At 48.0% G+C, this 71,654-nt stretch overlaps 1 protein-coding gene and 1 pseudogene across 2 annotated transcripts; one reads left to right on the forward strand and one right to left on the reverse strand.

Annotated features, from left to right (window-relative positions):
• Positions 1-5,278: 5,278 nt before the first annotated feature.
• On the reverse strand, positions 5,279-54,119 carry MAPKAPK2 (MAPK activated protein kinase 2). 2 transcript variants are annotated; one of them, XM_050782151.1, is made up of 10 exons: positions 53,508-54,119; positions 10,773-10,912; positions 10,523-10,587; positions 10,148-10,227; positions 9,475-9,601; positions 8,811-8,886; positions 8,312-8,436; positions 7,843-7,928; positions 7,649-7,729; positions 5,279-6,972 (listed from the first exon to the last, which is right to left on the reverse strand). In XM_050782151.1, exons 1-10 carry the CDS (start codon positions 53,784-53,786, stop codon positions 6,829-6,831), a joined length of 1,203 nt encoding a protein of 400 aa, XP_050638108.1. In that variant the 5' UTR covers positions 53,787-54,119; the 3' UTR covers positions 5,279-6,828. The 2 variants fall into 2 exon arrangements, with proteins under 2 accessions (XP_050638108.1, XP_050638107.1); XM_050782150.1 differs by having other exon boundaries at positions 10,514-10,587; positions 53,508-53,876.
• LOC126949471 (40S ribosomal protein S14-like) lies at positions 43,096-44,004 on the forward strand (annotated as a pseudogene).
• Positions 54,120-71,654: the final 17,535 nt, after the last annotated feature.

Consider the following 71,654-nt stretch of genomic DNA (forward strand, 5'->3'; position numbering starts at 1 on the left):
GGACCAGAGCCACCCAGACAGGATGCTCATTTGCATAAACTTGTACAGATATCCGGGTCCTGGGAACACTACTATCCTAGGATCAGAGAGGTTGAGACTAGTATTTGGTCACACATGACCTCAGAGACAACACCAAAACCAAGGGGTGGGGGAGGACTTAGGAAGGAAGGAGGACTCGTGAGCAGGGAAAGGGGAAAATCAGTCCTGGTATTTCACTTGCAAATCCTGGCAGGGGTGTGGGATGGTGGTAGGAAACTTTACTGTCCCTGAGAGCAAGAAAGTTATGCAAACAAATGTATTTGCATGGCAGCCGTGGTCCCTAAAAATGACTTATCATACACAGGTTCCACCACCTCGGCAGCCCCACCTGAAATCCTGCAGGCTTGACAGCCAAAAGACTTCCTGGCCAGAGGCTCTGGGCAGCAACTTACCTTCCAGGCAACTATGACTCCCTCTAGAGGAGACAAGTAAATTCCTAGGTAATCCTGGGTTCCAGATGGTGGTGTGTTAAAAATGGAAAGGGTGGATGCCAAGTATATTGACATTTTTGTGTGAAGTGCCAGGGAGGCTCCCAAGGGCTCCACTTTCAAACTGAGTGGAGTAAGAACCATGAAGACAAAGAGATGAGAAAGGCTTTTTAGAGGCAGAGGGAAGACGGACAAGGAAGCCCCTAACAATCCTGCTCTTCCAGGAGGGCTCCCAATTTCATGTAATGTCATCATTTTCCATGATGATTCATAAAGTGCCCGACTACAAAAGATCTAAGTTTAAGGTGTACCACTGTAACACTTTTTAAAAAATTAATGAATTGGGTGAAATGTGGCAAAATCCCCATCAGACCACATCCCCAAATTTTGGTTTTCAGGGAGCAAACATCATTTATGAAGGGAATCCAAGTTGGAGGGGCTGGAAAGGGAAAATGGACAGAAAACACCCCAAGGGCACCCCACAGAGGGACATAAATCAGATTTCTGTGAGCAGAACCCATGAGGGGTCAAAGGTCAAGCTAATAAGATGAGCAGACAGCAGTTCAGACCAAAAGACAGGAGGGGCGAACCTGTTGGAGAAGGAAGGATCTAGCTCTTGCAGAGAGAAGCAAGAGTAGAAATGCAATGGGGAAATCTCCATCATGCTGTTCCATTTTCTACCATCAAAACTGTCAGTCAGGTGCCAGCTCCAAGGGCTGCTAGGAAGCTCTCCTGGGTCTCTAACAGAACAGCTCCATCTTATGCACCCCAACCACCTCTGCTCTTGTTTTGGAGAGCATCAGTTCTCCTTCTGTTACAACAACGCCCGCCACTCCTCTACACTGAGCTCCACAAAGGCTAGCCCCACTTCTGGAGTCATCTGTGTGTCTGCAAAGTCCTGAGCACTGGGCGTGACACAGAGGAGGTGCTCAACATGAGGTGAATGTTGAAAATGGCATTTTTACTCTTGGATAGTGGCTGAAGGTCTTCTTTTTAAAAAGCAGCCTAGGCTGAAAAGGCCAAGGCACTGACCTGTCTGAATGGTGGCCTGGAGCTCGAGGGCAGTCCTATCTTTCCACATATGAGTTGCGCTTCCCCCACCTTTCAAAGTCTTGGCACAGCCTCATTTAATCCTCATGAAATCCTCCCCAACAAGGCATGGATGTGAGGTCTTCGTCCAGAGGACGAGGATCCAGGGTGTGGTTTGCTTTTTTGTTTTGGTTTTTTCACCTCACTCATGGTCATCTCAAAACCTCTGGGCAGCTGCCCTATGCCACCGGGGCTTGGATGACACATTGTTCACAGTCTGGAACAGCCCCTAATGTGTCCAGGCCTGTGGGTACAGGGAAAGGAAAGACAAAGTCACCTGCTTCTGCACACAGGCATTTTGTATCTCCCCAACTAGGTTCTCAAGGGCAGGGACTGGGCCCTACACTTCATTTGTTTCTCCCAAAGCACAGGGCATACACCAAGTGCCTGGATTATCTAGCGGTCGAGTATGCTGGGGAGCCACACTGTTCCGACTGCGTGCAGGGAGGCGACAGGCAGATGAAGTCAGCAAAAGGACCCAGGGGTGGCTGGAGCCCCTAAATGTAGGGATCCGGAGACAGAGGCCGAAAGGAGCTGCATTCTCAGGGCTGAGGATGCAGTGGCTGCCCCTCAAAGCCTCCCCTGGCCCCACTCTGCCCCACCTGGGCAGTGCCCAGAGGGTTTGTTTATATTCACCAGTAAGTGGGCCAGCCACTTTCCCCAGCCTCACCACCCTCACCCTCCTCCCTTGAATAACTGAATTTCCTTCACACCCTGAGCAGGCCCGACCTACCCAACCTACCTGCTACCCACTGTACCCACTCGTCACTCACAGCCTCCTGCATTTCCTGTCTCCAACCCAGTCAAAGGAAACTCCCAAATTTACTGTTACTGTTTACCAACCCAACTACCTGCTCACCCCAAGGCACAGAGACCCTCCCTGAAGCTCAGGGCAGGAACATGGACAAGGCCTAGGCCACTGACTTGACTCCAAGCCTGGGGCTCCCTGTGCCCCCACTGCTGAGCAGCTCACTGAGGGGTGGGACCCTCCTGGTGATAAATGCCACCTGGCAGCTGGCATTTTAGGAGGCATTTAAATCCACCATCTAGGCTGGGCACAGTGGCTCATGCCTGTAAGCCCAGCACTTTGGGAGGCCGAGGCAGGTAGATCAGCTGAGGTCAGGAGTTCGAGACCAGCCTGGCCAACATGGTGAAACCCCATCTCTACTAAAAATACAAAAATTAGCTGGGCATGGTGGCACGCACCTGTAATCCCAGCTACTCAGGAGGCTGAGGCAGGGGAATTGCTTGAACCTGGGAGGCGGAGGTTGCAGTGAGCCAAGATCACACAACTGCACTCCAGCATGGGTGATAGAGTAAGACTCTATCTCAAATAAATCAATCAGTCCACCATCTCACTGAATTCCTTAAAACAGCCACGGGCCTAGGACTATCACCCTCCTTCCATAGCAAAGAAAACTAGACCTTCCTCAGTGGAGCGGAATCCAGCCTCATATCTCCTCTCCTCCCCGCCCCCCCTGCACTTGCTTACCAAGACGACGTCCATGTGCTTTGTTAAAGAAGCTCTCAACTTGGAAACAGGAGATCCAGGTCAGAATCCCTGACTAGCTGTGTGATGCTGAGCGAGTCCCTTTACTCCTCTGAGCTAGAGTTTCTTATAGGTAAGCTGGAGACGAGACTGACTACCTCAGAGGGTTCTGATGATGAAGAGATGGAGGCGAAGAGCCCAGCATAGGTGCTTGGCAGGGGCCCAGGAGTGTCTGTAGGCTCCTCTTTACATCTCACACCACTTAAGGGTGTTCAAGAAGCACACCTGCTCCTGAACTCATGCAAGTCAGCATCTGCCCTTAGGGACAAAAGTTTCCATTGCCATCCCACCCAGGCATTTAGCAGAGGTGTTAAGTTCTCCCTAGAAACAGGGACTGGCAGGGCCACGCCAGCATGGAAGGTCAAGGGCATGGGCATGGGGGGTGGAAAGGTGTGGCAAGACCCCACTAACCACGCCAGACCCCTCCTGGCGCTTCGCCCCAGCCATTTGCCCTGAACGCCAACCCCAGGCTGAATCCTTGCTGACCACAGAAGCATCCTCCTGAACTGGGCTGAGTCAGGGAAGGAAGCAAAACACAAGGGCCAACATTGGGCACAAGCACAAGAAGGCTGTGAGATGGGCCTCTGTGGCAGAATCCTGGCCCCCAGGGATGCCCACGTCTTGGTCCCAGACTGTGGCTATGTTCCCTTACATGGCAAAGGGGACTCTGCAGGTGGGATTACAGTTAAGAGCCCTGCAATGGGGAGATCATCCTGGATTATCTGGCTGGGCTCAATCTTATCACACCAGCTGGGTCAGAGATGTGACCAGAGAAGGATCAGAAAAACGCAAGGTTGTAGTTGAAGATTGAGAAAGGGGTCCATGACCCAAGGAATGCAGGAAGCCTCCAGAATTGGAAAAGGCAAGGAAACAGCCTCCAAAGAGGAATGCAGCCCTGCTGAGACCCGGACTCCAGCCAGCCTAGGAAGACCCTATCACGCTCCTGACCTACCGATCAGGAGCACCATACATTTGTGTTGTTCTAAGCCATAAAATTAATATGGTAGAAGTTTTGTTAACAGGAAACTAATACAACTTCTAAAGATAGCAGAACTCTGACAACTTCCTCTCCTTCTCTCCCTCACTCCCTCCTACCACCCCTCATTCCTCCTTCTCGGGTTATTGCTTCTAACACCTTCATATTTGCACACAAAATAAATGGATTTCTCTGAAAGCAAACCCCCATGCTGCTTTGTTTTGAGCTGTGATTTTAGAGTGATGAGTAGTGTCTCAAGGCAAGAACCAACTTCAGCAACCATTGTCATGAAGGGGAGGTCCAGGGCCTGATGTTCCCGTGAGCTGACGGTGGAGACATGGTCCCTCTGGCAGCAGAGGGGACAAGCAGGTCTCTCCTCCAGCGGGAAGCGGGATCTGATTGCCAATCCCACCACGCAGCTGCAGCACATTATCCCGCCTTCTCAGTCACTTTCCTCACACTAAAACAGCAATCAGCAGCCACCCTATACTGTCTCTCGCTGGCAGCTCTGAGGGCCACATAAGAAAATGCGGGTGACACAGTGAAGGATATGCCGTTTTCCCGTCTGACCCGGAGGGACTGCAATGGGGCAGGTAGCCCAGTTTCCACTTTAGGCTCTGCTGCAGGTCAAGTCATCACGTGGCCCCAGCTCTGGGCTTCAGTCTTCTCATCTGTGCACTGAGAATGGGCCACAGGAATCCTGAGCTCTCTTCTAGCTCCGAGGTAGAGCATTTGGTTTCTGCCTGACCCCTATCACCGCCTCCTGGAGAGTGCCGGTACTACACTAACCTGCTCCCCTGGTATCTTTTCCAGGATTTCAACAAAATTCACCAGCACCCCGTCTTCCCTGGAGCCTATACCAGTCGGCTTTCACAGGCTAAAGGTGCCAGCACCTGGTGGTGGTTATGTAGGTCAAAGAATCATATGCCAAAAAGAGCTTGGCTCCTGATTCTGCATTTGGCAAAAGAACACGGGCTTGAGCCTTGCAGCCTCCCTGTCCTGCTTTGAGGATGCCCTACACACATCCTGCCCAGGTCCTCACCAATGAGGTGCTGGCTCCTGCTCGCCCAGGAGGCCCTCTGCTCCTCTCCCAGGACCCCCAACCCACACCCCCACCACCCAACAAAACCCCTCTGCACACAGAGGCATTGGGGGCTAGTGCCTGAGCCCCAGGAAGAAAGAGAAAGAAAAACTCTCAACTATTAAATCTGTTTAGTAAAGACAATTTCGCTCATACAAAACAACAGTTTACAACAATCGAGTGCTGGACACACCATCTGAGACAAGGGAGGCGCTGCAGGCAGCCAGCACCTTCCCCGGTGCACAAAGACAACCCTGGGTGCCCCTCCACCACCTGCCCCTGAGGGAGAGGAAAGGTGAAGTATTCCTGCCACCTCTCCCTCCAAGGGAAGGGGGAGTGGGGGGCCACGGCACAGAGAGCCTACCCCAGCTGCTCCTCAACTGTGCTGGGGGAGGCCCCTCCCTTCACCGGCCCCGAAGCTGAGTTGTTTGGGGTGATGGCAAATGGCTGATGGGCAAGGGGGCAAAGTCGGGACATCTTTGGTGCAAAGACTCCCCCTGACCCACCAGGCCACACAATGGAAATCTGAGGGAAGACCTCAAAAATGGCCCTGCCTTTGCCCACAAGGGGTAGCTGGCTGATGCCCCAGAACCCAGGAGAAACACAGGAAATGCAAAAGCTTTGTCAACAGAAGCTGCCCAGGCTCACCCACATGAGCTGGGCGGCAGCCCATGGAGAAATGGCTAAAAATTTAAGGAAAATAAACAAAAATGGGTTAATAAATGGCAAGAAGGGGAAGTAGAGAGGTCATTCAGTAGATGAGTGCCTCAGAGGACCTAGGACCAGCACTAAGTGGGGGGAAGGGGGCCCTGGGGCTGGGGGTCCAGTCTTCCTGATCGCTGTGCCAGTGCCCGGTCACTCCTCTCTGCCTCCCGGAACCCAGCGAACAGAGACAGGCCACAGAGGGCCTGGTTCAGAATTTGGATGGGCTTCCCAGGCACTTTGGCAGGCTCAGTATGGGCAGGGCAGACCCAAGAAGGGAGAAGGTTCCTAAGCCCCAGCAGGGCCGTCTCCCTCTGCAGCCCTGCCTGCCCCTGGCCCCTCAAATGCACGATCCCAGGCACAGATCTGCGCACTCGTACACACGTGTGCACACACACACACACTCACTCCTTTTTGTCTGGCACACTGGAGATGTCTGAGGGCTCCGAGAGAGGAGGTGCATGGCATCCTCCTCCAAGGTGGCCTTGAGCTCCCAGAACGCCTGAGCCAGCGGGGACGACCCCAGGCTGTTGTGGAGAAAACAGGGAGGGCAGATGGGACAACACAGGGACAATCCCTATGACAGTTTCCACAAATACCCTCTAACAAACCACAAGCCTTTGCAGTATCCAGAGAGGAAGGCGTCTGGTGGAGAGGAGGAGTGGGGCAAGGACAACAAAAGAGGTTTCATAAAAACTCTAAGTCAAATTACTGATAAAATTGCAAAATGAGCACAGGTTCAAGAGCACCTTGCTCACTTCTCTCCATAGCCTCCCAACCTCCCAACCTCTCCCACTCTGGGGTGGCCAGAGCCAAGGCAGAATTCAGCCACTGACGCAGTTCCAGGCTCCATGCAGCTGAGGAGAGGCGGCGGATGTGGACAGTTCCGTGTCTCTTCGTTTAAAAAATATATTCCTGTAGAGAGTTATTGCTTGTCCTCCCGCGGGCAGGAGGGCGCGGTGGCTCAGTGGGCCAGGGCCGCAGCCTCCAGGGCCCGAGCTTTCTTCCGCCTCTTCAGCAGCAGAGGGTTGGACGCATCCTCAATCTTTTTTATCTTGATCTGCTCGTAGTCGACGCGCATTGTGGCCAAGGCACTGGTCATCTCCTCCTGGGGGCACAGCAGCACCAGGAAAGGTACAGAGAGAGCCAGAAGACAGGAAGGAGAGACAGCAGAAGAGAGATGTAAGAGCAGAAGAGAGACGTGAGAGACAGAGACAAGAGCAGGGTGAGGGCGGCAGGGGTGGGAGCACAGAGAGAAGACGGGCTGCTTAGTGGTCCACGCTGACAATGGCAGCCTCACCCCAGCACTGAGCAGCAGAGAGCTTGGCTACAGCACTGCTGCTGTTCCCTGAGAGCCCCCCAGTGACCCCGCAGGAAAGGAGGAAGAGCCCCGGGCCAGGAGTCAGGAAACCTGGGTCCGGTCTGCCCCAACCAGTCACCAGCTGCGTGACCTTGAGCAGACTGCCTGTCCCCCTGCTCTGGGGCCTCAGTTTCTCTTCTGCAAAATGAGAACATTATACCAGATGGTCTTTAAGGTCCCGTTAGAGACCCAGGGAGTAAAGGGATTCTAAGAAACAGTCCTGAGTTTGGACAGGAACACAGAATTCTCTGTTCACAACCTAGTCAGCCAAGTGGCCTGGCTGCTGTTCTTGTAATGAAGACACCCCTGGGATGAAAGAGGCAGAATCAAGCTCTCCCCTACCAGCACCATGCCTCACACCTGGGCAATCCCTGCAAGCCGCCCACCCCACCCGGAGCCCCTCTCGCCCAGTGGTGCCCCTCACCTTGACATCCTCCCACCGCTCCTTGTCCTCCTTCAGGACCCGGCTGGTGTGCAGTGGGGTTTGAGGGACCTTCGTCGATTGCTGAGAAGACAGAAAAGGGGTCCGAGTGAAAGCCTGGGGTGGGCAGGGTCCTAAGACTCTGTCCCGTGGAATAGTCCCGTGGGACCCAAGGTTCCCCAGTCTGCCGAGCTTACCATGATCCAGGGGTGGTTCATAAACTCGGTGATGGTCATTCTCTGGGTGGGCTCTGTTTTCAGCAGGTTCCGAATGAGCATCTTCACTGTGGGATGGGGCAGGGGGCAGCGACAGCTCAGGGTCCACTCTCGCTGGCCTGCTCCTTTCCCCAGTTTTCATGGGGAAACCAGATTCAAAGAGGGGTTGCATGGAGGCAGGCTGCCTGAACAACTAGCCCCAAGGACCACGACGGCTCTACCACTTGATAGGCCCTGCACAGCCCCACAGCCTCGGCCCTGCCACTGGCCCTCCACACAGGCAAAATGAGGCAGGACGCAGCCCGCAGGCATGGGCACAGGTGTTAACCCACAGTTACACCAGGCACATGAGATGGAGGCCCATACGTGTGTCTGTGTGTACACACACACACACACACACACACACACACACAGAGGCTCTTCCCCTTGTCCTGAAAGCCTGGGTTCTTACCTTCCTCTGATACTTCTGACCATTCTGGGTTGGGAAATTCATACTGGCCCATTCGGATGCGAGTCTTCATGCCCGGAGAGATGGCAAGGCCGTGGTTGGAGTAGAAGGGGGGATACCCACACAGCCTGCATCAACAGGAGGAAGGAAGTGGGAGACACAACAGCTGTCACTTAGGGGCCCTGCACCAGGAACAGGATGAGAAACAGGCTCTTCTCCTTGTAAAGGTCACAGAGAAATCAGGGCTCATTGACACAGGCACAACATACAAAGCCAAGGACGGGGCCCGGGAATCCAGCATAGCAAGTATCTAAGGCGCACACTTTCCAGTCCATGAGCTGGTTTACACCCGCCACTTAGCTATCGGAACTGAGAGAAGGGGCATGCAGGGGACCTCCCCTGTAGAAAGAGGAATCTAACATCTGCCTCTTCCTCTTGTCCTGGAGAAGTACTGGCCGCCCTGACTCCCTGCCCCACCCAGCGCCCTCCCCAGCACACTCACAGGATGTACATGATGACACCCAGGGACCACATGTCACAGGACTTGTCATACTTCTCTGGACCCAGCACTTCTGGAGCTGCAAACCAAAGGTCAACATGGGTGGGCCAGCCCTCAGAATCCTGTGATCCACTCAGTTTCTCTGTGAAAGATGCTCCCCATCCCAACTTTCAGCCTATCATGAGGTGGCAGCAGCTGGGTTGCAGAAGGAAGAGCTGAAGCCCAGCCCAGGGACTGGAACAGAATACCCTCCTCCACGAGAAACCCTGGAACTAGGATCTTAAGATTTTAAAGATCCTGAACTGCATGAGACTTTCAGACCTATGCCATCCATTTAATTTCACAGATGCTCTGAACATGCTTTGAAAGCTTTTTCCATGCCAATCAGCTGAGGCTCCAGAACAAGACCTGGGTCCAGATTCCACTGAGAATCTGATGGAAACCATGGCTCTTCTCAGAAAGATCCCAGCAGATCCTTTCTTACAATTCCTCCACTGTAGCTTCGCTCTGACAAGCCCAACTTCTCAGCAGGTCCCAGCAGAACCAGCACCAGAAGGGGCCATAGACACAACTCTCCTAGGATTTGCGGCACCCCCCGACAGTCAAGAGGAGGGGCTGAGAAAAGTTCTGGGAAAAGACTAGGTCCCTGGGCCCCCTGGGGACTTACCCACATAGTATGGCGTATAACAAGGAGTGGTCAAAGAGTTGTGGCTGGTGGTTTCCTTGGCAAAGCCAAAGTCAGTGAGTTTCAGGATGGCGTTGGGCCTTTTGGAGGTGTATAAGAGATTCTCAGGCTACAGAAAGAGAGACAGAAAAATAGCAACCCTGCTGGACCTGGGAGGGGCTATCAGAAACAAAAGGGTGCTGGTTCCTTCCTTCCTCTGCTCATCCAGCAACCATTTGCCTATCCCGGGCACTGCCCACCACAAGAAGTGGCAGCTCTCTGCGGGTGTCTGCCCAGCCCATGCACTGCCCACTACAAGGAGTGGCAGCTCTCTATGGGCAAGTGCCTGCCTCTGCAGGGTTTCCAGAGTGCCTGGAGATAAGAGAGTGACACACAGAACCCACAGTAAACACCACAGGGACAGAGAAACCAACAGTGTGACTGGGGGGTTCTGCCTGAGGAGAACCACAGGGCTGAGTGGGGTCAGAGAATGCTTCACTACTGGGTTTATGAGTTTGCCCATGGGCAGAGAGGGCAAGGCCCTACAGGGCAGAGAATGGCATGCTCAGGAACCAGGCAGCAAGGACGTCGGGTGGCCTGGCAACCATCCCTGGGGTGGCCAGGCCCCCCTGTTGCCCCCACAGCACTCGGGCTTAGGGCTGTGAACAGTTGGCACCTTGACATCCCGATGGGCAATGTTGATTGAGTGCAGATACTGGATGGCCTCACCGATGCTCTTCATGATTTCGGATGCCTCTGTAGAAGGGAGGGAAGAGAGAGTGGGAAAGAAAGTCACAAGGACATGTCATTAGGCTTGAAAACCCAGTGCACCAGTCCCACCTCTGTGTAGCCTGAGGCTCCCCACAGCCACCACCCACCCCAGAAACAAAGCCACCAGGAGCTGCACTGGTCAGCTGAGGCAGCCCTTGCAGTGTGCTGGAGGGGACAGCAGCCTCAACACCCTTCCCCAAGAGCAGGCACTGCAGAGGCCCCCTTCACACCCCCACTGCCCTGCCTGCCTGCACCTGTTCCCACAACAGACCCTTTCTACCTCTTTCTGTGAATGCCTGGTCTCCTCGGTCCTGGATTCGGCTAAAGAGTTCTCCACCGTCCAAACTGAAATGAAGCCACAGTGAGATCCAGAGAACACAACAGCCCACCGCCACTCTCTACTGACCCCCAAAAAATCAAGTGTTTACATTTCAGGCTTCAGGCCCATCCCTGGGCTGTTCTCAGAGGGCAACGTGCCTGAGTGAGGAGAGGGGACAGGCTGGGCCGGGACCCGAACAGTGGCTGCTTACCATTCCATGACAATCAGCAGGCACTTCCTCCCTGCGTACAGATTCTCGTACACATCCACGATCCGTACGATGTGCGGGCACTGGGAGGCCCGCCAGTGCAGCTCCACCTCCCTGCGGGCCTTGGGGCAGTCCTGAAGCATCTGCAGGCCAAACAGCTTCCTGAGTGACTGCGCTATCACATGGCCCTGCTCTAAGCCCCCGGCCCGCATGCCCTGACATTGCCACCGACACACCACAAACCCCCCACTCCTGCTGGCCCTTCCTACCAGCCCCCCGGCACATTTCCTGAGGCCTCTGCATTTCCTTATCTGCTCCATATGAAATCTCACGATGACTCTTTTGGGGCCTTGACAGCTACACTGAGATCAGCCCTCGGGCCATTCAGTCCAGCTTAGGCCTGTCTCCAGCTTAGGCCATGAAGTCTACTCTAGAAGGCAAACAGCACTCAGGTACTGGGAAGCAGGGGGTGAAAGGGCTTCAGGAAGAAAGGCCAACTGAGAAAAACCAATACAGTATGGGAAAGGGGGCTAGAGAGAACAGAGACTCCAGAGTCCAGAGGAAAAGGCACCTCCTCAATTACTCAGACCCAGCACAACAAATCCAGAGTAATGTTCTCTCTACCTCTGTGGCTGACTTCAACCAGGCAACAGATGGCCTTGGAAGTCAGCTAGATGCCGATTTGAATCCAGTTATTACTAGATTTCCAAGCCTGAGCAAGTTACTTAACTCACTGAACCTCATTGATACCCCTTCTCCCTGGACAAGTTGGCTGGGGGTATTAAAGAAGGCTGGCTTCTCACCAGCCTCAGGGGTTCAATCTTGACTTGTCTAAGCCAGTCTCATTAATTCCAGTCCCTTTGCTAGTGACTGGCTTGGGAACGAGCCTACAACCCAACTGGCCAAGAACCTTGTAAGAAATCTGCTAAGAGGCTTCTTAAAGGGAGCACAAGAAACCTACATCTCTCTCCTGTATATGGCACCTGGGACCATGACAGTCACATCATTACCAGTAAGGCGGGCCTAAGAGGATAAACCAATGCACCGAGGAAGGCAACCAGGAGAGATGGCAACTACCTGGATCCTTGCTGACATCACCAGGGATCCCTCAGGACTTATTTTTGACAAGATAATAAACTCTTCTTACTGTTTAAGCTGCTTTTCGTGAAATTTTTTATTGCCTGGAGCCAAAATCATCCTGATCTACCCTTCCTTTGTAAAGTGGGGATGGATAATGGCTTCTGTTTCACATATTTGTTGTGAGGATTAAGTGAAATATTTCCACAAAGCACCTCACAGAGTGTCTGACATATATGCTCACTAATAGCTGTCATTTTTATCACCAATTGTCTGCTAAGTGCAAGCACAGGTGACAAAATAATTAAGACAACGACACTCATAGATTTAGCATCTTCATGGGAAGTCAAGAAGAGCCCTATATGGTCTACACTCCAACTGCTTTGGACATTCAGAGGGCTGGGGTGTCCAAGAGACAGGCTGGGAAGGAAATGGACAGGCAGAGGGAAGGCATGCAGGCAGAGGGGAATGTGGCAAGCAGGTGCTGACTGACTGAGATGGAGTGGAGCTGGGGTGATACAGCAGGGAGGCCTAAGAACCTGCTAGAAAGTGTCTGAAGCTTGCAAATAAGATCAGATGGCCACGATGGAGCCAGCTTGCAGGGGGCAGGGAAGGGCAAATGAGCATTTCCAACAAGAAAGCTGGCATACATTCATGCTATGGCCCATGGTATGTTGGGTTTTTCCTAACTTTACATTTGCCATTTTACAGGATGAGGAAGCTGAGGCTCAGGGAAGTAGCATGCCCAAGGCTAAGTTTCTGAGAAAAGGCAGAGCCAAGGTTGGAATCCAGGCCTGGTAGATTCCAAAGACCAAGGCTTTCCACCACACCACCCAGTTTTTAGAGGAGGCTGGAAGCCAAGATTTCTCTGACTGACTTTGCAGAGGCAATTCCCCAAACAGGTGTCTAGAAGGAATCAATGGCTAGATACCATGGAGTAACAGGTGGCTGGAGCCAATAGGTGCAGGAGGCAAGGTTCCCATGAGGTCACACTGCCACCTTGTGGCCATATGAGGACACGGCATGGGTCTTGAGTTCTGCCACCTTTAACTTCCTTCGAGATTTTTTGTTGTTGTTTTGGGGACCGGGTCTTGCTCTGTTGCCCAGACTGGAGTGCAATGACACAATCTTGGCTCACTGCAACCTCCACCTCCCAGGTTCAAATGATACTCCCACCTCAGCCTCCTGAGTAGCTGGGATTACAGGTGTGAGCCACCAGGTCTGGCTAATTTTTTGATGTTTTTAGTAGAGATGGGGTTTCGCCATGTTGGCCAGGCTGATCTCGAACTCCTGGTCTCAAGTGATAACCTACCTTGGCCTCCCAAAGTGCTGGGATTACAGGTGTGAGCCACCATGCCCAGCCTTCGACTTCATTCATTTGGATGTACCAGGAAAAAAGTTTATTTTCCCATGCTCTAAGGGGAGCAAGAGAAGGCAATGGCCAGTTTCCTTTGTATATAATTCAATCCAACAAGCATTTACTGAGCTCCTACTATGGGCCATGCATTGCACTGAATGTCAAAACCAAATAGAACAGTCCTGATCTGGAAAAGCCTAGGCTAGTGGAGGCAGAAGAAGATATGAGGGGAGACACAGAAAATCCTTAAAATCCAGTGAGATTATATGCTGTAAGAGTGCTAAATTCAAAGGGTTCAGGAGGAACAAGGTTTCCAGAGCAGCCACGCATGAAAGAACCTCGATCGCCCCCTACAGACACATAAGAACTGGAGCCCAGAGGAGAATTAAAGTTGTCAGATTTACTCAGAAGCAATGCATGGTTGTAGAGCTACAATCAGGGAAGACTTGGCCCAGTCTGAAAATTGTCAGTTTCTTCTTGCACAGCTTCACAGAGAGGTCTGCCTTTCAGAGCCTGTGCCACATGCATTTAGGAGCGATGATACCTGCCTAGCCTCCCCTTCACAGAAACATTATGAGCATCTAATGAAATAATACCTCTAAAAGTGCTTTATTGTCAGAAAGGCATTCATCACTGTTAACCAGTACCATTAATGCCACAGAACGGGGGGTCCCTCCGTCACCAGTGAGTAGAGCCTGGAGCATGTAGATGTAACCAGTACAAGTTACTAGCAAGACTGTAGGCTGGGTTTCTGTCTTCAGTGCAGTGACCACCACCAGGACATCCGCCAACCAGAGCTGTGCTAAGTGAGGATGCACCAAGGTCCAAATCCAAATGCATGCTCCTTGGCACCCCCTGAATTGCAAGCGCCCACTGCAACCTCCACACTTTCTGCCCTAGACACGTTAAGAGTGCATGGTACAAGGCAAAGGAGAGTTTGCGCAAGAAGGGCTGGGTTCACATCGCACTTCCAGACTTGCACAAACTCTCTACCCATTAGAGGAGGCGGGTGTAGCACAGTGAACCTGGGTTTTGCAATTACGGGCATTTTGAATCCCAGTTCTGCACTTCCTAGCTTGTGTCAGGCAAGCCCACCTATCTTTCTGAAAAGGGTTTCCTCATCGGTAAAATTAGATTCAACTTCGTGAAATAATATCCTTGAAGGTGCTTCAGAAACTCTATACAGGGTAGTTTTTACTTTTAAAAAATTTACCCTTTTGCATATTTATGCCTTATCTGCCCAACCTAACTGAGTTTCTAATGGGCAAGATCTAATCTGATTTCTGTTTACTCCCTCCCCTCTTCCTTCCCTCACCTAGTGGTTAGGAATTTCTGAGCCAATACCGCCTCATTCTGTTGCTTCTTCTCCCTACTAAACTCTCCCCCAGTGACTGAGTGAGGGTGAGCTGTCCTTTCTGTCCTGAATTGGAAAAGGTAGTATTTTTAATTTCTTAGAGAAACACAGCAAGAATTTCCCATGAAGACTGGTCATTGCACATCCTGCATTTGTATTCCAGAACTTACATTAAATTAAAAAAAAAAAAAAAAAAAAAAAAAAAAAGGACTGGTCATTGACATTCATCCAGGCACATGTTTATCAGAAATCCCTGACTGGATAGGAAAATCAGCCCAAGCAATGAAAGACCTTCAAATGGGTGAGGCAGGCTGGCTGACGTCATGGGCGCACAGCCCTGAAGTGCCAAAGTGGCTTTGTGGACAAGTGTGGAGCGCAGAAAGCCTGGAGAGAGGAAACCAAGAATGTGCTAATCTGGAGTACAGGGCTAAGTAAAGAACAGCAGGGGAGGTGGCCTGCGCTCCAAGCCAGAGAAGAGACAGGGAAGGAAAGCAGGACTCCTAGGGCACTGCCAGAGGCCATCAGCAGAGTGAGGCTGGGGGCCCACCCAGAAGCCAAGGCCCCCGCTCCTTGGGCATGGGCATGGCCATGGGCAGTGGAGGCCAACAGGCCCTGGACCACAGCTCTGAGGACTGGAGACTAGAAGAAGGAAGGGTCTTCCCACTGAAAGACCACAGATCGTTAGTCAAGGAATGCCTGGAGGAATTGTGAAATATTTTAAGCCCAAACTAAGTCCCGGTCCAACATTGTGAGTCCCGGGGACTCACCTCAGCCCCACACAGTTTGTGCCTGAAATGCTCTTACACGTAGAAAAGGTTAATGATTGCGTGTGCTCAGCTGCAATGCAACAGGCAAGGCCCCCTGCCAACTGTGGCAGGGGCAGGGGGTCAAGCCACAGAGCCCATTGCCTGGGGAGGAAGCTCTAGGACAGTGGCAGTGAGGGAGCTGCGGGAGCTGCCTAAATACAGTCCTATGCCTCTCTGTCTCTGCCAGAACCTGAGGGGAAGAAGGACAGGACCCCTCCCCCTATTCAGGGTGTGCATGGTTCCCCTCATCTCCTCCTGCAAGTCTGCCATTGTGGAGCCACGTGGAAAGACTCAGGAGTGGTCGGCATTAGAAGCCTGGCTGAGCCAGAGGACAGGAAAGCAGCCGGCACCCAGGGCCTGACGTGCCACTTGCCAGCAACGTGGATATGAGGACAAGACTGGGAAGGAGGAGGCCCCAGGCCCTCAGTAGGACCCCCTTCACAAGCGCCACTGCTCACTAGCTATGTGAACTTGGGAAAGTTTCCAACCCCTTTGTGCCTTGGTTCCCTTATCCATTAATAGGACAGTAACAGCCCCTACTTCATGGGGTTGCTATATGAGATGAGTTAATAGATGTGCATGATGTAAATAACTAAGAATAATGATTGGCATAATAAGTACTGCATCCGTGTTTGCTATTATTATTCTGCTCCCCACTCCCCATGTGTTGGAGTTCCACTGGGGTGGGCAACTGGGATTCCATTACACCCATTTCAATGAAAGTGTTATTAATAGCTCTGGGCACTGAACAGAGAGGGGACCCTGGGATACAGGGAGGAAAGCAGGCTGTGGTATCCCAGCCCTAGGCGCTCCCTCACTACACCACCAAAGCTGGGCAGCTGGGGGCGGGGACGCACATGTAAGGAGAGAAGGAAGACATCCCTCCCGAAGACAGACTGATTCAGCACCAAGAGCGATGCAAAAGGCTCATTCTGGCACCAAGTGTGTTGTGGGTGTGTGGTGCGGTATGTGGTGCGTGTTGTCAAACAAGACCTCCTCTTCACTCCCAGGAGGCAGCTGGGGGTCGGGGGAAAGCCACGTGTGTCACATACTAACCCACCGTGCCTCCAGGCCAGGGCCACCCTCTCCGCCTCCTGGACCACCGGTGCCTCTGCTGCACCACGTGGAGGATGGCTGGCCCGGGTGCTCTGCAGGGTGTAAAGGAAAGAGGACTCGGAAGGGCAGCTGCTGGAGCAACCTCTTAGCAAGGTGCTGGAGCAGGCTGCAGGCCGAGGGGCGCTGGCAGTGCTCTGTGCTAAGTGGCTACTAAGTACTGTCGGCCCTTGAACAACCTGGGTTTGAACTGTGTGGATCCATTTATACAGGGATTTTCTTCTGCCAGCCCTGCAACAGCAAGGCCAACCCTTCTGCTTCCTCCTTCTCTTCCTCAGCCTACTCAATGTGATTTTCTTAATGACGTGTATTTTCTTTAGCTTATTTTATTCTAAGAATAAAGATAAAATACCCATAACAGACAAAATATGTGTTAATCAACTATGTAATCAGCAAGGCTTCGGGTCAACAGTAGGCTACTTTTTAATAGTAGTTCTGGGGGAATCAAAAGTTTTCTTTGTTTGTTTTGTTTTGATTTTTTGAGACGGAGTCTTGCTCTGTCACCCAGGCTGGAGGGCAGTGGTGCAATCTCAGCTCACTGCAAGCTCCGCCTCCCGGGTTCACGCCATTCTCCTGCCTCAGCCTCCCAAGTAGCTGAGACCACAGGTGCCTGCCACCAAGCCCGGTTAATTTTTTGTATTTTTAGTAGAGACGGGGTTTCACCGTGTTAGCCAGGATGATCTCGATCTCCTGACCTCATGATCCACCCGCCTCGGCCTCCCAAAGTGCTGGGATTACAGGCATGAGCCACTGCGCCCAGCCTTTTCTTTTTTTCTTTTTTCTTTTTTTTTTTTTTTTTTTTTGAGACGGAGTTTCACTCTCGTTACCCAGGCTAGAGTGCAATGGTGCGCAACTTCCGCCTCCCGGGTTCAAGTGATTCTCCTGCCTCAGCCTCCCGAGTAGCTGGGATTACAGGCATGTGCCACCATGCTCGGCTAATTTTGCATTTTTAGTAGAGATGGGGTTTCTCCATGTTGGTCAGGCTGGTCTCGAACTTCAGTCTCAGGTGATCCACCCACCTCGGCCTCCCAAAGTAGGAATCAAAAGTTTTCTGTGAATTGTTGACTGCTGAGGGGTCAGTGGCCCTAACCCTTGCATTGCTCACGGGTCAACTGTCCTTCTGACACACGTGGTGCCAGAACCAGCCTTTTGTATGCTGAAGTACACTGAACTGCACTTCAAATGGGCCATCTCTCCCACTTCACCCCTCCCTGGGAGGAAACATCCTATTTTATAAATGGGAAAACTCACTGAGTCATTAATTCATGACCTTTTGGACAGTTGTCCCTGGCAGGGTTGGAATCTGAATCCTGCTCTAGCTGCTCCTACAGCCTCCTTTCCACCACCCCACAGTAAGGCAAAGAGTTCAAAATCTGCCCAAGACTGCCTGCAACAGCAACAGCCAGAAATGGAAGTTGAAAATGCCTTAAAGTACAAACACTTCGATGTTAAAATTCTACTTTTAGAATTTCATCCTCAGGTATTAATCATAGATGTATCTTTAAGAAAATATACATCTCAAGAGTTATTTACCTTTACCAGAAATAGCTAACAAACTTATTAGTCTACTTTGTATTGCTATTAAGAAATACCTGAGACTGGGTAATTTATAAAGAAAAGATGTAACTGGCTTATAGTTCTGCAGCTGGTACAAGCATGGCACTAGCATCTGCTTTTGGTGAGGCCTCAGGAAGCTTACAATCATGGTGGAAGATGAAGGGGGAGCAGGGGTGTCACATGGCAAGAGCAGGAGCAACAGGGGCGGGGTGCCACATACTTTTAAACAACCAGATCTCCTAAGAACTCACTATCTTGAGAATAGCACCAAGCCATTCATGCGGGATCTACCCACTGGGCCCAAACACCTCCCACCAGGCCCCACCTCCCACACTGGGGATTACACTTCAACATGAGATTTGGAAGAAACAAACATCCCAACTAGATCACAAACTTAAGGCCCAGAGATAAGTAATAGAGGTTGTTTTATTTAAAAGCGAGTTTAGCTACACAATCTACAGTCACTAAAATGGTGTTTCAGATGAATATTAAATGGGGAAATGTGGATTCCTGAGTGTCTACTAGATTCTCAGGTATCATCACTGTCATTGTCTAGAATACTATCCTATTTTTTCTTTTGCAACCCAAATCCCAATGTGTACTTTCTTTAAATTTCGTTATCAGAACATGTCTGATGGTAAATGAAAATTACGAACCCTTATGTACAGCATAAACTCGGTGCTATATGGATATTTATTTGGATCTGTATATAAAAACAATAAAAGCATAGGTGCCAGGCACGGTGGCTCACGTCTATAATCCCAGCACTTTGGAAGGCCAAGGCAGGCAGATTACTTGAAGTCAAAAGTTCATGTCCAGCCTGGCCAACACGCTGAAACCCTGTCTATCAAAAAATACAAAAAAATTACCCAGGCATGGTGGCACGCACCTGTATGTAATCCCAGCTACTTGGGAGGCTGAGGTGGGAAAATCACTTGAACCCAGGAAGTGGAGGTTGTAGTGAGCCTGCACTCCATCCTGGGCAACAGAGTGAGACTCTGTCTCAAAACAAAACAACAACAACAACAACAAAAACAGTAAAGGCATTAAGACTCAATGACTTGTTAAAAGTAATGATCTCTGAAAGAATCACAGATTTAATTTCCTTTATCATATCTTTATTTTCTAGGTTATTTACAATTAGTATATGTTACTTTTTAAAGAGACGAAGCTTAGCTCTCCAAATTTTAGTCAGAGGGCAGCCATCCACGCCTCAGGCCCTATGGCCATGGAGCATATCTCTGGGGCTTCCAGAAACCCTGCCAGGTAGAAGATCTGGAGTCAGAGAGGGACACAGGAGGAGACACACGAGCACTTGATCCCATCCTCACAGAACGGATCACTCAGTGAAATCCCAGAGTGCCCAGCATGCGCCACACACTGGTTTAGAGGATGCCAAGGGTATAATAGAGAATATGACAAATAAGGCCCGTGACCACCATGGAACTTAATATTTTAGTGCAGGAGGTACACAAAAAACAAGCTCAAAGAAAACAGTTTTAATTATACACTGTGATTTGTGCTACAAAGGAAAGAAATAAGATGCAGCCACAAAAGTGGCAATGGTTTTAAGGGAGAATCCCTCTCCTCTCTCAAAATTACAGACAGCTGCTTATAGGCTGGAGCGAGACGTCACACTTCTCAATTAGCCCAGCTTGGAAGCATAAGAGGTGGCAGACAGAGCAATCTTGGCTGAACTACTGACTTTCCTCTACATTGATGGGGGAAGAGACTATATCCTCCTTTCAGAGCCTCTGCAAAGCTCAATGAGGAGTGACAATGGTTCTCCCCTAGAACCATGGTCTAAACATAAATCTAACAACAGATTTTAAAAGGCTTAGAAGGTTGATGAGATAAAGATACCACACAGAACCTTCACATGGATGCACACATTCCCAAACATTTGGTTGGGAGGCAAAAGCAAGTCTCTATTTGTTATTAATGTTCATTAATATGATGGGGAAAAGTCCCTAACCAAAACAAAGCTAAAACTTACAACGGGGAATCCCAGTACCAAAAGCCTTAAAACAACCACGCGGCACTGCCCAGAAGATGGGGCCTGGCTCGACTGCGGGCCACCGTCCCTGTCGGCCCCCTCTCCAGAGCTGTCACAAAAGCCTAGGGCTCAACCAAAAAGTCAAGAGGCCTAAAAATCGCACTGTAGATGACAAATATTTAAAATATTTACATCACATGATGGATAAAAGGCTAACTTAACTCAGACAAATCAATTGTTGAAGATCGCCAACCCAGTATAAAAATGGACAAAGGATAAGAACAGGCAGTTCAAAGCAAAAGAAACACAGACGGTGAATGGAAGATGCTCAGTGTAGCTCAAAGAGAAATGTTTATAAAAACAATGATAATCTCACCAGACTGGCAAAAAAAAAAAAAAAAAAAAAAAAAAAAATTTAACGTTTGACCAAAACAAAACCCCCGGGTTTATGCAAAGATCTAGGGAGAAAAGGCACTCTCTTACACATTCAGTTGGTAGAGAAATAAACTAGTATTTTTGGGGAGGTATTTAGCCATGTCTATCAAAATTGTAAACATTCAAACCTTGGACCCAGTAATTACCCAGCAAGAAACCATCCTACAAATTATATTCATAAAGCATTTTAATGGCAAAAAAACTGGTAACAACCTAAATGCCTACCAATAAGAGGCTGGTCAGATAAACGACAGCAAATCCATACAACGGAATAACGTGCAGCGTCGTAGAAGAAAGAGGCAGCTCCCCATCCGCAGCGACGGGGACAGCAGGATGATATTAAGTGGGAAAGCAGATAAGGACCAAGATGATATAATACTTTGGCTTTATCTTTAACATCCTAATTTTTTAAATGGAACTGCTTCCACCTTACTTAAGTAGCTTTTAAAGTATATTCAGAAAGACAAGCAGCAAACACACCAAAAAGTTAATTAGTGGTTAATTTAAGTGGTAGTAATAGGGATGACATTTTCTTCTTTTGCATATTTTTTAAATTTTCAGAAACAAGTAAAGTACTGAACAGAATACATAGCATAATCCCATTTGCGTAGTTTTGTTGTTATTGTTTTGTTTTTTATGGGAGAGGGGAGAGGATATATGAAATTGTAGATGTTTAAATTTTTTTCTGGAGGAATTTACTTCCCCTGCAAAAAAAAAAAAAAAAAGGTAGCAGTGTTGACTACTGGGGAATAGGTACTAGAGAAAGGTGTGTATTTTTTTTTCTGTTTTATATCTCTCTGTATTGTTTGAACCTTTACCATCTGAATGAAATTTTTTTAAAAAAATTAAGTGAAAGGGTTTGGAGTCTGAGGTGTAGTATGATTCAGGTCTTATATTTGAACCCCTGGTTTGAGACAGTGACACGAATATGCCCCAAATGTAGGCCAACCTTCCTGCTGGAGGCAGGAGAGCAAAGATGAGAAATTTCTGCACTGGCCACAGGAGGAAGAGAGGCCTTGCATAACTCTAGGTCAGAGGCCACACTTGACCAGGCCTGGCATCTTCCCAGAGGATGTAACCCTAAGAATTGATAAGGAGCGAGCAGAGGCCCCAAAGCCCCAAACCACTGCTGCAAACCACTTCTGACTTATATGGACATGAACACTGCACACAGCAGTGATGTCAACCACACAGGAGTCTTGGGTAGGAAACTGAAAGATGGGGACAGAGATATTTCTGTTTCTTCCAGCAAATGACTTTGAAAGAGAAAGAGGAATTTTCATATAAACCGCATCAATCGTGTACCAGGTGCACTTTATATATAGAAAATATTGCTATATTTAAGCTTCCTAGCAGCCCTACAAAACAGGATCCATCGCTGACTCCATCGTACAGGTGTGGCAACCAAGGCCCAAGGAAGTATTAATAATTTGCCCAAGGCCAGATGGCTAGTAGGTGATAAAGCCAGGACTCAGATCCAATTCAGATCTAACCTTTTATTCACAACGAAGGAGGCTTTGACAAATAAACCCTGAGTTGGTAATATTAGTTTACCATTGGCCTCTCTCGTCCCCTCCTAAGTGACTCGTCTTTGCTCTGTTCACAGGCCTGCCCTATTCGCATCAGGCCTGGGGCCAGAGCCCAGTAGAGAAGAGCCACAATAAACACTTACTGATTAAATGGGCAGACTGTACACCAGAACAACAAGATACAAGGCATCTTTCCCTAGGAGACCAGGCAGACAGTGGTAGGAAGGAAAAACCCTAAATGCTCCAAGTTGGCTAAATGCTCCAAGTAAGCTAAAATCCAAGGGGCAAGAAGAAAAAGATCATGATCTTAGTAGTATCGAGGTATCTAGTATCTACTTAAAAAAAATCCACAGAGATGGGCAAACTAGCAAGAGAAAGTAAGATGGAAGGAGGTCAGCAACACGGTGCCTCTGGCCTAAGCAGCCCCCATGCATATGACCCTGCGTGGCTGCCAAAGCAAATCTAAAATTTCACTTTGAAGTGACAAAAGCAATCTCACCTTCATCACCCCAGCTGAGCAGAATGAGACTCACGGCAATATATACCTGAGTCAACAGATCTCATAGCGGGCAGAGGGGAGTTGAGACAGAATGTGGAGGAAGAGAAGGATCCTACAAATCAAGAGGACAGCTCACACACACATCCTCCACCCGGTACACAATTCCATACGCCTAAGACTGGAGACTACTGGGTGAGAAGAGAAGGAAAAAGAACCAGAAGATAGATCATTGTTGTGGTGACACACAGCAGACTACATGGCCAGGGAGAAGACAGGAACCATTCTTTCCTACACAGTGAGAGAAACGGCCCAGACACAAGCGTGAGTTCAAGCCACCAACACAAACACAAGGTCACCTGTGAGAGAGAAGTCGCGTCTTCTGCTACGAGCAGGGCACCTGATAAATTCTCATTCTACATCACCTTTCACACAGCTGAAGACACAAGGAAGGGAACTATTACCCTGTACTTACTTCTGACCAGGAAGAAAAATCTAGTAAATTATGTTAAAAAAAAAAAAAAAAAAAAAAACTTCAGCTAGCAAAAACAATAATAAGAACACCACATTGGGAGGAAGTAACCTTGTCAATTCCGAGTTCAAAGGAGGGAAATTAAAAAAAAAAAAAAAAAAAAAACTGAGACAAAAAACAGTTGTTTTGCCTAGACTTCAAAAAAACCAATATTTAGGTCAGGTGCAGTGGGTCACACTGAAATCCCAGCACTTTGGAAGGCTGAGGCAGGAGGATGGCTTGATGACTAAGAGAATATAAAAAGGAGAAGGAGGAATTCAAGACCAGCCTGAGCAACACAGGGAGATCCTGTCTCTACGAATAATTTAAAAAGTTAGTGGGGCATGGTGGTACTAGACTGTGGCCCTATCTACTCAGGAGGCTGAGGGAGGATCACTGAGCCCAGGAGGTCAAGGCTGCAGTGAGCCAATGATTGTACCACTGCATTTCAGCCTGGGCAACAGAGTGAGACCCTGTCTCAAGAAAAAAAAAAAGAAGAAGAAGAAAGAAAAAGAAAAAAAAAACAATATTTAGATATTGAGACCAAGGAGTATGATGGGCAGAGATCCCAAAAGGGAATGCATTTTGAAAGACATGGTCCAAGTCTCTAAAATGTGAATTCTGATCATCTAAAATACAATAATCCCCTAAAGAAGAAACCAGGAGAAGGCAGCCACAAATGTCAACGAGGAGTGATGAGCTGAGATAGTAAAGGATGTGTGCAAAGACACGAGCAACTGCCCCTGAGACAGGACAGACCCAAAGGGAGTAGTCTGGGCTCACTAAACAGAATGAGCAGAGCTTGTGAAAATGCAAGAGCTGCTAGGAGCACGTCTTCAAGCTATATCCAAAGCCACAAGAAGAACCAGGGAGGAAGTGGCCCCGGGATGGGGACAGAGACTCTAATACACAAAATGACACAGAATGGGGGAATGTTCATCTCCAGCATTTCCCATCTTTTCTATGAAGGAGAATGCTCCAGACTAGAACAAGCTAAACAGTTACACACATTCTCTCTCTCTCAAGAGAGGCCTCAAATCTAAGCTAGACCATAAACCAACTTACAATCACCCAGAATTACACCCCAGGATGCAGAAGGAAAGTGCAGGTTGATTCCGGAACTACTGCTGGCAGTGGTTCAGGAGCTGAGGGGAGAGGAGGTGGCGGTGTTCTGCTTTCTGGCAGCACACATTCTCTCGGTACCCGGTACCCACAATGCTCCAGGCACTAGACCAAGCTCACAGGGCTTCAAGGTTCTCAGTCTAGCCAAGAGGGAAAAAGAAGCAATATGTAAACAAAACTGTTAATAAACTATGATGACTAAGAGGATATAAAGAACTGGGGTGTTGGCACTTCTTTTTTTTTTTTTTTTTCTTTTGAGACGGAGTTTCACTCTGTCACCCAGGCTGGAGTGCAACTGTGCGATCTCGGCTCACTGTAACCTCCACCTCCCAGATTCAAGCGATTCTCCCACCTCAGCCTCCTGAGTGGCTGGGATTACAGGCGCCTACCACCACGCCCGACTAATTTTTGTTTTGTTTTGTTTTGTTTTAAGTAGAGACGGGGTTTTACCATGTTGGCCAGGCTAGTTTCAAACTCCTGACCTCAGGTGATCTGCCTGCCTCAGCCTCTCAAAGTGCTGGGATTACCGGCGTGAGCCACTGCACCCAGCCAGCACTTTTGTTTGTTTAAAGGCAAGGGGATAAATAGGATAAACTCCTTAACATCTGTCTCTGGAAAAGCTCTAGAAAAAAACATAATCTGAACCATCACAAGCTAGCCTGGGTCGCTTAAGAGGCCACAGCAAGCTAGTCTCGTTTCCTTTTTAGCAGAGTTTACTGAATTATAGACCAAAGGAATGCCAGACGCAAGAGGTCTGGACCTCTATAATGTGTATGAACACGGTCTCCTGCCAGACCTTAGGGATGACAAAGAAGGAGGCAGTGCGATGACAAAGCATTTAGATAATATTTGCAGTTGTTACAGATGACCAGTAATAAAGTGCTGTTTGGTGGATCTAGGACAGGCTGCTGAACACGCACCCAACTCAACTCACTGCCCCCTTGAATTCACTCCAGGATCTCAGTAAATTCAATATAATAAATCTTGAATACTCATCCTCAGCCTCTCTCCCTCCCTCACCCACAGAACCAATCCAATTTTGTCTCTGGGAAGATCTCCCAAATCCATCTTTCCTTTTCCAGTCCTGCTGTTGCTTACTGGGTTGCAGCCCCCTTTTCTCTTGTGTGCTTTCTCTTTTTGAGACAGGGTCTCATTCTGTCCCCCAGGTTGGAGTGCAGTGGCATGACTTCAGCTCACTGCAAACTCCGCCTCCTGGGTTCAAGCGATTCTCCCGCCTCAAGCTCCTGAGTAGCTGGGACTACAGACATGCAACCACCACGCCTGGCTAACTTTTTATTTTTTGGTAGACACGGGGTTTCATCATGTTGGCCAGGCTGGTCTCAATCTCCTGACCTCAAGTGATCCCTCCACCTCGGCCTCCCAAAGTACAAGGATTACAGGCGTGAGCCACCATGCATGGCCTACTCCTGTGTGTTTTCTAACTGGTTTCTAGAAGGGAGACTTACTTCATCCCAATATATCCTGGGTCACATGCTGAAAAGCAAAGCTGAGCAGGACATTTTCTTCCTTAAACATCTCCACTGGCTGACATGATAAAATCCAAATTCCCTAACTTACTCTTCCGTAGCTCCTACCCACATTGTTGCTACCCTCACCTCCCGATACATCCCCTATATTGAAGCTACAATGTACTTCCTGACCTCAGGCAAGCCAGGCCTTGTCATGACATCACGTCTGTAAGAACCGTGGCAATGTCACCTCCTCTGTGAAGCCTCTCTGACCACTTCCAGGCAGAGTCAGCCCCTCTGCCTCTCTGTGCCCACAGAGTCTTGCTAAACTCCTACTTCAGTACTCACCAGTGGGATTTATAAAATGGTTTCTCTTCTCACTGTAGACCATGTACCTCTTGGAGGCTGGGACAATGTCTTGTTCATCTTTTTATTGCAAATTCTAGACCCAGTATATGGCATTTAGGAGGTGTTCAATGAGTATTTGTTGACTAAACCCAAAGAACAACCTCAGTGGCAAACCTATTTGTGTGTGTGTGTGTGCGCGCGCGCGTGCACGCGTGTGTGCGTGTGTTTGTGTGACGGAGTCTCACTCTGTCGTCCAGGCTAGAGTGCAGTGGCGCGATCTTGGCTCACTGTAACCTCTACCTCCCGGGTCCAAAAGATTCTTGTGCCTCAGCCTCCTGAGTAGCTGGGACTACAGGTTCTCACCACCACAGTCAGCTAATTTTTATATTTTAAGTACAGATGGGGTTTTGCCACGTTGGCCAGGCTGGTCTCAAATTCCTGATCCCAAGTCATTCACCCACCTCGGCCTCCCAAAGTGTTGGGATTACAGCAGGCGTAAGTCACCGACAAGCTGACTAAAGACATTGTAGGCAATAAGCTTATCATACTTCCAAGTGACACCCCCTAAGAAAACAATGGGAGAGGCAGGCTGTGCTAGGTAGTAGAATTTTTTTTTTTTTTTTTTTTTTTTTTTTTTGAGACGGAGTCTCACTCTATCACCCAGGCTGAAGTGCAGTGACACAATCTCAGCCCACTGCAAGCTGCGCCTCCCGGGTTCACGCCATTCTCCTGCCTCAGCCTCCCGAGTAGCTGGGACTACAGGCGCCCGCCACCAGGCCTGGCTGATTTTTTTGTATTTTTAGTAGAGATGGGTTTTCACCGTGTTAGCCAGGATGGTCTCATCTCCTGACTTCGTGATCCGCCCGCCTCAGCCTCCCAAAGTGCTGGGATTACAGGCATGAGCCACCACGCCCGGCCGCTGGGTAGTAGATTTTTAAAAGATTACAGTAGGAGAAAATATATGCCAAAACTAACCCCCAAAAAAAAATCTATAACAGCACAGGATGAAAGAGACTTTTCTCAAGTCGTATCTTTATAACATGAATGAGAGCCAAGGTTCTAAGCCAGGCTGCATGGGGGCAGTCCCAGCTCCTCCATTAAACAGCTGTGGACCCTGAGCACCTTTCCTAACCTTCTTATACCTCAGTTTTCCTTCACTGCAATTCAGGGATAACAACAGTATCTAACTGGCAGGTTGTTATTTAGTGAATAATAACAATGTAATTGCACTTAGAATTGTGCCTGACTCAGTAAGATCTTTTGTTATTATTTGTTGTCATTGTTAAAAGCTGCTTCTAAGAACAGGGAAGAGAAGGTGTAAAGCATTGTGATTAAAAGTAAGGGCTCCGAAATTATGCTACCCCAAGTTCAAACACCAGCAGCGCTAAAGCTTAATAGCTGCCTGACCTTAGCCAGTTACTTCACATTCTAAATCCCCACTGAACTCATCGATTAAATGGAGTTTATGATAGTATCAGTCAAAAATACTCACTTCAGCATTATTTCAAATTGGGGGACAGAAGGAAATAAACTAAACACCTGTTCATAGAAAACTGGGCCAGGCACAGTGACTCACACCTGTAAACCCAGCACTTTGAGAGGCCGAGGTAGGTGGATCACTTGAGCCCAGGAGTTTGAGACCAACCTAGGCAACATGTCGAAACCCTGTCTCTACAAATAAAATACAGAAAAAACTAGCTGGCTGTGGTGACAGAGGCCAGTAGTCCAAGCTACTTGGGACGCTGAGACATGAGGATCACTTGAGCCTAGGAGGCAGGGGTTGCAGTGAGCAGAGATCATACCACTGCACACCAGCATGGGGGACAGAGTGAGACCTGTCTCAAAAAAAAAAAAAAAAAAAAAAAAAAAAAAAAGAATGAGGTAGATTAAGACATACTGAAATCAAAAGTTCTTCAAAAATACATTCTTCTGGCTGGGCGCAGTGGCTCTCACCTGTAATCCCAGCACTCTGGGAGGCCGAGGTGGGTGGGTCACTTGAGGTCAGGAGTTCAAGACCAGCCTGGCCAACATGATGAAACCCCATCTCTATTAAAAACACAAAAATTAGCTGGGTGTGGTGGTATGCACCTGTGGTACCAGCAGCTACTTGGGAGGCTGAGGCATGAGAATCACTTGAACTCCGAGAGATGGAGGTTGCAGTGGACTGAGATAGCGCCATTGCACTCTAGCCTGAGCAACAAGAGAGAGATGGTGTCTCAAAAAACAAACAAACAAAAAAACTTCCATGAAAAAGCAAGTTGTAATTTGATACATATAGGCTGATCCCATTTTGTAAAATGTTTTAAAAAGAGAAAAAGCACGTGTGTGTGCATGCGTGTGTATTCACCCACACTTCTTGTAAATACAGGCAGCTCTTGCTTTGCACAGTGATAGGAACTATAAAAATGACCATGCAAACCAACCTTAGTCATCAATGAGGAAAATTATGATTTTTCCATGACATTTAAAAATTTCTGTCAAAACATTAAAAATTCTCTTGCTATCAAATTATAAATAAGGAAATGAGAAAACAGTAAAAACTATTTATTTTGTATCCTCTAATTTAAAACATTAGATTCACTGAGAATGAGTGTTTTATTGCTTTGTAAAAACCTTATCCAGAGTAATCTGAACAGCACTTGCCTTCTTGTTGTTTAACATCCAATATGAAATGAGTATCTTACGTATGCCTTTGCAAACTGTCATACTCCTTTCTAAGTTTGGATCTGTTTCTAACATTTTATCCTTTGCACTTTCAATGTTGTGAAATATGTTCAAGGATGCCTTTAATATGAAGTTTCCTTCTGCAGTGTCACCTCCTCTGGGACCTCTTCGTCCTTTTCATCAAACCACTTTCCCCATTTATGCTGACATGCCGCCTTCACTGAGTTTCCCAGGCTGTACATGTAGTCTTGAACAGTGGCAGTGTTGACAGTCCCACAGTCAGCTATTTAGTCTATAATTCCATTACGTTTGGCTTGAATTTCACTACCAGCATTACCACATTTCATTTGAAATTTCATCATTCCTGGCCAATTCCCTCATCAATTGTCCATTTTTGTAAAATGCCACATGAGTTTCTCACTAGGAGACAGGGAGGCAACACAACTACACACTTTCCTGTCTGCGTGTGAACAGACAGGCAGTGACCAATCACCAAAAGACTCTTCAAGAAGAAACATGATTGGTCAGTGACCATGAAGAGCATCTGTTACGTACATAGTGATCTGTGGACTGCAGAGCTAACAGCAAAGTTTGTACTCCATGCACCTACTTATAATACAGATATCTTGGCAACTCAAATTTGAGTCAAATTCTTGGAGGACTGATGTTATTTAACCAAACCATAGTAACTGCAATTCATGCAGATTAGAACCATGGAAACTGAGGACTGCCCGTAGAAAGAGCATAATCTGTAGGTATATATGCTAAAGAGCTGACAGGGATTACCTTTCAGGAAGAGCTATATTGTTTAAATTTTTTATCAGTGACTAAGCTCTATACCTTGGGAACAGTTCTCAAGCTCGTGTTAATTTGCCCCCCCGCGGACATTTGGCAATGTCTGAAGGCATCTTCTATTGTCATAACTTGGGGGGATGGGTAGATAGTTGCAACTGGCATTGAGTGGGTAGAGGCCAGGGTTGCTGCTAACTCCTACAAAGCGCAGGACAATCCCCCACAACAAAGGCTTATCTGGTCCAAAAGGTCAACAGTGCCAAAGCTAAGTACTCTTGTTTTAAATCAAAGAGTTTTTATTAAGCTATTTTGAACAGTACCTTTCTCACCAAGTGGTAGGCAAAAACTAAATGACACAATGGCAAGTAGAAAGTTCACAATAAATGCCGTTAGTATCAGAGGTTCGGACTGACTTCAAGCTGAATGGATATCTTAATATGAGATTTGTGGTATTTTTACAAACATTAACTCATCTGATCTGATGCCATGACGTGGCTGCCAAAAAGTTAATCTTTCCTTCAGCTCATAGACAGATCAAGTACCTAGCTCAAGACAGGGATCCAAATGCACCCACACTCTGTATTTCTCCCATACCTAGAATCCACATGTAGATCACATCGAGCAGCGAGCACTCAGTTCTGGGCAACACATCTGTAAAACAGTATTATATTTCCAGAGGAGGACAACCAGGATATAAAAGATCTAAGGAGCATAACATATGAGCAACAGTTCAATAAACTGGGGTGATATGCCGGAAGAACAGAAACCCTGAAGGAGCAACTGAGGGACTGGATGTGATAACAGTCGTAAAACACTTGGGTGCACAGTACAATGAGAGGGCAGGGCAGAGAGTCAGATAGGAACAATAAGTAACAGCCTCCTGTAACCCGGCAATCACACTCCTCGTTGTTTACCCAGGAGAAATGAAAACATTACGTCCACAACAAGACTTGTGCAAGAATGCTAACAGGAGCTTTATTCATCATAGCCCAAAACTGGACACAGCCCAAATGTCCATCAACAGGGGAATAAAGAAGCAAATTTTATATCTATACAATGGAATACTACTCAGCATAACAAACTACTGATACATGTCACCATGCAGATGAAATTCACACAAAAGGGAGAGTTCACACTGATTATCCCATTTATATGAGGTTCCAGAGCAGGCAAAACTAATCTACAGTGAGAAAACATCAGAACTGTGATTACCTGCGAAGGGGTATGTGTTGGGATGACTGGGAAACAACACGAGAGAACTAACTAGGTAGTAAAACTTTTTGTTCTGTAGTTGACAGAGGTTTGGGTTGCACAGATAGAGGGATTTATCAAAGCTTATCAGGTGATACCTTAAAAGTTGTGCATTTTTCACTGTTATATAAATATTATCATCAAAAAAATGCATGAACAAATATTGAACTCAAATTAATGCCTGTGTATGCTGAGATATTTAGGGGTAAAGTACATTGATGTCTGCAATTTACTACGAAATGCATCCCCAAAATAAGATGGACTGGTCAATGGATAGAGAGATTCAAACATGCAGAGACGTGATAAAGTAAACATAGTAAGAGGCTAATGGTAGAATCTAGGTGGTTTGGTGTAATCCTGTTCACTGTACAATTCTTTCGAGTTTGCTGCACATCTGAAATGTTTCATAATAAAAAGTTGTGAGGAGGAGTAGGAAGTAACAACAGGTGGGAAGCACCACAAGGGAAACAAGAGGTGGCTGGGAGGTCACAGGAGGAAAGCGCAAGGGGAGGAAGAGGGCTAGTTTCAGCCAACACAGGGGCCTGCAAAGGGCAGAATTGCAAAAGGCCAGGGTGACCTGGGCACAGATAATCTTAGCCAACAGGGAATCTTAGCACATGTTAGGCTGCTACCCAGAGCTTTACTGTTGTAAGTTCTTGTTCTGACTGTGTGGTCAGAGCAAGTAAGTCCCTGCCCCTCTCTGGCTTTGGTTGAAGGGATCAATGTACAATGTAGAGATAGGTTTAAAGGATCCCTACTAAACGCTTTCCAGCTCTGACAGTCTATTCCTCACAACATTTGTGGAAACCATTTTTTTTAGACAGGAATAAAAGAATGCAGAGACACAATTACAGCTTCAGCAAAATCCAGGTGGTTTCACACAAGCAAAATGCAAGGAGCCTCCTGCTACATCACTGTATTCTCAAAGAAAGGACCTGGGTGCAAGTAGCTCTTAAGTGTCTGCATGTGGACTGTCCACTTTGTAGTTTAGCCACAGCAAACACTAAATCAGTGAGCAGGAGTCCCCTGCCCTACCCCCAAGCCCCCACACACACAACCCAGCAGGTCTCTGGGGCACAGAATCTGAGTGAAGCCAACATGTTCCCCACCTTAGGCATCTTGGTGGAAACTAAGGTGCAGAGAGTTGCAGGTGTTTACCAAGGTTACACAGCCCGTTAACACAGTGAGGGCTACAACCCCGGGCCCTGGGAAGACCATGTGGATTCCCCAGAAAAGCGCTGGGACCCAGAGAACTCTCCTCAATTTCAATGCCTACAACCAGCCCCTTTTTTCTCTGCCTTTGCCACTCTGGTTTCCAAGGAAACTAGAGTCTAGTGCTTCTGGCTTCACATCTTAAAGAAGAGGGAGAGATGTATGTTTCTCAAAGCAAAGTCTATTGCCTCACAAACCAAAAACAACTTCTGGCAGAACTTCCTTCCCACCATTCTCCATGGGGGGAGGTGGAGTTGGGGACAGACTACTTAGAGGTCACCACTGGAAAGTGGGGGTCTAGAGGAAGTCTCTGGAGTGCCTGGGGGTGGGAGAAGTCCTGCTCCTACCCTGGAATGACTATGGCCATCACCTAGGGGAAATCTGGGATCCTCATCATGCAGGATAACAGGACACTCCGTCTCGGTCCAGATGTGCCACAGCTGCAAGCAGGGCCCTGACAGGAAGTGGAGGCCCAACAAGAATAAGACCTGTGGGAGAGAGAAGGGTGCGGCTGCAATGCCATCCCTTCCTCCAACTACATGCCTATTAAGCTCCAGCTGGAGCCACAAGGCTGCCAAGCTGATCAGGGCTGATGGGTGGAATGACAGGTGAGGGGAGAGAATGAACGAGGGGTAGGAAAGGGGCTCAGACACTGCCCTGCCTTCTAGCCCCGAGGGGCTGCAGGTAAATGCTCAGCACTCAAGCCAGGACCTAGAAAGAGCACATCTGAAGCCTCTTCTGAACAAGTAAAGCCCCACCCAGGGGCAAGAAAAAATTTCCATCATGACCGATTTGTCTAGAAGTGGCCTGAACGTCTTCCCAGCAGCGGTGATGCATCCCCAGCTGAGAGGAAGGAGGGAGTCATCTGCACACTTCTCCTGCTCCCGAGGCCTTCTCCATCCTTACCCCACACCCACCTCGGTGAGCTCAGAGGTTCTTGGCAAGGGCTTGCTCCCTGGGGACCACAGCAAGCCCACGGGGGTCAGAGCTGCTGGTCCCTTCAGAGAGCCTGGAGCCTGTGAGTCTGCAAGTACAAGCCCAGTTGGCAGCTGCAGCTAATACTCCCGATTCCCAAACCAAACCCCAGCCCACCCAGACGTCCTGCAGGGTGGTGGGGGTAACTGTGGAGCAGCATCTGCCCTTTCTCCACTAACAAAGGGGCAATGATGAGAGGGACTGGCTTTGCTCTGAGTGACTCTGGGTCTCCGTGGCTGTGGCCAGGGAAAGGCAGGGAGAGGGCCAGAAGGACTGGGAGACGAAGGACACCTCCCCTAGCTCCTTCTGGGAACAGACTAACTCCCATCCCTGTGGAAAGACCCGGAGGGGAAAAGCAGCCTTTTAAGATTAAGCAAATAAATAAATAAATAAATAAAACAGAGATAGGAAATCCTGACCCCGCCTTAATTACACTGGAAGCATATAATCTTCAGGAAGAGTAGCTGATTCCCACCCCACACTCCCATTTACTCCCAGTTGCCCATTTCCTGAGAAATAACCACTGCCTCACAGCGAAGCTGCGCCAGAAGGGTGCTGAGGCCTGCAAAAGGCTCCGGGAATTCCCTAGGCCTGGGTTTGTTCCAAGCGAAAAATCCAGTAAGGCCCCAGGCATGTCTCGGGGAGCCGGCCATCTGCAGGACCCATCATTCATATCCACCTCCGACCAACGTTCCAAGCACAAGGCCAGCCAGGGCTCTCGAATTTTCAAACTCCACAAACCTCCATAAATCCAGTTCACAATTCTGAATTCCTCCTTGAATTTAACCCAAAATGCCTTCATCTCAGCTCCCCTGGGTAACAGAGAGCTAATCGCCTTTCCACCCTGGTCCACCCTCCAGATGCCCTTGGGTTGGTGGACAGAGGAGAAAGCATCCAGCCCACCTGCTTCTTCCTGGCTGTCCCTCAAGGGTCAACACAACTGCCCCCATCGGAAAGGAGAAGGCAGAGAGATAAGGGAGCTAAATCTTGTTCCCCTCCGCTTCCAGGATTAGCAAGCAGCTGCCTCAGAATCACCAGGCTCTCCCTTGTCCAATACCCAGGCACTCTCGGCAGCCTGGCCCTCCAGCAGGAGTGTCTGCTGAGGCACCCCCATGCTGCACACTGCTGCTTCCCAGGCATGACAGATGCAGCTGCTATTCAGTATTTTCATGCCAGGACAAAAGCTTCTCCAGAAGCACAAAGCCAACAGGGAGGCAGACAGGGCTGACTTCAATAGAAGCCACCTGCCGGGGCCCCTCCTCTGCCACACCCCTCCCCCCAACCCACCGCACATACACATGCAAACATACATACACCTTTTTCAAATCTCTCCAACTTGTGCTGACCCAGAGTCAGGTGACTTTTGCTCTGAATCACTGAACAGTTCTCCCAGAGGACAGGGGACTGTTGCCATTTCTCAAATAGCATTCCGTAGGATGTTAATAAGTGCTAAGTAAAAAGGGGTCGTATAGATGGCAGAAGCACTAGGTTAAACAAAGTTAAACAGATTCTTTCACTGTAGAACTTCTCAGAGCCTTTAATTCAGTAATGTGCATTGCAGACCGTTCCCCAATTTAGGATCACAGAGTGTCTCGGGACTGGCGCAGCACTTGCAGAAAAGGGCGGCTCCTTCTTCCAAGTTCACCCAGTTCCCTGAACACAGCTCTTCTACCACTTGGAGTACATAAGAAATACCTTGCTTACATGTTTCTCCCTCAATAAGCCTGCAGTGAACAGATGAATGGACAGATTAATAAGTGCACACACACACTTGTGGTGCACTCATCTTCACTTACTCAGTTCAAATGATGATGAAGCTTCCGGAAGGACCATTAGACTTCACAAATGGGACTGAACCCATGCACACCCTCAAGTCAATCTTGACTGCAGATCATCTGTGCCTATATCACCACAGACAGATATCAGCCCCCAGATGAGCCAGCTGGTTTTATTCCCTTATCAAATCCTCCCCCACCCTGGACCTCAGGCACTGTTTTGCATCTGGCTATAAAGGAAGTTGGGTGACTGCTTTCAACGTACTATACACATCAGCAGTCAGTGAGAAGTCACCACCTTAACCATCACACACAGTCTGGGTGAGCTGAGCCACCACCACCACGAATTCCACAACCTGAAAGGAAAAGCAGGAAGGCCCACCAAGCTTGCCCAGGAAGGGGACCCTGGGAGACTCCATCCAACCTCCTCCATCCGTGGGCCAGGTAACGAATGGACAGGTAACAATGAGTGAGAGACACTCAGACAGGAGTAAATCTTCAACATTTCCCAGAAAGTCGAGTGCGTTCACATTCGAATGACATATCTCAGATTTTCTTTTGGATCTGAAAGTAGGACCCCTCCCCAACCCCAAGAAAAACTATCAGACAGACTCTAACTTTGGGTTGAAAAAATACAGCCTGTGTACCCTGGGATATACCCAGCAGCCTCTGTGATTTCCTGGGATAGGTTTTTTGCTTCATTCATAATGAAGCAGACCCTGAAAGGGTGTCTCCCACCGACTTCCGCAGGCAGCTGAACCCCGAAGCAGATGCTCACCTCCCCCAGGATGGGGTGCAGAGCACTCTCAAGCTCCCCGCCCTCACAAGAAGCCTCTGCCTCTTTAGCAGCTGCCCCTGCTCTGAAGCCACTGACTGTTCCTGGCCTGCATGTTTCTTACAACGCCTTCAGCAGAGATGCAGACTGTGGTTAGTGTCTGGGTACCTCAAGGGGCTGGGGAATTCCTCATGCTCTGGTTGTGATCTAGAAGGGAGGAGGCTCTGATGTCAGCTCTCCCCTCCTGCCCCCAGGAGCATCAAAAGAAAATACAATGAGATATTACCAGGCACTACGGAAAAGTCTCTATCGCTGAATACAAGTGTGTGCTGCATCACCTTAGGATAAATGTCAGGGTTGATGCCTACCCTCTGTTTCCCAATTTTTCTTCTTGGTCACTTGGCAAAATTAGTCCAATCTATAGAAACTGGGAATGGAAGAGAACACAGACAGCCCTTTCTAGGGAAGCACCTCCCACCTGCTCTCCAAGCAGCTCCAGCCCCACCCCAGAGAACAGAAACATGAAGGCCCCTTTTCCAAGCTCCTGCCAATATGCCACCCAGGCCTCTTTCCCCTGGACTCTTCTCAAGGCTAGAGAGAAATCTTTGGTTCCACTCATTATTCCATTTATCTTCTCTAACTGGGCAGGATTATGTTTGGAAGTAGCTGCTTCTGAAGCTGACACTTTAATGCTTGATTTTTAAAAACCTTACTGTTTAAATACCAGTTTTGCCTCTGAGGCAGCCAAACCTCACGTCCTGTCTGTTAATTATCAGCTGCTAAGTAGCACTTTTCTCATTGGAGCTGATGAGCTCTGGGCCACTGAGGGTAAGAATACCAGTGCTGGAAAGAGGGGCTCCGGCACCGGTGCTTGCTTGCACTTGGGGATATCAAGCAAGACATAGTTCTTATCCTCAAGAAGCTCGGTCTAGCAGAGAGGGCCTGGCAGGGGGCTGTAATTCGAGTGCATAGCAGTCATGCAGGCAGAATGAACCATCACTAGGGCAGAGGAGGGAGGCAGTTCTGCCTGGAATTGGGCAGGGGAGTAAGGGGGTAAAATCTATTATGAGCCTTGAAAGATAAATACAGTTTACAGAAAAAACTTAAGAGGAGCAAATGTAAGATCCAAGAGAAGATGCAAATGTAAGTTCCAAGCAAACGAATGCATGGCAGAGCAGGAAGGAGTGCTCTCCTGGAAGGGAGAGGGTGGAAGGCAGGACAAACCAGCTTGCTTGAATGCCATGTTTAGAAGTTTGAATTTTACACTGGAGATGAAGGGAGGCTACTGAAGATCTCGAAACAGAAATGACATCTGTCATCACCGGGAATGGATGGCTGAATCTCTCAATGCCTCTGAAGAAAACCAGGTCGGTGTTAACAAGTGCTAACGTGCAAAGAAACAGGGACTCTTCCCTACAGAGCAGGATGCAGAGAGGCAGAGGTACACATGGCCCTCACCAGCTGGATGGCCCTTGGGCTGTCCCTGTAGGGCTCCACTGAGATTCAGACCTTTCCTCTGGGTCTCAGCAAGGCCTGACAATTGGAAGGATCCTGGAATGATGTTGCATCTCTGCATTTCCCTAGAGCCCTTGGCAGATCAGGCATTCTGATGCGTGCCATGACTTGGAGTGGCAGGGACCACACCACAGCTGACCTCAAATACCTGCTGAAGACTGAGTGCGGAGATGAAGATGATGCGTTCTGCAAGGCTCTGAAGACGCAATGAGTACCAAAGGATTTCACGACCTCAAAGAACCAAATCTCAAGATTTGAAAAACATAGAACTTTAACAACAGCAAATTTTTCTTTAATGGTAAGGTTTTCTCAAAAAGGGATAAGCTCCTCACCATTGGAAGAATTTAAGCATAGGTATGATAGGTTGGTGGTTGCCAAACCCAGATAATTATCACTTGGGGAGCACATTAAAAATGCACATTCCAGGTTACCTTGTCTGAAGAGTCTTGGACTCAATTAGACACAAAGAGTGGTGCCCAGGAATCTGAATCTTGAAATGCCACCCACAAGTGAGTCTAACAATCACCCTGCTTTGGGAGCCACTGGGCCAGGTGACCATCTGTTAGGATGTAGTCCTCAACAAGGTGAACTCCTTTTTTTTTTTTTTTTTTTTTGAGACAGGGTCTCATTCTGTCACCCAGGCTAGAGTACAGTGGTGCAATAATGGCTCTCTGCAGACTTGACCTCCCAGGCTCAAGTGATCCTCCCACCTCAGCCTCCTGAGTAGATCGAACTATATGTGCATGCCACCACGCCCGGCTAACTTTTGTATTTTTTGTAGAGACAGAGTTTCGCCATGTTACCTAGGCCGGTCTCGAACTCCTGGGCTCAAGCAATTTGCCCGCCTCAGCCTCACAAAGTGCTGGGATTATTGGCATGAGCCACTGCGCCTGGCCCTACAAACTAAAAACTTTTTAAGATCCTTTTCTAAATGAATACCTTCTACTTGACCTCTCACCTGGGCTTCAAAACCTCTCCCTGCACCCTTCCTCAAATCCCTTTCCAGCTCAGATAAGTGTTTACCAGGATTAGAAAAATTATCTCAGAATCTCGCATTGTCTAAGAGAATATTCTGTGATGATAAAATGTTCTCTATCTGTGCTGCATAAAACCATGGCCACCAGCTAACTACTGAGCACTTGAAATGTGGCTGGCACTACTGAGGAACTGAATTTTAAATTTTATTAATACTTAATTTTAATAGCCACTTATGGCCAGTGGCTACCACAGAAGCCAGCATAGCTTCTCGTGAAAGAGAGATTCTGTATTCTCAGTGGGAACCAGTAAACAAGTAAATTCTGGCCCCACTTCCTCCACCACTCCTCTAAGCTTGTCTCCAGTCTGAAGAGATGCACCTGATCACAGGGAGATTAAATTCAAAGAAGACAGCAGGAAAGGAGGGGCTCTGCAGCAGCTGTACCAGAGGCAACAGGTACAGGGAACACAGTGCCTGAACAAAAACTCTCGCCCCCAAGGACTTTACCCTGTTCTGCCCAGAAACATAAGTAACACCAGCAGCTGTCACCCCATCCTGGGCAGCAGGGCCTGACACCTGGTGCCATTTCCTAGCTTCCCTGGAGCAAGCAGACCTCATTCTCAGGGATGACCTAGAACATCCCTTAGTTGACTAATGCTGGAGTCTCAAAACTGGTTTGTACTGGAACTTTTGGCTCTACTGGGGTATAGAAGTCCAAGGGAGAGAAACTGAATCTCAAAAGAGGGAAAGAGAGAAAGCGAGCTAAGTTTATTCCAGATATCAAAAGGTTTCATCAGGAAAATAGATCATCTGTACATTTCCAAACACAACTGGCTTCCTGCCCAGCTATAGCACACAGGCCAAAATCAAACCTGACCAAGTACTCCAGATTAACATGTGTGGTCTTCTAGCCTTGATTTCTACCTCACACACACATTCTGGGCCCTTTTTCCCAGCATCTGCCTTGACACAGACACACACTGAATCTACCAACAAGGTGGTTATCTGAGTTGAGAAGTAAGTATTCCCTCGGCCTTCTGAGACACAACACAGACCTGTGCAGCAGCCAAAAAAAAAAAAAATGCCAGGTGGGAATCAGGAACCACCTGTCACATTTAAACAGTTCTCTGTCTAGGGAGAGACCACCAGCAACCTTCCAGGTGTGAGTTGGTGCAACAGCTCTCTCACCTGGAGGACAATGGAGAGGATTCTTTCTCAAGGTTGCCTCAGTCCAAGCACTGACTACTTCCCTTTGGAGACATAGCTGGCCTGCTGCAGAGACACAATCTCTCAGAGGAAAGGAGAGTGGAAGGTGTAGATGGGAAAGGAAAAAAGAAAAACTACACAGGAAAAGCACTGCAAGGGGAGGGGCAAGAACCACCCATCACAGACCAGATACTTTTTCTGACGTTTCCTAGAAGATGGTTTTACCTGCTTCTTTATTTAAAAAAAAAAAAAGGAAGAAGAAAGAAAGAGAAGAAAAGAGACAGAGAAAAGAAAGAAAGGAAGGAAGGAGAAAGGGAAGGAAGGGAGGGAGGGAGGGAAATGGAAAAAAGAAAGAAGAAAAGGAAGAAAGAGAGAGAGAGAGAAAGACAGACATGTTGCAACTTCCTTTGTCACAGGACATGCTCAGGAACGAACAGACCCGACCCATTGCTTCACTTTCCCATCTGCACTAACCGAAGCCCTGACCTCTGTTCTCTCAGCTCCTGAGCTGCAGGGCACAAACACAGCCTCCCCATCTCCCTGCATACAGTCTGCCCACTCCTTCACCTAGAAGGCTAAACTCAAGAAGGATGAGATTCTTCAGAGCAGAAGAGAAGCCATATGAGGGCCCAAAGGAGGATAAAAAAGGCTGTGCCACAGCTTCAGCCCAGCCATTTCTTTTTCATGCCTCCTTCGTGACTTCTCCCGGCTCTATGTGACGGTTCGGTTCACACCAATCTCAAGCATTGCCTATTACCAGATTCCTGGAGAGGCAGCATCTCTCCCTCCTTAGCCAAAATATGGGAGCCCCAGTGCAGTTCCTCACACTTCTCCTTAGAAACCATCCCACTGGACGTATTTTCATCTGCACCCTCCCCTGGGTGTGTCACAGGTATGTGTCCATGAAGTATCCTCTGCCCATGCCAGGCAGTGATCCCACCCTCTACTCCCTCCCACCTTGAAGAGCCCATTGTGTGTCTCTGCATCCTTCATTGGCCACCCTGGTGCCCAGACACTTAACCCCCACCCACTCCCTGAACCTCTTCCTTCAGATACAAAATGAGGAACCACACCACCTGGCGCCTACAAGAGTCAAATGACAACATGCAAGAAATGGTACAACCTGGATTTTGAGAGGAAGTCTTCTTTCATTCATTTTATACACACGGGTGTTCATTCCTCTAAACTGTATGTTTCCCAAGGCAGGGCCTACAACTTATTCATATCATCGTAGCAATGTGCACAAAGTAAGTATCCCATAAATATTGGATGATAAACTTAAATTGCTAGGTCATCTAAGTACCCAGTAATAATGGAGTCACAAAGGACCATTAGAGAGGCAATACTGTCAGCTGGAGGGAGCCTAGGTTTTAGAGCTAGACACACTCATTAATAAGCCTCAGGCTTTTGCCTTTGCATTTGCTATTCCTCTACCTGGTCCCCCTTCACACCCCCCAGATAGCTTTTTTGTCTGTTTTATATACTGATGTATATCCAGAGCCCAAGATAATGCTTAGCACTTAGTAGGTGCTCAATAAATAACTGCTAATGAATTATTCTGTATATGTTTGAACATGTTTCTTCTGTAAAACAGGGACTTTCACTTTGCACTAAAAGGATTATTTTAAGGATTAACAAGAATGTAAGTAAAACACCTAACACAATGCCTGATATACAGTATCTGCTCAATAAAGACTTGTTATTAATCTAGGAAACCTTCACAGAGTTGCTAAGTTTCCTACAGTGATCTGAATAATAGAAAATTGTTATATTGTATCAAAGTCTATCTGCTGTTTTGAGCTATCCTTAGGGAAGCTGTACAAGTCACTCTTGGCATTGCCAATTAATTTTCTTGAGTAGTAAGTTGCTTTGGATCTCAAGGGTATAGAAGGCACCCACAGGCAAATCCTGCTTAGAAAGGCAGGGGTCCTAGTCTAAGCTGCTAGAAGGAATCAATGTTCTAAATTCTTCTCATCTCATATAGCAGAGGTATTAAAGGGGTCTAAACCCAAGAGGATGACCCTTGATTGTTCTGCCATTCCAAGCTAATCCTGCCATCTGGGCCTCCTGATGGCCAGTCAGCAGGAAAGACAGGAGGCAGGCATGGAGAAGAATAAACATTTATAAACATTGTCTGAATGAATAAAAACACTGTAGCCAGGAGAAAGGTGAAGTAACACTGTCCTGCAGAAACTGAGGACAGACATGATGGCTCTTAGTCCCGAAGGCTCCCTGGGACCCAGGCTGACCACTTGTTTCCCAGCATTAGGTTATTTTCCCAGCAGTGCAGATGCAACAACAGTGATGAAAGGCCTTCGGTGCAAGAGTCCTTCAAGGTCAAGTCTGGTCCTGTTCATTTACAATGAGGAGACTGAGTGAGGCCCAGACAGGCCCTAGGACTTGCTTGGGGCCACATAGGTAGAGTTAGTAGCCAGGTCTCTCAGATTCCAGTCTAGTGTCAGGTTCTCTTTCCTGTGCAAATCTGTTGTGGCATGGAGTTAAGAAGCCCCCTGAGATTCAAACCTCTGACCTCAGTCCCGGCAACTGGGTACTTGATATAGTTTGGATATTTGGCCCCTCCAAATCTCATGTTGAAGTATGATCCCCAGTGTTGGAGGTGGGGCCTGGTGGGAGATGTTTGGGTCTTGGGGGCAGATCCCTCATGAATGGCTTGGTGTCCTCCCTTGTAGCAATGAGTTCTCACTCTGAGTTCATACAAGATCTGGTTGTTAAAAAGAGTCGAGGGCCGCCCCCACCCCCATGCTCCCTCTTCTCAACATGTGACATGCCTGCTCCCCCTTAAACTTCTCCCATGAGCAAAAGCTTCATGAGGTCCTGACCAGAAGCAGATGTTGGTGCCATGATTCTTGTACAGCCTGCAGAACTGTGAGAAATAAACCTCTTTTCTCTATAAATTGCCCAGTCTCAGATACTCCTTTAGTGCAACACAAAATGGACTAATACAGTGTTTAACACTGGTCCGTCTTGCAACACACAGGAGCAGGACCAGCAGATAGAACACCATGGACTGCATCTGTGTGTCTATGCCATGTCTGTAGCTAACTAGAAAATGCCAGGAGCTGTAGGAAAGTTGGCAAGCTCCACATCTGTCCCTCCCTCAGTTCAAGTTCTCCAAAGGGCAAAAAGGTCATCTCCATGACTGAACAGGAATAGGAGGGGCCCTGGAACAGGGAGAAGAAGGAGAGGTATCAATGAGAAATTGTGGTCAGGGTCCTTGTAAGAATGAGAACTCTGTAAGCAGAAATAGAAGGTGCCTGCTTGAGTCAGAAGATCCAAGTGGGTAGAGGGAAGAAATGCTCAGAAGACTGTCTAAGAGCAGCTTTTCAGCAGCAGGAAAAATAAAAACAGACACTGTCAGAGATCATCACTCTACCCCAGCTCAGTCCCACAGAGCACAGCCCAGTACTATCCCACTTCTGGAGCTGCCACCGCCCCTGACTCTGAGGATTACCTCTAGTACATTACATTTAATATCTGTGGCATCCACTATTACTCAGTTATCACACCTTTATTCAGCAGCTAAGTATAATGTGTATAATGCACAGTGCCAAAATACTCTAGGATTCTTTTTTCAGGGACAGGGTCTCGCTCTGTCACCCAGGCTACAGTGCACTGACATGATCATAGCTCACTGTAACCATGACTTCCTGGGCTCAAGTGATCCTCCCACCTCAGCCTCCTAAGTAGCTGAGACTATGGGTATGTGCCACCACCGCTGGCTAATTTTTTTAATTTTTTGTAGAGATGGGGTCTTGCTATGTTGCCCAGGCTGATATCGAACTCCTGAGTTCAAAAGATTCTCCCACTTGTCCTCCCAAAGCACTGAGATTACAGGTGTGAGCCACCATGCCTGGCCTGTTTTTCAATGAGGACATACAGTCACTACATGAAAATAAGAGCATACAAAAATAATGAAGATGTGGGTTTTCAAGGAATTTACAATCCAATCCGATATCTAAAGAGGTGCCTTGAGTTCCTGTGCGGAATCTGGAAACAACATGCAGAAATGGCACCTTGAAAGGGGAAGGAAAAGAAGAAAGGTCATCAGCCTCAGAGCTCAGGTAGCTGAAGGAGAGAATGTATTTGGTGTCTGCCATATCTCTGCATCCTTCAATGACACTTTTGTCCATGTCACTGATCTTTCTGGCAAAGAAATCATCTGCCGTGTGACTGGTGGGATGAAGGTGAAGGCAGGCTGAGATGAATCCTCACCACATGCTGCTCTGTTGGCTGCCCGGGATGTGGCCCAGAGCTGGGTATCACTGCCCTACACATCAAACTCCGAGCCATAGGAGGAAGTAGAACCAAGACCCCTGGACCTGGGGCCCAGGTGGCCCTCAGGGCTCTTGCCCGCCCGGTTATCAAGATCGGACAGATTGAGGACGTCACCCCCAACCCCTCTGACAACACCCACAGGAAAGGGGGTTGCCGTGGTCACTGCCTGTGCACAGGACTCCTCAAATACTTTCCATTAACAAACTGCCTTCCTGTTAAAGAGAGAGAGAGAGAGATGCCTTGCACATGGAGAAATGCACTTAAACAGAGAAATAAAAGGTAAGAGTGTATCACCAAGTTTGATGGAGAAGAATGGGAAGACCCGCTTGTGGTGTGAAAGGTTCTGGAAAAGCAGCATCTGTGCAGGGTGGAATAGGTAGATATAGACAGGACGGGGGACGGGCATGGTACAGAGAAGACACAGATGGATAGATGCTAAGGTGTGGGGGTGGAAAGCACAGTTCTGTTAAAGAAACAACATATATAAGCCACTTAAGCCGGGGAGAAAAAAAAAGCACGTGTTCCAAAAAAAAAAAAAACAGATTGGGGCCAGATCTGGGAAGGATTTGGATATCTCATGTATTCTGCAGGCAAAGAGACCCACTGAAGGGCTTAAGCTAGGAAGCTACATGATCAGGGCTGGCCTCCAGGCAAACTAATCCCCCACTGCACACCAAAGAATCATGGGGGCAAGACCTTCCTTCCATAGCTGAGGGTTCTCAGAGTTAGCCACATGTTTCAACCACCCATCCCACCCCCTACTACTCTCTATTCCTTCCCTCTCTGGTTACATCTCAAACCTAATTTCCTTTTAAAGCATCCAAGCCCAGGTAGCCAAATCAAATGCATAAAGTTAGCCGAGTTTGAGACCCAGGAGAGGGGGCACTGCCACCCTTCCTCCTCCTCTCTGTGAGCACAGGTCCCTAGAGCACATCAGGGGAAGAGAACACAAAGGGTATGAAGTCACTAAGAGTCCCAGGTGGGCTCTGCTAGAAAGGACATGAGGACATGATGCTCGTGAGCCTGGCAGTCAGAGGGAATGACAGCACTTGGCATGTCTGCAAGCGCAAGCATTTCCAAGGCAGGTTACTACGTATGCTCATTTTCTCCCTGTGGCCTCCCCATCTGCCAGAGATCTGGGTGCCTGTAAGGATGGAGAAGGCATGGGATGACCCCTCGCTGGGCTGTCCAGCTCAGCTGTGCAGCCAGGCTGCTCTGAGCTGCAGGGCACATGCAGCCTCCTCATCAAGCCACTTGCATTCCTAGGATGCTCCAAGTTCCAGACACATGGCCTTTAGTGTCCAGGACTCTCCCCGCAGGACCCTTTGAGCTCTGCAGAAGCCAAGCATGATGAGCAACCTGCAGATTCCTCACTCAGAGAGGCTGCCCTTCTCCAGCTCCTGTGTAAGCCTGGCCTTTAGAATCCTACTAACCTTCTTCTAGGAATCACAGAAGCCAAGGAAGGCAGTTGGGATAGGGAAAGACAGAGGATATGGCTATTCTGAGGACAGGGGCTCCTTCTGTCAGAGTTAAAAATAAACACTTAGCAACTATAACCAACTCTTCCCCGGCACAGGCCAATGGGCCCTGGCAGATTAATCTTCCCTTGCAGAGGAAATGAGGCCCCGGGGAGAGGTGGGAGGAGGAGGCCATGGACACATGGTCAGAGGATGTAACTCTAGCTGAAGGCAGAGGGTTCCTCAAGTCCTATGTCTTGGTTGCCATTACCATCACTCTCCACCATACACCCCTTCCCCCAAATAAACCGTAATTCCCGAAAGCAGACATAGAGCCCTCCTAGGTCACGATTAGTATCAACACCTGTCTAGGGATTAGAAAAAAAACATAAAGAATAGTAACGCCATGCTGAAGAACAGAATGCCAATGTCACACTCTGCCCAGTATCTCTCAGCTAAGCAGATATTCTAGCTACCTGAGCTCCTTTCCTCATCTTGCTCCACAAGTCTCCAGGATCTCTGGGGAGCAGAGGAAGAGGCCACACCTCCATGGACACACATCAATACTGCAGTCAAGAGGTAGAAGAAACCCATGCACTTGGTGATATTCTGCACGTGGCTGAGCTGGGAGGGCCAGAGGTGCCATGGCCTGACTCAGGAAGGAGGTACTGAGAGCCAGGGCCCAGTTATTCTTGGAAGCTGACAAGATGACGTCACACTTTTGAATGTGGTAGCCCCAAGCCTCACAATGCGGGTGGAGAATATAACGTAGCAACAGGGCAGGAGTACATGGTAGGTAGCATGCTCAGTGACAGGGCAGTCAGGGTGAAGGCCTGGGGCAGACTATGCCCACATGGGGCTGTCCTAGCATCCCTAGGTAACTCTGGCAGAGAAGCCTGCTTGGAGGTAAAACTGGAGGAAGCCAGGTCTGGAGGCGAGCACAGTAGAAGGTCTGATCCACTCTGATGAGCTTGGTCACTCTCCTTTTTGTCTAACCCTTTCCCTACTGGGAAATAAGCAGGACAGCTTCACAGAGCTTTCATACACACAAATTCTAGGCACCTGGAGACATAAAAACCATAGCGCATCTCCCAGCACTCAGAAGAGTTAGCCCCAAATCACCTACCAAGCTCAGGCTAGAAGAGAAAGGGGTAAGCAGGGAGAACATCAGCAACAACTGAGAGAAACAGGTCAGCAGTGTGGCAGGAAGCACTGGGACAGCTAACAGGGCCTGGCTGTGAGGGGAGACTGCAGCAGTGGCAGGTTTATTTTTAGCTGTTGGGCAGAGGGGCTGAGTAACAGTTCTGGGCCCTGGGCAGGAGGCCAGGCTACTAAGGTCTGGTGTGTGCTGAGAGCCCCCTAACAATATGGATCATTAAAATGGCAGCAAACGATCAACTCAATCATCTCCCTGTAGACAAGCAAGAGGATAAGGAGCCCCGCAGGAGGACGAAGGGGGAGGAGTCGGCAAGGGGACAGTCAGTAGATCTCCTATTCAGCCCCTCCCCTTGGAGAGATTTCACCTTTGCTTCTGGTTCAAAAGAATCTTCATGGAGATGAGCCAGAGAGAAGGCATCAACTGTACAGCTCCCTCAGCTCCCTCATATGCTCTGAAACAGAAAAGGCTTCCATCGGGCAGCCACTGGCTTCCGCCTCTGGCCACCACTCTTCACCTCTCAGATGAGTCCAGGATGGACAGTGGCCACAGAGAAGCTTGGAAATGTCCCTCAAGAATAAGATGCCCTTTCATATGACCCTTTTGGAGAGCTCAGGTTCCCAGCAGAATGAGCACACAGCTTGGCTAGTCTTGGAGGAGAACACCAGATACAAATATGGGCTGACCTTGGCACCCTGTCCCAGCTCATTCTGGCACACAGAGGTGTTTACTGATCAGAGAATAAAGACCCCAAGAACCTTTCACTGCCAGAGGCCCAGCCCAACTTTATGTCTCCTTCTACTGTGGTTTTCTTCCTCCTCCCACCAAACCTGATGACCCAGCACAGAGGACCCCACAGTCCAAACCTCCAGGGCTGAAACAGCTGCTCTAGCCTTGCATGGGCAGGAAGAGGAGGAAAGAGAACAGACATCACCAGGCAACCCCTTTTCTTCCTGCTTCCTTGGATTCCTGATATCTCTTCTTACTCAGGCCTGTCTCAGGGGCTGAGGGTCACCTGAATATAAATCCTAATTTCCTCATCAGCTCTGGGAATCAGTCCCCAACTCTAAACTCAGAACCACCCCTAATCCATAACTATACCTTTGGTGAATTAGAAAAAGCCACTCCTTTGAAAGAACCCAGCCACACACAAAGACAAAGTCGAGAAAGGGGACAGTGGCTAGACTTCAGCCCTCCCTTAGTTCCTCAACCAGATCCCTGTGCACAGGGCACAGGCTGCACCAGCAATCACAGTGGCCTTCGAATGCCCCATGACTTGAAATGAGAAAGGAATCTCAAGTAGGGAATAGAGTTCCTCATCTCTACTTTGCACCACCACTACACCATGATTCTTCTGATTTTAAGGAAAGAGAAGATGCACACCCTGCTAAATTATGTAGTCTATCCTCTCTGCCGAGTCACCAGTTAGAACACTTTCTAAGTCTTCATACAAGAGAAGGAGCATACAAGGTCATACAAGGTCAGTGACGATTACTCATTAACTGAACACAGGCTGCCCTGGAGCCCGGCATTAAGTCTACGAAAGGGCATCTATGCTGACCCAAATACTGCTGATGGTCAGACCCGGAGCAAGTCAGCAAGCTATCCTGCCTGCCCTCCGCCTCTGGCCTGCAGCACCACCTTCTACTGCTTCACCCTGCCAGTGTTCAAGAAGCTGCTCGAGCCGACCCTCCATGCAATGAGCCCTGGCAAGTTTAGCCGACCTGTTCAAGGTCATGTAACTTGTTAGCAGCATACAAACACTAGAACCTTTCTATTTATGTATGTACTTATTTTTGCTTTCTTATCTAGCACATACCCCATGGTAACAAGCTCATCTCTACATATCTGTATCTATATATATCTTAAAATACAAAATATCAGTATTTTCCTAAAAACTAGAAAAGGTACACAGCAATCTGATTTGGGTTCTATAACTGCCATACATGATCACACTGTCCAGTAGCACGGCCCTTTCTCTTCACCAGTGCCCCCTTTTACAAGGTGACCTATGTGGAAAGATCCTAGCTGATGCGTTAGTGGAGCTCAGTTTTGCTCCACCAGGTCTGCAGTCTTCTAGCAACCAAAAACCAAAGGAGCCCAGACCAAGAGCAGGTCCCAAGGAACCAGGTCTCAAGATGTGGCTTGGATGCCAACACCATGTAAGCCCTTGGACATGCCACTGAACCTTTCTGCACTGGCCCAGCTTCTTCCTCAGTGATGTGCAAGGAATCAAGAAAGATGGCGAGGGAGTGTGGGTTCTAAGTTACTATGAAGTGTGGGTCGCTTTGCCACTGGGCCTCAAACCATTACCAAGAAAAGCTGCAGTCCCTGCAAAGAACAACTCTTCTCTGCCCATCCACCTCCCTCCAGGACGCAGAACCATCTGGAAAGATACAGTGCAGGGGAAAGAGGGGGAAAAGAGACCTCACATGACCTTTGGCAGGGCCTGAAGTAGAGGAAAGGTAGGAGAATAGAGTGAATCCTGCACCACAGACATCACGCCACCAGGAAGAACCCCGGCTCAAAGCACGGCAAGGCTGCTTGGGAACTGGGCAATGGCTCAGATGCAGACGACTATGCCCTGCTCTTCCCCATCTTGGCTGACATTCCTCTTGGCACCCACTCAGCACACTCCTGGGCTCTGGGTAATGGGAGCTTCGGCCCCTTCCCTAGCCCAAGGATTAAGTTTGCCTCCAGCAATTCTGAGGCTGGACTCTTCCAGGCCCTCCTCCCAATCCCTTGTACCTGCTTCATAAGAAAAATCATCAACTGTGGATGGCCCAATCCCTCAGGTCCTAAGTAGTAGAAACGTCACAGGTCCCAACACCTTCCTCCTCCCACAAAGGGGTTCTTTTGTTTCCTAGACACCCACCAATATTTGGCCCTAAGGCCCAGGGACTGCTTTTCTCTCCCTTCCTCTCAGCCACTGATCCCATATCTTAGCTGGAGATGGTCTCCAAGCTCAGTCAAAGCCCAGAACTCACAAGTGAAAAAGGACAATGAGCCAACCCGGCTTCGAACCTGCCTCAGCAGATACCAAGAGCCCTGCTGCAGGAGCCAGGGTCCAGGGCTAGGGCCAGGAAGGACAGGATCTCTGAAACCAGAAACCTGACCCTTCCCTCACAATTCTGCAAGCCCAACCTCAATGATCCCTAACCTTTTTGACACCTTCATGCCCCTCAAAAACTTTAAAGCCTGCTTTGACACAAGATGAGTTAGCTTCAATTTCGAGCCACCAACCCCTGACCACTCTGACCTCCTGTTCCTCCCCTCAGTTCTAGCCAGGCCAACATCACCACACCTCTCACAGACTTGCTTACTCCTCAGAGGCACAGCCATGTCCCACTGACCCCAGCTGGAGCCTCCCTTAGCTCCCAGAGTCACCACAGATTCCCCTCTTTCAAAGTTCCTCTATCCCAGCCACATGATTTAGCTCCCAGACCAGCAAAGTCTAGGAGAACTTTCTGCAAGTATGAAAATGTTCTTCTGCACTGTTCAATTCAATAGCCATTAGCTACATGTTTACTGAACACTTGAAGTGTGGCTAGCAACTGATTTTTCAAATTTAATTTAGTTTAATCCATTCATGTTAATTAATTTTAATTTAATTAGTCATGTGAGGGTAGTGGCTACCAAATTGGACAGTGCAGCCCTAGCCTACATGTGTTAATTTCACCTTCTCTAAATAGGTTTCTTGACTCAAAATTTTACAGGCCAGTTTTTACATGTGTGTCCTCCATGCAACTAAGCTTATGACAGATACGCAGCAAACTGTTACCTATCTGTAACCATATTGCATATAAAAGAGGCAGCTTGGTCAATGAAATTTTCCTAACCTTGTGACTCCTCCAGCAAACTCCAGTTTGGGACACTGCCCCTCACCTAGCCACACTACCTGTCTTGCCCTCCACAGGTACACAGTATGAGGTGTGCTGGAAAGGAGATGGTGCCTGTACTGTGAGGATGTGGGAGCTCTGGCATTTCCCTCCAACAGCATCCAGAACAATCATGAGAGGCTCTAATCATCTCCCCTTCACCAGAACAAAGGAAGTCACATCGCAGTGGCACTTCCACGACCACGTAGGGAGAGAGGACTGCTGGAGAAAGGAAAGAAAAAGAAACTACAGGACCTTGTTTTCTCTAATCCACGCAATGGAAAGATACACAGAGATAAGTTACGACAACATTCTATAAAGCAGCAACATACCTCACCTAATCAGAGTTGCACAGCAAAGAAGGACAACGATACGGTCTTTAATTAAATTTGTTGAGCTAACACCTAAGGGTCACCATGACACAGTGAAGTAGCAAGCAGCTGAGGAACCCTCCCGGGGAATACAACTAATTAATACACAAGTGGGTTGAGACTAGGTGTCCTTATCAAAGAAATAATAGAATTCCCATGTTCTTGTACAAAAAACAATAAGTAAGGTGTCTATCAAATACTCTCTTAAAAAGGGGAGGGAGTGGTTAAAAAAATGCATAGAGCTACTGTTGAAGTTCCCCTCCAACTTTGGGGACTGTGCTCGAGGGCGGGGGGGCAGGGGGGCAAATACCCACCCATCCCCCTTCGCTGACCTCCTCTCCTGTCAGTCAGGGCCTGAGGTGACAGAACAGCTCCTCAGGCTGGAGGCACCCTGGAGCAGCAGCTGGCCATGTCCCTGAGCCTGTGGCTCAGTTAGGAAGTAAGTGGCAAGAAGCCTGAGATTGGGAGTCAGGCAACCTGGGTTCCAATCCTGCCTCTGCCAAGTGAATGGCTATGGTACGTTGAGCAAGTCACTCCCTCACTCTAGGCCTTGGTTTTCTCTTCTGCAAAAGGAGGGGGCTGGACAAAATGACCTCTCAAGTCCCTTGCAACTCTGACTGGAAGCATGACTCAGAACTTAGCAAAAGCAGCCAGGAGAGATGGTGAGGTAAGGTCAAAGCACCCACCAAAAGCATTTAAATGGGAGCTCTCTGAGGTGGAGGGAGAGAAGCAGCAGGGTGAGCTGGGACTGTTTTTCAAACGCTGATTTCACTTAACAGGGCTAAGAGGTCACCAGACTACAGGCAAGGAGAAGAGCATCTAAGCACCTGCCAGCTGCCATCAACTCTCAGAGCTGCAACATAGCAGACTTCTGAACCCCAGCAGAGGCTGGGCTGCTGCCCTCCAGCTCTGCCCTAGCCCCCAGCATTGGCCTCTGCACACTGCAGAATAGAGGTCTCCTCCCCTTTTCTCAGGCACCTTCCCAAGGGGGTAATCCCTCCTGCCCCACTCCATCTTCCTCTCCTGCTTTATAATCATGAGACTTCTGGTTTTGAAAACCATTTCACTACTCAGCATCTGAGGTTAATCAAAATTCAAGATCTAGAAATCTCTTTGGTGTGTGTCTCTGGAACAGGGTTCTTTGAACCAGATTCCCCTCACAGCTGTAATTATGTCTCAGCCAATATTTGGATATGGAAGTGCTGTTAACACTGCTGTCAGACTCCAAATGCCTTGTCTCTCCTTTATTCCTCCATTATTACGTTTTAACACAAAGATGTGTGTGGGAAATCCACAATTTAACAGTTGAGTCAACTTAAAAGATCTGGGAGCAGGCTGCCTGTCAAAACAGACTGACTTCACTCTTCACCCACTTCTAACCTGAGAGGGATAAACTATAAGTGTTATTTAACACACTGCTGGATTTTTCCTTCCAAAACTATTCAAAGTAGAAAAATATCTAAACCTCTATCCCATTAGTTACAAGAGAAATCTGAATTGCCACTCAAAAGCATTTTACAGGATGATTTTGTGCATGTGTCTATTACACAGAATACAGAGCAGAAGCTGGGAGCTTTTGTTCTGAAGTCTTTACATAATATTCCAAATATCCAAGAAAATGAACAGCCAGTGTTCCCAAACTACTAATGGGTGAAGGCAGATGGTGTCTCAGAGGGGACAGCAAACGCTCCTGTAAAGACCGTCTGTCACTTCCTCAATGATACAGGTTAACTGTGGTCAAACTGTATTCACCCAACTCCAGTCCCCAAGGTCATGGAGTTGGGTGAATGGTCAATCCAAACAATTTCTCCTCCTCCTTTCCCTTCAGTTATGAGTAGGGAAAGAGAAGTCTAAGGCACAAATATTGAAGTGTTGAAGATACTTATTCCCTCTCCAACAGCCAACATTAAAGAACAACCGAGATCCCACAACAAGAACTTACAGCAGAAACCACAGAACTCTGACAGGGTTGGGTATGAGAGCAGCAGGAAAATAATTCTAGAGGCCTCAAAATCTAGAAATGGAACATGCTTGCTCTGTACAACTTCGAAGTACTGGTGTTTTTCAAAACATCTGATTGTATATTCCAATAGTTCCACCCATACCTCATTTCTGAGTTTTGTATTTGATAACTGAAATACAGCTCGCTATGGGGGCTGATGGGGAAGAGAAAAATACAACACAGGAAGTATTTTTCTCCTCCTCCAATCATTGAGACACCCCAGGGGAAACAAACCTGAAATGTCACCTTTAGAGATTGGTTTGACCTGAAACCCCTGTGAGAGGAAAACCTTGTTGGTGTCCCTGCAAGACCGGCTCACACTTCACTGGGGACCCACCCATCTCCAGAGACCTCCCACTCCATTCTGTTTAACTTCTGAAGTCGATTTTCTCACTTGAATCCTTATTCTCCCCACCACCACACCCCTTAAAGAAAGAAAAGGGATGGGCTTCCCCGGCTCAAGGATAATGTTTCCTCAGACTGCCCATCACCGCGCGAGTCCAGGACAGCAAGTGGCCCTCTCCGGGAGTCGGAATCAGCACGGGTCCGGCCGCGGGTTACAGACTCAGTTCACAATCATCAGCCGGGCCGCGGACACCGCCGGCCTCTCCCCGGAGCCGCCCCGCGCGGGGGTGGGACGGGGCCAGCTCCGGGATCCAAACAATCCCGCCCCCGCAGCCGGGGGACGCCCAGGACCCTGCCTCAGCACACCTCCTGGCTGGCGCGCCCCAAGGCGGCCCGGATGCCCTCCCGAGGCTCGGGGAAGTGAAATCACACATTCCGGCTCCCAAATAAGGAGCGAGGCTAAATAAACCTCTGCGATCCGACTTCTCCAAACCAACCGACCAACCGGCTCAATGAGTAATGGGCCTTTTGTGCCCGCAGAGAGAGAAAAAGGAGGGAGGAGAGGACGGGGAACCACCCCCCCCAAAATCACTTCCTTGAGATGGAGTGAAATTAGCAGAAGTCCCGAGGCCAACCGTTCCGACTCGGCTGGATTCCGCTCAAACCCCAAAATGGCAGGGTCCCCTGAGTCCCCGGAGCGGGTTCCAGGGCTCCCGCCGGGAGCGGCCGGAAGCGGTCAGGGTGGCGAGGGCGCTGGGACCCGCCGCCCGCCCCGCACTCGGCACCCCCGGCCCGGCCGCCCCGCCCCGCCGCGGCCACCCCTCCGCCAGCGCCGCGACCCAGGCCGGGACGGGAACCCGACGCTGGGGAGCTCCAGGGCCCGGGGCCGGCCCCGCCTCCCCTCCCCGGGCCCCAGACCTACTTTGAGGGCGAATTTCTCCTGGGTCCTCTTGTTGAAGATCTGCAAAACTTTCCCGTTGATGCCCAGCCCCAGGACCTGGCTGGTGACCTTGTAGTCATCGATGATGGCGTTCTTCTTGATCTGCAGGCCGGACTTGACATGGAACTGCGGGAACTGCTGCGGGGGCGGCGGCGGCGGCTGCGCCGGGGGGTGCGGCGGGGCAGGGGCGGGGGGCTGCGGCGGCGGGGCCGGGGCGGGGAAGGGCACCGGCGGGCTCTGGCCCTGGGAGTTGGACAGCATGGTGCCCGGGGGCTCGGGGATACGGGCGAGGGTGCCCGCGGCCGCCCCCTCCTCCGGCTCCGGGCCCCCTCCCCGCCGCCCCCCGACCGGCTGCGAAGTTCGCTCCGAGCTGGAGCCGGCTTCCCCGACCCGGCCCGGCTCCAGGCTCGGCGGGTCGCGGGGCTCCGTGGGTCCCGCCGCTCGCCGCTGGCGCCCACCGGCCCGGCGCCCTCCCTCCCTCCCTCCCTCCCCCCGGGGGCCTGGCGCTCTGGGGACCGCGGGGCGGCGGGGGCCCGGCCGGGGGGAAGCGGCCGCGCGACAATGTACCCAGCCCCGGGCCGGCGGCCGCGTCACAGCCTCGTCTGCGTCCGGGGCCGGTCCTTAAAGGGGAGGGGCGGGGGGCGCGGCCTGGGGAGGCGTGGTGTGGGGGAAGGGCGGTCCTTAAAGGGGAGGACGCCCGGTGCCAGGAGCTGGGAGGATCGCGGAGTAGTCTGGGGGCTGCTGCCTGGGGGACAGGGAGCGAGGACGAGGAAATCCTAGTTCTTAACCAAGGCCATGCAAAGGGAGAGGGGAGGCGTGTCAAAGGAGCTGCTTAATTCAGATGGAAAATCCACTCCTCTCCAATTGTCTGGGCCTCTCAGCGTCAGCGAAATTGGGAGAAGGGTGTATTTCCAAGGAGAGGGATGGCTCGTAGGTGTCCAGCTAGATGAGACCTCGCGGGGGAGCTGGAATCGTCCCAGGAAAAGGTGTGAGCCAAAGGCGGGCGTATTAAATATTTCCCTAACTTCAACATTTTCCTCTGAGGTTTTTTGCATCTCTTTTCTCATTAATTTATTGTTTTTCAGTAAAGACGTATTATTGTGTCAGGAGCACTTTACTAATTATACCTTTGAACATGTTTTCATGTAAAAAAACTAAAAAGGATACAGGGTGGCAAGAGGATGGGTTGAGATTTGGGCCGCCTGAATTCCCGCCATCCTTTGCCACGGATTGGCTGCGTGAGGCTGAGCAAGCCTTGCACCTCTCTCTCCGTGGGAAGAACAGTGAGAGTTTTTCAAAGGTTGTGGGCAGAGTCAGAGGAGATAATGAAACTGAAGGGGAGGCCCTGGGGAATGGCTTCTGATTTCCGATGTGGAAAAATTAATCCGTAAGAAGTGGGTTAGCCCCGTGTATCTCAGGAAAAGCCCAGGGATCTAGCTGGACCCTGCATAGAAGCTGCCAGGAGGCCTCCACACACATTCTAATGGGGTTCGAGATGACCAAGTGCATCCCTGCTGACCTTCTCCCACCTCTGACTGACAGAACAGTTGAGAAATGGCAGGCGACCCAGACAGGTGAACACAAAACCTCAGCTTAAGTCTTGGTGAGGCCAGTTAGAGAATGAGGCTTGACCTATGGCCACACATTCCCCCTGAGAGGTCCCCCAAAACTCCAGAAAGACTACAGCACCTCCGGAAGGGGCCCTTGGGGATAGAACTTAGGTAGGTAAGGCACAAGTGCCAATGTCTCTTCCCTCATTCACCTTTCCCAGAAGATGCTTGTGGAGGCAGGAATGAGGGGGAGGAGTGAGGGGCGGGACTTACCCTCCCAACGCTGTCCTTTCCTGGGGCAGGCAGGGCTCTGTGGACCAAGGAGAGACATGGTTTCCCGGACACGAACATTTGCTCTTCTCAAGCAGCATCTGCTTAGCGCCATGTACAAGGTGCCATGCTGAGCCCTGCAGCGGTGGATGGTGTTAATCTGGTGGGGAAGAAGACAGATACCAGTGGCACAGAGAGGATGGCAGACACCTTCCTAGGAGCCCAAAGCACAGGGATTCTTTTCTGTCTGTAGCAGCTAGCAGCTTCCTCCCGAGTCTACAGGATAGATATGGTTAGACAGCTCCCCGGATTCCCTTGACTCTTCAAAGACAAAGACACTACCTAAGGCCAAGGGGATGGGAAAACATCTTCACTCCAACACTTCTATAGCACTGCTGTCATCTCCCGGAAGCACACACAGGAGATGCCCAAGGACAAGAGGAACACAGAGGTGGGAAGGTGGAAGGCTCCAACTGCTCAGGCTCTGGTCTGGGGCTGCTCTGGAATCTGAGTTGGTCTTTTTTCTCTTTGCAGAGTCACTGGAGGCTCCCTATGGCTTGGTGTTGAGGTATCACCTGTTTTTCTCCACAAAGCTAGAGAGTAACTTCTTTCTGCCTTTTCAGAGGCAACAAGGCACAGCGGTAAGATGACAGGATCTAGAGACAAATGAGCTGAAGCCAAGGCTGTCCTCCAGCTGGGTTACCTTGAGCAAGACATGTAACATCTCTCAGTATCTGAAAAAGAATAGAGAAAAACAATAAAATCTACTTTCAGGGCTGAGAGAGAATAAAATGAAATAGTAATTATGAGAACACATCCTAAAGCATAAACTATAAATTATCATTAAATATTAAATATCACCATTATTTGGACATTGTTGGCTTGCTCCTCTGCTCTGTGCCCACGGCCTACAGATCTATTCCTGATATCAAAGCCGCTTTCCTACCAAGCTGGAGCTCTGGGGAGATAGTGAAGCCCTATGACCTAGGAATAACAGGACAACTGAATTCCCACCTGAGAGTCCTCCCAAAGTTGCAAGAGCCAAATAGGCCTAGGGGGCACACAGGGACTCTGAGGGTACATACATAGTGGATAGAGATTATATGAACTGTGCACACAGCACCAGAAAACACACACATATATGAACACAACACATAAGCACAGCATGCCATGTAATAGAATAAACGCCTAGTGGATGAATAATTGAGGAGTGAGATGTGCTAAATGCAGAAGCACTGGACAAGAGATCCTGAGTCTTAAGTTCCATTCTGATACTGTCTCACTATGTAACCTCATGAGAGCCCCTTGCTCCCTCAGTTCCTTCCTTCTCATCTATAAAATAGTGACAATAACATCTGCCTTGCCTACTTTGTAGGGCTTGTGCAAGGATAAAATAAAATACCCACAGGAAGCAGTCCAAAGTCCTATTTGTGTAACACCAGGCTCTCAGCTATCTGTAATGAACTACTTAATAAACAGTTTTTATGGATGTGTAAAAGCACTTCAAAACTTGAAAGTATATGCAAATAGAAAGTCCTATTTTTGTCTACTATTAATATGCAAACACATATGCCATACAATATAGCACACACAAAGACAATTTAAGGACCTCAGGTACATAGAAATGGATTAATTATAACCCTTGATTCGTGACACACTCTCGTCATTGGATCATTGATCCATGCAGCTCCACTTTTATTGTTAGTTAATAATTATTTTTAATAATGCAGTAAGCACCTGTGAATCCACTACCCAAAATAAAAACTAGAACTTCAACAATTATGTACATCTAACTAAATGATTCCTCCACCCACACTCCCCCAACTCCTCCATTTCCCTGGCCCAAGACCCCATCATCCTGAGTCCTATATTCATCTTTCCCTTGCTTTCCTTTTTATATAGTTTTATTTCATGAAGGCATGTTCAAATGTATCATAAAAGATGAAACTCAAATCATCTTAAAAGGGAGGTGGCCAAGGGTGACTTTAGCAGTAAGACCAGGTTAAAATAAGAAAATGCCTGTCATAGTTTCAAAGTATTCCTCACCTTCTTATGATGCTGCTGCTGCTGCTGCTGATGATGATGATGATGACAATGTTTGTCGAGTGCTTCCTGAGTGCCCAACACTGTGCTCATCCCTCTACCTGCATTGTCTCATTTAAATCTCATGACAATCCGTGGCCGAGATTGCTAGCTGGGTGGGCTAATACCTTTTTTTCCTCTCTTTGACAGTAAAGAGCCCCCCATATTTAGCTAAGCACAAGACTGCCTGGAATAAAAATTACATTTCCCACTTGTCCAGCCTCCATTACAGCCAGTTACCTTCATAAGATTAAGTTATAACCAATGACTTGTAAATGGAAGTGGTTTATGGAAAGAGGTAGGTCCTTCTTCTCCTTCTCTTTTTTCTTTCCTACTGGCTGGAATAAAAATTTCACAGCTGGAGCCATCTTGGATTGTGAAGTGGAGGTTACAGGTTGAGGAAGACAGAACAAAAGGACAGAAGGAGTCTGTATCCTGGTGAGCCTAGATCCATCATATCAGCACTGAACCACCTATCCAGACTTTTATATGAAAGAGCGATAAATGGCCTTCTTGTTAAAGTGACTGATGGTCTAGGTTCTCTGTCACTCACAGCCAAACCTTATCCTACTTTTATACAGCCCTATGAGGTCTGTACTGTTATCCTCACTTATCTGTTGTCTAAACAAGAAAACTGAGTCCCAGAGAAATTAAAGAACTTAGGCCGGGCGCGGTGGCTCAAGCCTGTAATCCCAGCACTTTGGGAGGCCGAGACGGGCGGATCACGAGGTCAGGAGATCGAGACCATCCTGGCTGACATGGTGAAACCCCGTCTCTACTAAAAAAAAAATACAAAAAGCTAGCCGGGCGAGGTGGCGGGCGCCTGTAGTCCCAGCTACTCGGGAGGCTGAGGCAGGAGAATGGCGTGAACCCGAGAGGCGGAGCTTGCAGTGAGCTGAGATCCGGCCACTGCACTCCAGCCTGGGCGACAGAGCGAGACTCCGTCTCAAAAGAAAAAAAAAAAAAAAGAAATTAAAGAACTTTCCCAGAGTCATTCCACTAGCAAAGGACAGGACCCAAGTCTTTCTGACCCAAAGTCCAGGCTCACGGTCCTTACTGTAGATCCTGAGCAGACATACACTCACATATCCTTCTTAATGTCAGAAATACGGTATCTGCTATTTCTGGGCAGGAATTGCCTGAAGAGGTATGGGCTATTCTTTCCATTTTAGAGCAACATAAATTTTCCACCTCAATTTCCTTCCATCTTGGCCTAATCGTTACAGCGTATAGGTCTATGTTAATTTGCATGACTGGGTTATATGATAGGATACATTGTGACAGTCTTTTTCTTCAAGATTCCCCCACCCAGCCTTCACACCATCAGGGAGTATAAGTTTCCTGTTTTACTATGACGTGGCATTATGAACGAGTGACAGAGGGTGGAAATTTATGGAGGTGGATTTCTTGGAAATTTTCAGCTAACACTCTCTTGATGAGAGAGGATCATCCACAGGCTGGCGGGTCTGCGCGTGAACACAGATAAAGCAGCCTTTGTATCCACTGCTACTACCACAAACAAAATATTGCAAGAAGGAGCATGATTTACAGAAGAAGCTCTGTCCACTAAAAACCCACCCTTGGAAAGAAAAATGGCTCAGAGCCAGAAAGAAGTAGTCTTCATGTCATAGGCTAGTATTTCTGTGATAAAATGAGAAATTCCCCCAAAGCAAAAGTGACAGATATACATATACATAAGACTCATTAGTCACAAAAATTTCTGGCCCAGAAAATGACCTCAAAATATTGGTCAGGATGGTCTCTACCATCCCTTCTATCTTAGCTCTTTCTGAAGATGCTAACGGCTGCCTCACAGAAAGGAATTCTACCCAAAGCAACTGCCATTGGTAATGCCCTACTTAAGACATCCCAGAGGGGAAAAATGCTCCCCCACCCACGATGCCCTCGGTGCCCTCATCTGCACTTCATCCTTTGATAGTTTAATGCCATGGAAGGGAACAGCTGGGGCAGTGGCAAAGAATGCGAATAGAAAGAGAAAGAAGGAAGTACCCAAAGGGGAACAGAAACTTCACCTCTGCACATCAACAGACATAATATGGTCCAAAGGGACTACAAATGAGAGTAATGAGAGTAATTAGGACTACAGCATGCCTAAGTCTTTTTTTTTTTTTTTTTTTTTTTTTTTTTTAGACGGAGTATTGCTTTGTTGCCCAGGCTGGAGTGCAGTGGCACAATCTTGGCTCACTGCGACCTCTGCCTCCCGAGTTCAAGCAATTCTCCTGCCTCAGCCTCCCGAGTAGCTGGGATTACAGGCACCTGCCACTATGCCTGGCTAATTTTTGTATTTTTAGTAGAGACAGGGTTTCACCATGTCGATCAGGCTGCTCTCGAACTCCTGACCTCAGGTGATCCACCTGCCTTGGTCTCCCAAAGTGCTGGGATTACAGGCGTGAGCCACTGCACCCAGCCAGGATGCCTAATGCTAAATCCACGGTTTACAATGGGAAATGTAGGGAAGAGAGGCAAATATCCAGCTGTATTCAAGAAGGCTTCCAAGGCTGTTGTCCTTGTATTAAAAGCATTGTCCTCCAACCTAGCTTATATCTGGCATATCAGTTGCTACTCAGATGAGTAACAGCCTGAATAATGATTGGGAAAGGAGGAAAGGAAAGGGGGAACTATCTAGGAACACAATCAAGGTGGGTCAATGAAAAGGATCATTATCTTCTTACCTGGTGACCTGGTGATGCCTGGAATTTTCTCCCTTGCTTAAGATAAGTAAATGGAAGTGGAAAGGTAGAAAAGGTAGGGGAGAGATATACACATGTGTATGTGGAATGGGTAGAGATTTCCTAAGGGTATAATGAGCCATAGCTCCACATGAGAACATAACTTTAAGGCAGCAGAGAATGGTGGAATCAAATTCTGGGTTCCAATCCCACCCCATCACTCACTACTATACTTAACTGCACTTCATTGTACTGTTTGTATAATGAAGGATTAAATAATATTCCCTAGATTAAATACAGGGTAACATTTTCAATGGTTTCAGACACATAGTACTTGGCCTCTATAAATGTGAGCAGTTACTATGCAGCAGGTACTTTCATAGTAACCATCTCATTCAATCCTCTCAACAATGCTCTAAGGAGTAGTATTTCTGGCATTTTGATCACTGAAAACATTGTGGTTCAGAAAGGTTAAATAACTGGCCAGTCATCACACAACTAGATGGGGAAGACCTGTTTCCACATGTGTCAGAGCCTATGTTCCTCAATGCTCTTGAAAGTGGTCCAGCTCCCTGACACCTGCCAGGCTGACCTGGGGAAGCCATCTCAGCCTGTGTGCATGGCTCAGGAGAAAAAGACAGTCTGCAACTGCAACTGACTCAGAGCTTCCAGAGACTGTCCCTACCACTAAGATAGACAGTTAAAGGCAATGAATAGAGTCATTTGAGCATTAATGGATTTGCAATCTTAGCATTTGTAAACTTTTGAGGAAGTACCTAAATATTTGAGGTATATGTGATATAATTTATGTAGTATATGTGTATTGTATATACATATATAAACACATTATATATATACACTATATATATACACACTGTATATGAGCAAAAACAAAACAAAGTGTGTGTGTATATATATATACACACTATATATACACACACTATATATATACACTATATTTTGTTTTGTTTTTGCTCATTCCATGACAGATCAAAGTAGGACCTAATTTTTCTTCCCACATTTCTTATGAAGCGGTGAAAACTACAACATTGTAGAGACAAAAGGGACATGTACAGATAGATCTGTACCTTTCCTCCAAAGACCGCCTCTACACCATCATATAGACAGGTAGGTGTGTGACTTTAAAAACTAGGCTCTCAACCCAGGTACGGTGGCTCACACCTGTAATCCCAGCACTTTGGGAGGCTGAGGCAGGTGGATCACTTGAGGTCAGGAGTTTGAGGCCAGCCTGGCCAACATGGCAAAAACCTGTCTCTACAAAACATACAAAAATTAGCCAGGCGTGGTGGTGTGCGCCTATAGTCTCAGCTACTAGGGAGGCTGAGGCAGAAGAAAACACTTGAACCCAGGAGGCAGAGGTTGCAGTGAGTGGAGATCACACCATTGCACTTCAGCCCTGGTGACAGAGCGAGACTCCGTCTCAAAAAAATAAAAAGAAAAGTAAAAGAAAAACTAGGCTCTCAGAACTTCTGGTGCACATTTATTGTACCACAAGAGGCTGGGTGCAGTGGCTCATGCCTATTATCCTGGCACTTTGGGAAGCCAAGGCAGGAGGATCACTTGAGACCAGGAGTTCAAGACCAGCCTGGGCAAAAGAGCAAGACTTTTTTTCTAAAAAAAAAAAAAAAGCTGAGGATGGTGGCAGGAGCCTATAGTCCCAGCTACTCAGGTGACTGAAGTGGGAGGATTGCTTGAGCCTAAAAGGTTGAGACTGCAGGGAATTGTGATGGCCTCGTGATTCTCCCACCTAATGGATAACAGGAGCCCCTCCTGACCCAGAGAGGTCAACAGGGGCAGGCCCTCTGTGCTATTTGGTTAGCCTTGTATTTGGAAGCTGACAGGGAGGGAATGGGGCAGTGCTAGTGCCATGGGTACCCAGGATTCTCCTAGATGGATGCCAGACATTACTTCCATATTGTGTAATACACAATAGGCATTGTGCATTGATTATACAATAGGCATTGTGCATTGATCTTGGTACTTTTGTTCCTTTTTTGAGACTGAGTCTTGCTCTGTTGCCCAGGCTGGAGTGCAGTGGCATGACCTCAGCTCACTGCAACTTCCGCCTCCTAGGTTCAAGTGATTCTCTATCTTGTGCCTCAGCCTCCCAAGTAACTGGGACTACAGGCGTGTGCCACCACATCAGGCTAATTTTCATATTTTTAGTAGAGACAGGGTTTCACCATGTTGGCCAGGCTGGTCTCGAATTCCTGACCTCAAATGATCTGCCTGCCTCGGCCTCCCAAAGTGCTGGGATTACAGGCATGAGACACCGTGCCCTGTCACACTTCATCTCTTTAAAAACGTTTCTCTCCTTTTTATTCTACATTCTTATATTTATAGAGTGTGTTGAAGTTTGCACAACACATCGCCAATAGCTCCTTATTGACCAAAGTCCAAAGCCTGAGAAGAATTTCTATCCCTTAAATCTGCCTCTTACCTTACATTTTGACACCCTCCCCTACAAACCGTATTTCTTGCTGGTGCTAACCACCTGCTGCCTCAAAACAGGCCATGCAGTTTCTTGTCTCTCTTCGTTCCTCTTTTCGTTAAGTCTTTCTCCTATGTGGTTTTCCTCCTCCACCTGGAGAATTCTTGCCCATCCTTAGAAGTCCAGGTCAAATGTCACCTTCTCAGTGAGAGCTTCCTGCATATCTCTCTCCCGTTTCTGAGCCCCAGGGCACCATGCTTAAACCTTCTTAAGGCTATCCCCATTGGAATGGCTATTACTAAAATAAAAACAAACCCAGAAAATAAGTGTTAGCTAAAATGTGGAGAAATTGGAACTCTCGTGCACTGCCGGTGAGAATGCAAAATGGTGTAGCCATCGTGGAAATAGTATGGCAGGTCCTCAAAAAATTAAACATAGAATTACCATATGATTTAGCAATTCCACTTCTAGGGATATACCAAAAAGAATGAAACAGATATATATATATATAAAACTCCATCTCAAAAAAAAAAAAAGGAAATTCTGATACATGCCATAACATGGACTAACCATGGAAATATTGTGCCAATAAAATAAGCCAGACACAAAAAGACAAATATTATATGATTCCACTTATCTGAGGTACCTAAGTAGTCAAATTCATAGACACAAAAGGTCAAATGTCCTTCTAGGCCTGGATAGAAGCTCAGGCCCATCCTCCTCCCTCCAGGACCATCACACTCAGCAACACAACCCTCATCGTGCAAGATTCTGTGTCATTCAGACACTTAGAAAATCTCAAACCCAAGCAGCCACCTGCCTTTGTCAGCCCCTTCTAAGCCTGAAGTCTGGCCCAAATGAGGCCTTTTCCATGAGGCTATCCCACTATCCCTTCCTCCATGAGGACAGGGGCCAGAAATTCTCTATATCTGACATACAAGAGGTTTACAAGACCACAGAATTCTTTAAAAAAAAAAAAAAATTTTTTTTAATACATTCACATGGTACAAAATGCAAAAGCCCTAAACAGCATCTTGTAAAATTTCTCCCTGGCCACCTAACCCCTCAGCCACCCAGTTCTCCACCCCAGCTTCTGTGTATTCTAGAAGTATTTAAGACAGTTCAACCTTCCATATAGGAACTAGCAAGAACTGTGCTTGGCCTAAACATCCAGGACACCTGATCCTACACTCAGAAGTCATATTGTGAAGATGAAGGCCCTGGACCAGCTTTTACAGCCTGTGGGCCAGTGCCCCTTCAGGGCAGGCTTCATTCCTGGGTGCCCGGGATCAAGGCCTCTGCACAGGAGCCTAAGGTTTCACCTGGCATTGATGAGAGACATGCATGATTCTCCCTCAAGAAGGAAGGCACAGGGAGTGCAGGATGACAGCCAAGGGTGGGAGTCAGACACATGAGTAGGGAAGAGGGTGGGGAAAATCCTGGAAAAGAAGAGGTGATGGAGGAACCTAGTCTGGTTGGGAGATGGGGGCTGATGGTTGCCCACTCGTATCTGCAGAGCCAATTGGTGCCAAGGCCCCTGTTATTCAGGCCAAGAATGACTAGAAGGGTAGCAAAGAGGGACACGTGGGCAGCCTCTCCCGTGGGCCTTCCCCAAGCAGGCCAAGGCCGAGCAAGAGGTGTTTCTTCATGTCTTGGTGTAATCACACAGCTGCCTCAGCCACAGAGCTCCGGCCTGCGTCACTCCCCAGGAATCTGGTTCTTGTTTACCATGAAGAAGTGTGGTTATTACAGGGCCTAGTGGCCCTCTTCCAGCTTCCCCAGAGAGCTTGTGGGAGAGCTGAGGGCCTGGGAAGGGGAGCCTGGCCCAAGAGGGATTGCTGAGTGGGAGGAGCGGTAGGCTTCCCTGGGGATCTGCCCCTCCCAGGGCTCCCTCACCAAGAAGAGCCCTAGAAGAGCCTGGGGGGATTCCAGGGTCCTTCCTTGGCGGAGACACCTGGGGCCTATCTTCCTACAGAATTCGGAAAGAAAGAGCAAGGAAGCAGAAAAAGCAAATGGAGAGAATGGGTGAGGAACAGGACCAAGGAACAGCAAAAATTGAGTTCAAACTTATTGTATGTTCTGCTCTTAACATTAAGAATTAATGTTTAATTCTTTAAGAAACAAGAGAATTAAGAAATTAAGAAATAAGAGAAACCGAATCAAGAAATAAGAGAAACCTGGGGAGGGGATCAACCCTCTGACGAGATTTATATTCTGCTAACTTTGTGCCTATCCCTAGTGACTTGACCAGCACCTGTCACAGAATATGGTATTTGTATTTTTGCTGGATGGATGAAATGGAGGATGGTGAATGGCACATAGAGAAAGACAAATTTAAAAGGTCATGGTAGTAGCTCTCATTTAGTGAGGACTTATTATGTTCCTACAATGTCTGTGATTCCAGGTGTTGACTCAATCAATGCCCCATAATGACCCTGCAAGATAGGTGTTACTAATATCCTTCCAGGGGCCCAGATGAGGAAACTGAGGCCCAGTGAATTTAAGCAACTTAAAGTAAGGCCTGGAGTGGGGATCTGAATGCAGGAAGCCGGGACCTAACACCTGTCTTCTCAGCCACCATGTTCTCCCGAGCAGGGAGTAAGACTTACAACTGCTGCAATTTGGGATATAAAGCTCCATACTAGAGTTGTTCTTCCTCAATCAATTACCTTGTTATGATCCTCATCCTCCATTCCAGCCCCTGGGTGGGCTTCGCTGGATTCCAAGTCTAGGCTCAGAAAAAATCATAGCGAGAATAAGACAGTTATGTTTTTCCCAACCCAAAATTCCAATAATCTATTAATCTAGCTCAAGATCTTGGTATGACAGCCATAAAAAAGGTGTGGGCCCAGGGACCAGAACATGAGCCCAAAGCCCTGCATAGCTGAAATGCTCTTTCTTTCTCTTTCTTTGCTATCCCCTGCAGATGCCTTTTTCTCTTCTGTTCCCTATGCTTTTTTTTTTTTTTTTTTTTTTCCCAGAATATTGTCCAAATGAGGAGGTGTTTCTGAAACACCAACTTGGTTCATTTACTCCCCACATAGCTGCCTGCTCTTTTCTCCCTGGGAAGTTGAACTAACAAGGTAGTATGAAAATCAGGTCATTTTCACTGTTTCAGTGTTTCCAGAGGCCATGGTGCTGAAAATGGAAATGTCAAAGTGGGATAATTACATCGGCCCTGAAGCCCTGTTTTCTAACTACCATTTATCCATAATCGATTCCTGAAAAAGACAAAGGACATGAATAATCGACCAAGCAGATGGAGCCTCAAGCAGTGAGGCAGAAGAGAAAACATGGTCCCCCGAAGGGAAAAGGAAGAAAGGCCTGGGGGCCCAGGGAATGTGTCTGCCCTGGAGACAGACCCGGTGATCAAGAAAGGCACACAGCTCAGACCTGGCCTGGGCAGATAAGGCATGTGTAGTGAGAAGCAATTAATCATTGGACTTCTCCTTTAACGTCTTCTGACAGCCGTGAGAAGCTCTCTCTAGGAAATGGGGAAGGAAGTAGTAAGGAAGAACCCTGAGGATATCACATGAAGCGGGAAGCTTGGGCATAAAAATAAGGTTGAAAGATCACAATTTCTAGAAGCTGTTTATTTAAAGACACTCCTTGTAACACACAAAACACACACACACACACACACACACACACACACACACACACACACACACACCCCACACCACCAGAAGTTGTTAAAGCTTGTGGTGGGGCTACAACTTTCTGTGGCCTGTTTCTTCTTTGCCTTTAGGTCCAGCTGAGGAGACACGGTCAGCCACGTATCACTGGGCATTTTAGTCAGTTTCACTTCCTGTTTCTCATGCTGAAAATGTAATAATCATCGTAATGATAATAATAATTCTGCAGCCTTGCCTCTGGCTTCTATTTATATAGGGCCTCCCAGAAGTGTGTGCATCAGTGGGAGGGGGAGTAGAGCACATCTACTCCATCAATCAACAGCTGAGGGTGGAGGCAGGCTTGGAGGAAAGGGTGGGGACATAGAAATTAGCAATGGAAATTATTAAACTCATTTTTTCACGAGGGGGAATCTAAGTGGGTTGGTAACTCCCCAAATGGCTATTCTTACCTTAGAGACATTTATAAAGCCCTTCTCCCAAGATCCTCTAAAAATAAATCATTCCCAAACACTTTTCACCCTTCAGCCTGTCCCCAGTCAAGTTAATCTTTGTGATCTGAGGCCCAAAAACATTTAAGCTAACTTCCCAGAGTCCCACAGCAGGCCAGGAGGGAAGACAGGACCAGACTAGGCTTCTTCTACATCTATCAAGAGCCGTAACGAGGAAGGGAATTTCCAACTTTATGGGGAACTTGCAAACTTGTCAGGAAAAAGTACAACTGCTTCTGCTAAGGAAAAAAAAAATGCATAGTTCTTGCAGATTTAAAACCCTAGGACAATGAGAGAGAGTTCTCTCTTACTAAGAATGTGCTGCGAATGTCTAAGATTAGAATAGGGGTAGGAGGGGCAGCTTTCAGACTTTGGTCAAAACAACAGCTTCGCGTAGAGGTATTGAGCCAGTATTTTAATTTTTTACCACTGGTAAAGGGTTATACTCGAAGGACAAAGGTTGAACACTCCACAGGCTCAAGAGAATGAGATGGGAGTGGAGGGAAGCGGGGGAGGAAGCCATTATCTTGATGACAATGGTGACACAGTCATCCTTTAGATCCTGCCCTCCCTCCGCTGGGGATCTGAGGAGAAGGGGAGGGGGAAGGAAGCAGGTGGTTTCAGGGTCCTCTCTATATGAACCAAAAAGGCAGGTAAAGAAAAAAAAAATGAAACCACCAGAGAGAGCCTCTAATTAATTGAATTAAAATTAAATGAAAAAAAAAAAAAAACTCTCTCTCAGACACAAAGCACACAGACATACCCTGAAGCATTAGCTAGCTACACTAAGGATCAAGAAAGGATGTGATATCACCTATGTATTTATTGTGATAATTATTGTTGTTGGAGTTTTTCCCCCAAAGGACAATCATAAGCCTGGGGCTGCATGGTAAGTGACAGGTTAGAAATGCGAAAATGAGAAAAGCCCACTGTGACCCTTCGAATGATCAACCTCAGGCTGTCAGGTGTCGAACCAGTGCAAGGAGGGAACAGTAATGATATCAAACTCTTCCACAGCATTCCCTACGTGCCAGGCACTGTTCTAAGCACTTTCCACATATTTTCTCATTCAACGCTTGCAATAACCCTGTGAAATAGACTACTACTATTGGGACATTATCATTCATATGCACTTCCACCCTGGCTGTCTTGGCATCTCCGAGCCTGTAAAAGATAAGGTTCTTTAGTTCCCTACCTCTGTTCAGGGCCATTTATCTCCTTTGCAGGACCCAGTGCATGCAGAGAACCTTGTTCAGAAATTATTAAGAATTCCAGGCAGGGCGCGGTGGCTTACACCTGTAATCCCAGCACTTTGGGAGGCCGAGGCAGGCGGATCATGAGGTCAGGAGATCGAGACCATCCTGGCTAACATGGTGAAACCCCGTCTGTACTAAAAATGAAAAAAAAAAAAATCGCCAGGCGTGATGATGGGCACCCATAGTCCCAGCTACTTGGGAAGCTGAGGCAGGAGAATGGCGTGAAGCCGGGAGGCGGCCAAGATCACACCACTGCACTCTAGCCTGGGTGACAGAGCGAGACTTTGTCTCAAAAAAAAAAAAAAAAAAAAAGGAATTCCAAGTGAGTATTAAATCCACACAGGGTCTTTATAAGTGCAGGTCCCTGTGCAACTGTATGGCTTGCATGCCCATGAAGCTGGCCCCGCATAGAATCTCCCTGAATCATTGCACAGAACAATTGTGCTGTCTTCTGTTTTCCTACCCTGGTGCATGCCCAGCTCCTAAACAAGGAAAGAGGAGGGAGAAAAACACATCCTACCCCAAATACGTTGGCTGTGTATGAATGGCTTTGTTGAAGAAGGTATTCCTCAGCTAAATGAAAGTTTGAGAACCATGATCTAGATGATGTTTTTCTTCTCTTCCTATCTTCCCCCATACTTAGAAGACAATACAAATGATTTGTTAAGATCTCTCCCATTGTTGTTTTAGGAGGTTTGTCCTTTTATTCACCGCTCTCCTCCCATCCCACATCCAATCAGCTGGCAATTCTTGCTGACTCTATCTCAGCAAGGCCTCCTGTATCCTGCCCTCTTTTCCATCTCCCCTGCCACTGCCCTAGATTTCTCTCACCTAGAATATTCCACTAGCTCACTAACTAGACTCCTTGCCTTCAACCCCCTGCTTTTCCAATCCATCCTTTATGATGCTTGTTATACTTGGGCTTTTATTCGTCACTTTTGAGGACTTTTTTTTCTCCCAGGCTGTCAATTTCTCAAGGACAGATACTCCTTTCCCAGTCACCTGTGCCCCACTCAGTAGCCCCGAGAGGAGCAGTCTGTGATTGCTGAGTATGTGTGCAATGACTCCCTTGCAAATATCTCTCCTTTTCCATCAGGCTCACGTTCTAGACAACAGCTCAGCCTTTTGAACTCTCAGTCTAGAGAGTTCCTTTGTCTTAAATTCTAGAGAAAAGCATGACATCCGAAGTCCTATCTCACACTACAATAAAAATGTAGCCAATTGGAATGATTAGGAGGGTTTACTTCCCAATGTACAATAAGGCATGGTAATACTTATGAGAAGCTGTGGAGCGGACTAATGGGTGTTTCTTGCTTGGAAGGCTGGTTTGACTTGGCTTCAACCAAAAAAGGCAGAAAGGCCTGACTTCCATAATCTTCACTACCCATAGCAAAGTCATTGGTCTGTTTAAATAATCAGGATTGTTTTAAAGAATGATGGCCTTGCCGGGCGCGGTGGCTCACGCCTGTAATCCCAGCACTTTGGGAGGCCGAGGTGGGCGGATCACAAGGTCAGGAGATCGAGACCACAGTGAAACCCCGTCTCTACTAAAAATACAAAAAATTAGCCGGGCGCGGTGGCGGGCGCCTGTAGTCCCAGCTACTCAGGAGGCTGAGGCAGGAGAATGGCGGGAACCCGGGAGGCGGAGCTTGCAGTGAGCCGAGATCGCGCCACTGCACTCCAGCCTGGGCGACAGCGCGAGACTCCGTCTCAAAAAAAAAAAAAAAAAAAAAAAGAATGATGGCCTTGAGTACTACTTTAGGGAAGAAACTGCAATCAAAGATGGCTTACCTCAACATTTCAAAAAGTCTTACTGGTACCCTAATCTCATTTTAAAACCAGCCTAAATTACCTTGGATCCAGAATATGAGAACCATCCTATATCAGTTAGGATGCATGCAGCTGAAAAGACAACTGGCAGTGGCTTAAATAATAAAGATGCTAATAGTTTCTTAATAAGACTAAAGGGAGGTGATCTTGGGTTGTTCAGCAGCTCAACAAAGTCCTCAAGCTCCATCAAGGATCCAGGTCTGACCGTCCTCTGCTTTGCCATGCTCAGCAGACAGGACATCTCCACCATCCAACTTAGCATATCATTTCATTGTTGCAAGACGGCTATAACAGCTCTAAGTATCACATCTTCACATGGCATGATTCAACAGAGCAAGAAAAGAGGCAAGGGTGAAATAGAAAATAAAAGTAAAATTTTTAAAAAATTGAAGTCTTGGCTGGGTGCAGTGGCTCACTCCTATAATCTCAGCCCCTTGGGAGGCTAAGGCATGAGGATCACTTGAGGCCAGGAGTCCAAGACCAACTTGGGCAACATACAGAGACCCCATCTCTCTAAAATATAAAAATAAATTAGCTGGGAGTGGTAATGTGTGCCTCATCCCAGCTGCTCGGGGGGTGCTGAGGTGGGAGGATCGCTTGAACCCACGTGATCAAGGCCACACTGGGCTGAGACCGCACCATTGCACTCCAGCCTGGGCAACAGAGTAAGACCCTGTCCTAAATAAATAAATAAAATTTCCTCCTATAACTATCTCATTTATCAAGGGAAAAATATTTCCCAAAGAACTTCAGTTGGCTTCCCATAATGTCCCATTGGCCAGAAGTGGGTCACATGCCCACTCCTAAACCAATGGCTGCACAAAAGAACCAGAATGTCCCCCAGGTCGGGGAGGAACCAAACTTCCTCTGGCACTCTGCTACCGACCTGCTGAACCAGGTGTGGGTTCTGTCGCAAGGAAGGAAAAGGGGGATGGGTTTTTCGTTCTGATATTGTTTTTTAGAGAAAGAAGCTTCAACTGGGTTGCCCAGGCTGGACTCAAACTCCTGGGCTCAAGGGATCCCTCGGCCTTGACCTCTCAAAGTGCTGAGATTACAGACACATCACTGGGCCCAACAAGCGAGGGGAATGGTTTTGAGTAGGGAACAGCATTTGCTCCATTTCCACTCAAGTGACACCTTCCCCTGAATCTGTAACATCTTTAAGTATTTCTTGCCCTCAGTCCTGCCTCTCCCTGATGCCTGCCTGGTTTCCTCTTGTTCGTTTCCTAGCATACTCACTGAAGGAGCAGTTTAACTGTACTTCCTGTCTCCACTTCTTCAACTCCTGAGCACTCAACTCTTCTGAAATTTGGCTTTTGCCTCGGCCACTCACTCCTCTGATCTCCTTATCTTAGCTCACCATCTCAGTTTAGATCTCTCTGCTGAATTTTACTTTGCCCCAACCCTTTCTTCTTCCTTCAAAACTCTGTCCTGGGCCTCTTTGTAGCACAGGACCCTTTGATTATCAGGACCTCACACTCTGAATTCTACTTCTAAATCCTTGCCCACTTTTTCTCAGTTTCCTTTAGTTGCTCTTCTCCCCTACTTCCCTCTAAAATGTCAAAGTTTGTCAGGGCTCCTCCCTTGACTGTCTTTACTAATCATTTTATACTATTTTCCAGGTTTCAACTACCAGCTAATCTACACTCATGACCCCCAAATCTATAAATTCAACCCAAAAACTTTTCTTGAACTCATACCCATAGTGGACTTTCACTACTATTTTCAGACAGCTTAAATTCAGTATCTACAGAACTGACTCTATCTACACCACACACACACACACATACACACTCCTTCATCCTGCACTCAGAGAAGGTACCACTCTCCATCTGGTTGCCAAAGGCGGAAGCTGGTAGTCAACCTTGACTCCTCA

This window comes from Macaca thibetana, chromosome 1 (genome assembly GCF_024542745.1).
Source record: "Macaca thibetana thibetana isolate TM-01 chromosome 1, ASM2454274v1, whole genome shotgun sequence".
Taxonomy (NCBI): domain Eukaryota; kingdom Metazoa; phylum Chordata; class Mammalia; order Primates; family Cercopithecidae; genus Macaca; species Macaca thibetana.

Coding starts and splice junctions, on each gene's coding strand:
- MAPKAPK2 (XM_050782150.1), bottom strand. CDS start 53,786: ATGCTGTCCAACTCCCAGGGCCAGAGCCCGCCGGTGCCCTTCCCCGCC. Junction 10,228..10,513: donor CACAGAAAGAGGTAGAAAGG/GTCTGTTGTGGG, acceptor TCCCTTCTACAG/AGGCATCCGAAATCATGAAG. Junction 8,887..9,474: donor TTATACGCCATACTATGTGG/GTAAGTCCCCAG, acceptor TTTGGTTTGCAG/CTCCAGAAGTGCTGGGTCCA.